The sequence below is a fragment of the Eptesicus fuscus genome, chromosome 7 (assembly GCF_027574615.1).
Source record: "Eptesicus fuscus isolate TK198812 chromosome 7, DD_ASM_mEF_20220401, whole genome shotgun sequence".
Classification (NCBI taxonomy): Eukaryota; Metazoa; Chordata; class Mammalia; order Chiroptera; family Vespertilionidae; genus Eptesicus; species Eptesicus fuscus.
This window is the reverse complement of record NC_072479.1, coordinates 11,547,501-11,600,309: the sequence shown is the minus strand read 5'-3', so window position 1 is coordinate 11,600,309 and position 52,809 is coordinate 11,547,501. Positions and strand designations below refer to the sequence as shown.

The window sequence follows — 52,809 nt, the reverse complement described above, 5'->3', positions numbered from 1 at the left end:
GGCTTATTTTCTAACTTGGACAGTAAATGACACTAATTGGATTTCTGCTATCAGTCTTTGAGTATATTGAGATAAGCTTTGTTTAGGGAGGTAAAATGCAAATTATTTACTTTTCTTTTTGAGGCCTAATATATTGAATTTTAGTTACAGTTTTTTAGATATTTGAAGGGAATCTCCTTTTGCTTTTTCCTCCCAGAGTAATTTCTAGGCCACATTTGGGAGTTTCTTTTAAAAACCTTTTTCTTTATTTTAAACAGTGCAATAAACTTGGTTGCTTTTCAGAAATACCAATAGGAGAGAGGTATGCCGGCCAATACTGCAATGTATACATATCAAGTAAAAGTAACTCTCTTTTTACTTATGGTGTCTCATTAATGGTGAGATTTAATGCTTGAATAATAACTTTTAGTTTATATTGTAAACATTAGTGGAAGAGATTTTATTTTTATTTTTTATTTTTTATTTATTTATTTATTTATTTTAATATATTTCATTGACCTTTTACAGAGAGGAAGAGAGAGGGATAGAGAGTTAGAAACATCGATGAGAGAGAAACATCGATCAGCTGCCTCCTGCACAACCTCTACTGGGGATGTGCCCGCAACCAAGGTACATGCCCTTGACCGGAACTGAACCTGGACCCTTCAGTCCGCAGGCGACGCTCTATCCACTGAGCCAAACCGGTTTCGGCAGTGGAAGAGATTTTAAAATTTCTCCTTTTTATTAAGCTTAAAATTTACTTTTAAACAGCGTGCTTTTTGGCTAGTGCTCATTTGCATATGTATGCAAATTTTTACTTTGGACTTTGTTAGAACCAATTGCTTATAAAATATTGGCTTCTTATATAACTGAGTTTATATGAGACCTTGATTATATTGTAAAAAGCTAATTTATTAAGTAATTAAAGTATGCATCTTTATTGAAAAAGCAAAGTAAGTAAACTTATATATTTGAGCTATGAAGTACAGATGCTGCCCCATCCCCCTAGCCCAGTGGGTCGGCAAACTCATTAATCAACAGAGCCAAATATCAACAGCACAACGATTGCAATTTCTTTTGAAAGCCAAATTTTTTAAACTTCTAACACCACTTCTTCAAAATAGACTCGCCCAGGCTGTGGTATTTTGTGGAAGAGCCACAGTCAAGGTGCCAAAGAGCCGCATGTGGCTTGCGAGCCACAGTTTGCCGACCACTGCCCTAGCCTATTTGAAGAGCAGGCTGTCTGAGGCTTCTTGTTTTAAAATTCCATTGCTGAATAATCTGGTTTTGTTTAAAAGGTATTCAGCAAATTTTTCCTGCCCTCCCTAAGAGGTTGAGACTTTTATAACATTTAAAATATATGTATATAAACAGAACACAGTTATTTTTATTTGATAAAGCTTTCCATGTGATTTCAAGTATATTAGATTGGCCTAATTTAGTTTAAAAATATTTCTTTTAAGAAGAGAGTAAATCCTTGAATCATTTCTGGGCCCTTGAAATGTCCCAAAGCTATCTCTTGGTTAAAGTCTTGAAATTTAAATTGGAAAGACTACCAAATATACATAACCCAAAGATTATATTATATACTTTTTGTAATTATTCTAAAAGATATTAATTAAATTTAAACTGGTTTTTATATTAAAAATTTGGTTCAGACTATAGAATTAATCCTTCTTTTTTAATCAGACTGTATAACATATTATATTCTAGGTTGAAATTTTACCACACGTAGTACACATAAGGACTACAAAATATTTTGAACTACTAATTTCTCCAGAGAAAATCAAGAATTATTTTTCTTAAAAATGAATTTCTAAACTTTATGCATTTTATTATTATAACTATATAATCTTTCCCAATTTAACTTGAACTTTTAACTTTTAGAAGCCTTAAATTTTAGGTGGCAAGTTAAATGCTTAGTATTTCTCAGATTAGTAATATCTTCACATTTTTAAGGATATATTTCAAATAAAATACAAGACATATTTAATTAATAGATTCAAATCTATCCTCTAGATCAGTGATGGTGAACCTATGACACGTGTGTCAGCACTGACACGCATAGCCATTTCTGATGACACACGGCCGCTGAGGCAGCCACATGCCGAGGATGAAATATTTGCTGCTCCTGAGCATGAAACATTTGCGAAATAATGTTTTTTCCTCAAAATGACACACTACCCAAGTTATGATCAGTTTTTTGGCGAAGTTTGACACACCAAGCTCAAAAGGTTGCCCATCACTGCTCTAGATTTTTTATATGAGGCAAACTCAGATTGATATTTAAGTATTTTGTTATTTTAAAATATATATATTTAATAATTTTTATTATTTAATTCAGCAAACTCCAAAGTTTTAAGTTACCAAAGACTTTGGAAAAGTATGTTTAGACATATGAGGCTGGCGAAAAGGTAGGGGGAGGAGGGAAGCAGGCCTCCAGGTCACTCTGCTTGAATTTAAAACTGCCACATTCTTCCTTAGAGATAACATCTAAGGTTACTGCCTTGAGAAATGCAACCAGCCCTCTCCTCCAACAGAGAGTGCAGCCAGTCTCCCCACGAGTGACTGGACCCCCACCATCAATATACCTATAATTATCACTGAAAAGCTTCACCACAAATCCTTCATTTTAGTTACATCTATTTATTTATGTTTTAACAGTTTTGAGATTTTAAAGCCAATTGTTATTACCCAAGGCATTTTTTGGGGGGCAAATTCTGTAACAGAGATAACTTATTGACTTTCAGTGGCTTTAATGTTAACCTTGGAATGTGGTCTATTATTATTCAAGAAATGCCCATTATTATGGAATCACTAATCTTATTGCCCAAATACAGCCTGTATATTTTCCTTGTGAAAAACAGTCTTGGGTTTATTCTATAGCATCAGTGAAGAGATGGGGCTCAGTCCAAGAGGCCACCCAAAATCAGGCAGGATGCGCCTTCTTCTTCTTTTTTTTTTTTTAATATATTTTATTGATTTTTTACAGAGAGGAAGAGAGAGGGAGAGTTAGAGACATCGATGAGAGAGAAACATTGATCAGCTGCCTCTTGCACACCCCCTACTGGGGATGTGCCTGCAACCAAGGTACATGCCCTTAACCGGAATAGAACCTGGGACCCTTGAGTCCACAGGCTGACGCTCTATCCACTGAGCCAAACCGGTTTCGTCTGGATGCGCCTTCTTTTAAGCTAGCCTTTTTCTCTTCACAGGTACAGAAATCCCAGACATATCCCTTAAATTGTGAGAAATGTCTCACCTATCCAAATTTCAAATGACGGACTAGGAAATAAAAACATGGCGAAAATAAGACTTTTAATAACACTCTCAAGAGTGGGCGTCCATTTTACAGGATCACCAAAAGACCTAGTAATTAATGAGCTGGGGCCTTTTTAAAAGTTACTCCCCTTTGTCTAGGGAATTTTCTTAGAACCTGTGTTATCAGCCACATGACCGCTCATATTCTTTCTCCCTACCCCCACATCCTGTTTGCTTTGGGGAAATTTAGTAATGTTCTAGCTACCTACTGTTTCTTTTCTATTAAATTAAATGCATACTTAATAGACTAACAATAAACACATTAAACCAAACAAAAAGACAGATAAAACAACTATCAACTGACAAGCGCCCATAACGTATAGACAAGACTTAATAAATCAGAGTTCTTTTCATGGATCTTATCCTATTCTGCTCTCCATAGCATTGACTGGCCTCTAAAGTTATTTCAGCTAAAAGCTGCCTACCCCAAGGCATCATATAGTAATTTTAAGACAAAGCATTAAAGAATCCTTTTGTAAAAGGACTGATAGCCCCATTTTCTCTAGCTGTTGAGCCTTTCCACACTAGAGGTGGAGGATCTGGGGCCTTAGGTATTACAGACTTTTGATCCCCAATATGAATTAGGCATAATGCAGTTCAGATAAGAGCCCACATAGTTAACCTTTTGTACTCGGATGTCGAGTGTGACTCGACACAGTTAGCATTGGTAGCAGCTTGAGAAAAAAGCAAGCGAGTGCAAAGGGTTAGGGATGACAAGGGCACACATTTTCCTTGAGCCTGATTTAAGAGAGTACCTTTTGACATTTTAATTTCTTTATCCTTGAACATTCAAGCCACAAATTTGCAATGATGTTTTTGCCTTTTACTCGAATTCTTCCCCTTATAGCCTGGCTGAAATAAAAGATGTTCCTGCCCACTTACAGCTCGAGACTTCCGAAGCTGGCACAGGCTTTGTGAGCAGTGAATTTTCCTCTACTTTTTCGGTGCACTTCCCACCTTTCCCGTGAACTTTCTTTGTTTTTTGCTCAGGCGAATCTTCTTCTCCAGGCCCCATGGTGGGTGCCAGTTGTGAATGCCACATCCATTTGCAGCTAGGGTTCAAGGTCTGGAGAAGGGGCTGACACACAAATGAATACACTAGACAAGAAATATAAATTTAGAAGGCATGGGAGAGCCAGGCAGAGACCTTTCTCTAGTGGAGAGGATCTCTGAAACCTTGGACCCATCAGCTTTTATTTACTTAAGTACACATTTGCCCTTTAGGCATGCAAACAGGAGTATCAATGGTAAAGTTTGGTAAACAATAAAAGAATGATCAGGTTAGGGAATTGCCTTCAGCCATTTGGCCAATAGCAGGGCAATATTATGCTGATTTTCAACCCTGCTGAATATCATAGTTCATTAGCCTTTCAGCGGACTTCTCACATAATTATGCTAACTACTGTTGTTTTTTTTCCTCCAGCATTACTTCATCAGAGTACAGTCAAGTACCTGAATGAGAGGCGAGAGACAGAGAAAGGACACTGTGCCAGTTAGCAGAAAATTCTGAATCTACTCATAGGGCATTTGTTCCCCTCTTTCATTTGACAGCCAGAAAGACTGTTTTGAGAAAACTTTTGTGGGTTTCTGTTTAAAGTGTCTCCAAGATAAAATTTAACAAGCATAACCAAGTGCTAGTTTCCTATCTGATTTTCCCACAAAATTTGACCTGTTTGACTAATAAGCAGTTTCACTAGAAATCTAAGGACATGACAGAATAACAGTGAAGCAAAATCAGGATAATTACAGGATAAATTAAAAATGGAAGTCCTTTAGTTCTAAACAATTTAGAAGAGTTGTACTGAGACTTGTTCAGAATTCATAAAGCAAAATGGAAATAACCCCATGTGTCCATGTTCCTGAATAACTTTGCAGAAGCAAGATCACTATGGAAACATGCATTAGTCAAAGTCTGTGTAAAATAGAGGTTATTTCAGGAACTTGCAGTGACATTCCTGGCTCTCCTTCTGAGAGTCAAAGCACATCCAGCAGAAGTAGGGAACTAGGACAGTGTTCTTAAGCTTTCTAGTCTCAGAACCCCTTTACCTCTTAAAAATTACTGGGGACCAATCAGAACTTTTGTTTATGTGGTTTTATCTATCAATATTTACCATATTAGAAATTAAAATAAAGAATTTTTAGGTATGTTCATGAATTTATATAAAAATAATAAAAGCCCCACTATATGCTAACATAAGTAACAGCTTTTTATAACAAAGAATTACATTCTCCCCCCCCCCCCCCCGCCACCAAATGGTGAGAAGTGTGGCATTGCTTTACATTTTTACAATATCCTTAATGTCTAGCTTAGTCAAAGGCAGCTGGACACTCATATCTGCTTCTGCATCAAATCTAGTGCATATGGTATTTGGTTGAAGTATATGAAGAAAATCCAGACTCATACAGATGTGTTATCAAAGGAAGGAGTATTTTAATACCTTTTTCAGGTAATTGTGGTTATTCTTAGTTGATACTACCTCAACACTCAATAAGTGGCAGATTTTTTAAAAGGGTAGTTGGAATGTGAAATGTGAAATGCAATCAGTGAAGTTTTTATACTGTTATAGTAAAATTTATTGGTCTATCTTACATTTCAAATGATCTCTTCCTATTCCTTATTTTGTAACATTATATGCTAGTCATTTGAAAATGTAATTCACCCACTTATGAAGATAATCCAAATGTTGACACATTTAATTATACAATATAAAACAAACCACATTGGTTCATATCACCAATGATCTCATCAGAAAAGTATCTAAGTTGTAGGAAATTGTCATGCTCACAGTGGTGAAAACAAGTTTTCCAAAATTCTCAACTCTGAATAAATGTAGTTTGTCTTTTTTCAAGTAAAAATAGTGTTCAGTGGGAATACAACCAACATCCTGGTTATACAGCACAAGTGTTTTATGCATACTCCCATTGTGTCACTCACAATTTATTAAAAAGATATATATTCAAGCCCAAGTTTGGCTCAGTGGATAGAGTGTTGGCCCTCAGACTGAAGGGTCCTGGGTTCAATTCTGGTCAAGAGCACATAACCTCAGGTGCAGGCTTGATTCTCAGCCCTTGTAACGGAGCAAGTGCTGAAGCAACCAATCAATGTGTCTCTCACATTGATGTTTCTCTGTCTCTCCTTCTCTCTTTCACTCTAAAAATCAATGGAAAAATATCCTCGGGTGAGGATTAACAAAAAAAAGGGGGGGTGGGGGAAAGGATGGAGATTCAATAAAATTAATGATTTTTTACTGCCCTTATCTAGCATATTAAGTGAACTGGCTTTTTTTGTCTTAACTGTGGGCGCATGGTGGAGAAAAGTACAGTAATAACCAGTACAAGTTGTTGCCACTGCCTTGATTCATAAGGCACTAGGTTGTTTATCCCATTATTGCTTTTGTACTACCAGAGTAATGTCAATGCAGGAAAAAGGGCAAATAATATCTTAGCATTATCTATGAAAATATTTTAAAATATATTTTTATTGATTTCAGAGAGAAGGGAGAGGGAGATAGAAACATCAATGATGAGAATCATTGATTGGCAGCCTCCTGCACACTCCCTACTGGGGGTTGAGCCCACAACCCAGGCATGTACCCCTGACTGGAATTGAATCTGGGACCCTTCAGTATGCAGGCTGATTCACTATTCACTGAGACAAACTGGCTAGGGCTTTTGACTGCATATATCCCTTGCAAAAGTCTCAGACACCCAAGGGTCCATAGAGTTTAAGAACACCAGATTCTGAGAGAAGTTGTAAAGGAGGGCAATGGCGATTACATACTTTGTACCCTCCACTACAGTATAGTACAGTTAGCTTTGATTTAGGAACCCCTCTTTGAAAGTACTCACCCCCCTGATAAGCTATGTCCCCTATGCTATATCCTAGCCTGTTTCTATATCTGTGCAGGCCATTGCCCCTATTGGTGAAATTAGTTTTCCTACTACCAGTTACCTACGGTGACAAAAATATGGTATGTGGAGGTCCTTTTCTCCCCAGTGAGTGTCCATCAGGTACTAATGCTCTTTAATTTTTAGTCAGCCTGGAATTGGCCTCAGAAACTACTTAATCCAGGTGCAGGTAGCCATAATCAATCAATCAATCGGTCGATCGATCAATCAGAGCTAACAAGAGACTGAAATTTCTTAGCCCTCATCTAAACCATGAAGCAAGTGTGTAAGATAAGAGGGTTAATCTCTTTCTTTCTTCTTAACAAATACAAAAAAGCAAATATTCTAGGAAGAGATGTGGATAACTCCAAGTGATGGCATTACCTAGCAAAACTAATGTAATCATTAAGAGTAAGGATTGTTGATCCCAATTGACCAACTGGTCTCCTTCAATTTATTACAAGTCCAACAGTCTATTAGATGCTTCCTACCTACTACAAAATCTACTTTGTATCTGTTTTCACATCTTCAAATTATGCTTTGCTGTCTAAGCATAATCAGGTCTTCATAAATCACTGCAATGACTTCCCTGACTCTCACTTTGACACTTTTCCTCTCTGATACTTCTGATATTTAACTAGGTTCTTCCTCATGTTGCACTTGCTGCAAAGTCTAGGGCAGTTGAAGATATTTTAGAAGCTAGAGCAAAAAGAAGGTTTTGGGAACAGAAATATCTGGATGCAGACAATAAAGTGTTAGGGAGTTGAGATTCAAGTTGAATGTCCAATCACATGATCACAAGCTTGTTTATTATGCTTCACTGCTTTCAGGTAGAGAATCAAATGCCGGAAGAGTGCAATCTTTGCTTTGTTTATTAAAAAACAGACTTTTATCTTGATCATTTCTTTCTGCTTCTCAGGATCTCAAATGAAAATTTTGATTAAAAATTTTGATTAAAAATGAAAATTTTGATTAAAAATTTTGATTAATTTATATACTTATTCTTCACCAGGCCCTGACTGGGTAGCTCAGTTGGTTAGAGTATCATCCAGATATGCCAAGGTTGCAGGTTTGACGCCCGGTCAGGACACATACAAGAATCAATCAGTGAATGTATAAATAAGTGGAATAACAAATCCATGTATATCTCGCCTTCCTCTCTCTCTAAAATCAATCAATCAATAAAAAAGATTTACATAATTATTCTTCACTACATGTTTTTCAATTATTCACAAATTTCTGCCCTGGTTACTTTAGCTTTCATTACAGTGACATTACCCTGGAGATAAGAATTCTCGTTATATGTTTTCTGCACTAGAAACTCCTAATCAGCCCTTATTTAAAATTGTTCTCCTGACAACCTACCAAGACAAAGGGCAAATCAAACAGAATTGATACTCATATGGAGTTCCCAACTAGAATCTCACACATGGAAGACAGATCCATGTTTCCTCCTAACTGCTGAGTTAAACTGCCAGTGTCTTCTGAAAGCCAGAATATATCAAAACATACTTTGTTAAAATCCCTTCACAGGAGAAAACACAAAAATGTAAATAAAGATGTGAATTTAACTTAATGACCAAAGTTCTGGGTTTTAGTTAGTATTTTGCTCAATCCTGGTGCAAATTATAAATTTGCTTCATTTTAATGTCACATTCCTGTTCATTTGTTGACCTTATTCTCTAAAGCTATTGAATTACTATAATTTCTCTAAGGGTTTTTAAATCCTTACCTGAGGATATGTTTTCCATTGATTATTATTATTATTATTATTATTTTTAGAGAGGAAGGGAGAGAAACATCGATAAACTGATTGCCTCCTGTAGCCAACTGGGGTTCAAACACACAACCCGGATAAGTGCCCTGACCGGGAATCGAACTTGCCATCCTCCAGTACACAGGATGATGTTACAACCCATTGAGCCATACAACTTATTTCTCTGAGTTTTTGAAGTTGTAATCCATTGCTATGCCTTTACATAAGCTACAATACTTTTTGCCTAAAATACCCTTACTCCTTGTTGTGTGGTCAAAGTGTTACTCTTTCATTGAGTTCAGCCTCCTCTGTGAAGCCTTTGTGTCCAGGGGTTCTGTTCCCTTCCTCTAACCTAGGTGCAATTCCATCAGCTACACAACTCCCACACTGTTTATACTCAGTGCCCTTTATTACACCACTTAGAATATTGTTAACATACTCACTTTTCTCTTCCACCTAATTCTTTGTGAAGTCCTTCAGAGCATGTCTTATTCATTTTTATAGTCTCAGTACAGTATCTGATTTAATCTGTATGCTAGTAAATATTGAATGAATTTTGAATTTTACTACTTTCTACATTTAATTTACTTCATAATCCTTTTTAAGTTTCAATGTTTTTCTTATTCTTTTTACCTAAAGATGTCAAAGTGGAGACAAATTAACCATTAGAGACTCAGGAAACCACTTTTGTTTTCAGATATGTACGATGAAGCTAGATACACAAATCTATTTTAAAAGCTTGCAGTAAAAAAAAAATGTCTCTCTTCAATGGAAAATGTTAAATTGAAAAAATGGTTGTTGACTCTGGAAAACCATTTGGCAATTTTTTTTAAATTTAATAAATATTGTTCAGATTACAATTGTTCCTCTTCCCCCCCCCCCCCCCCGATACCTCCCCTCCACCCAGTTCCCACCCCACCCTCTGCCCTTACCACCCACCACTGTCCTCATCCATAGGTGTACCATTTTTGTCCAGTCTCTTCCTGCATCCCCCACACCCCTTTCCCCCCCGAGAATTGTCAGTCCACTCCCTTTCTATGCCCTGATTCTATTATACTCACCAGTTTATTCTGTTCATCAGATTTTTTATTCACTTGATTTTTAGATTCACTTGTTGATAGGTATGTATTTGTTGTTCATAATTTTTATCTTTACCTTTTTCTTCTTCTTTCTCTTCTTAAAGAATACCTTTCAGCATTTCATATAATACTGGTTTGGCAGTGATGAACTCCTTTAGTTTTTTCTTATCTGTGAAGCTCTTTATCTGCCCTTCAATTCTGAATGATAGCTTTGCTGGGTAGAGTAATCTTGGTTGTAGGTTCTTGCTATTCATCATTTTGAATATTTCTCGCCACTCCTTTCTGGCCTGCGTAGTTTCTGTTGAGAAATCAGCTCACAATCATATGGGTGCTCCCTTGTAGGTAACTAACTGTTTTTCTCTTGCTGCTTTTAATATTCTCTCTTTGTCTTTTGCTCTTGGCATTTTAATTATGATGTGTCTTGGTATGGTCCTCTTTGGATTCCTTTTGTTTGGGGTTCTCTGTGTTTCCTGGACTTGTAAGTCTATTTCTTTCATCAGGTGGGGGAAATTTTCAGTTATTATTTCTTCAAATAGGTTCTCAGTGTCTTGCTCTTTCTCTTCTTCTGGCACCCCCATAATTCTGATGTTGGTACGCTTGAAGTTGTCTCAGAGGCTCCTTACACTATCTTCATATTTTTTGATTCTTTTTTCTTTTCCGGTTGAGTGTGTTTTGCTTCTTTGTATTTCAAATCTTTGACTTGATTCTTGCAATCCTCTAGTCTGCTGTTGGATCTCTGTATATTTTTTATTTCAGTCAGTGTATGCTTAATTTCTAGTTGGTCCTTTTTCATATCCTCAAGGGTCTCGCTAAATTTATTGGCCTTTTCTAGAAAATTCTTGAAAAACCTTATAACCATGGTTTTGAACTCTATATCCAGTTGTTTGCTTTCCTCTATTTCTTTCATTTGTGACCTGTTTCTTTGTCTCTGCATTTTGGCTGCCTCCCTGAGTTGATAGAGTGGCTTTGTGTGCTAGGTGTCCTATAGGGCCCAGTGGTTCAGCCTCCCAGTTACCTGAGGTGGACACCCTTGGTGCACCCCTTTGTGGGCTGTGTGCACAGTTTTGTTGTAGTTATGCCTTGATTGTTGTTGGTGTCACTGGGAGGAATTGACCTCCAGGCCAATTGGCTGTGAGGATCAGCTGTGTCTACACTGGGAGAACTTCTGTTTTGGAGACACCCTTATGAGACAAGACTTGCAAAAGCCTCTGTGCTCAGCTTGGATGGGGCAGAGTCTCAGGGCAGAGCAGACAGCATTGGCTTCCCGTCAGCCCTGGCCTAATAGGTCCCTGTGTCTCAGTGTCCCGTGGTAATCGCTGCAAGCACCTCTGAGAGAAAGCCATTCTTGAGTTCCGCCCACTACCAGACAGTCCAGTTTCTCCCTAAATGAGTCTGGGTCCCCAGAGTCTTGCCCAGAACTGGAGTTCATTGCAGTTGGGAGCTTTTGTCTCCCTCCCACTTGAGAAAGCCAGCTGCGTACTCAGTTGCCCGCCCTCTCCATGCGTGCGCCTCGGTACCTCTGCCTTCTGCAGTTGCTCTGAGTCTCAGTGTGCTTTTCTCTTTCCTGACAGTCCAGTTTCATCCCCTATGAGTCTGGGTCCCCAGAGTCTCTCCCGGAACTGGAGTTCAGCACAGTCGGGAGCTTTTGTCTCCCTCCCGCTTGAGAAAGCCAGCCACACACTCAGTTGCCAGTCCTCTCCGCGCACGCGTCTCAGTACCTCTGCCTCCTGCAGCTCCTCTGAGTCTCAATGTGCTTTTCTCTTTCCTTCTAGTTGTAGAATTTCCACTCAGCCAGCCTTCCTGTGGTTCTGGATGATGTCCGTTTTGTCTTTTAGTTGTAGTTTTGAAATTGTTGTGTGAGGCAGCAGTTTAGGTGTTTACCTATGCCACCATCTTGGTTTCTCCCCCATTTTGCAATTTTTAATGAAGTTAGATACTGAGTGCAAACAAAAACAGCCAGGTATTACTCCAGCAAAAAAAGACTTAGTCAGGAAAAAGAAAGGATTTTAATCCTGTACATATAGCCATGGTGAGTGGTGTGCAAAAAGAATGTGAAACAAAGAGGAGGAAGCTCTTTCACAGAGGGGAACAGAAAGGGGGTAGAGGCTGTTACAACCATAGAGTTCTGTTATAACCATAGAGTTTTTCTTCTAGAGCTTTCACAATTGACATAGGGTGTGAGAGTTCCTCCTACAGACCCTCCCAATTCTTGTAGCCAAAATATGAAAACATATTCTTAAAAATATTTATGGCCACTTTATTCACAGTAGCAAAAATTGTAAACAACCCAAATTTTCAAGAGAATGTATACATAAATTATGGTATATTCATATAGTGTAATACTACTTAGCAATAAAAAAGAAATTGAACTATTGATACAAGCAACAAAATGATTGAATCTGAAAAACATGAAGCTGAACAAAAAGAGTCAGGCAAAAAGAGTGTGAATTGTATGGGTACTGTTTATATGAAATTTAAGAATAGGTAAAACTAATCTATGGTTATAGAAATCAGGATATTGAATGGTTCTAGTAGGAAGGGATTATCTGGGAGGAAACATCAGGAATTTTCCATGGGGATGGCAATGTTCTATATCTTGATTGGAGATAGTGGTTATAAAACTATATAGATGTATATAAAAAAAACAACTATATAGATATAGATACAGATGACTTTTGACATATATAGATATCCTATATAATAAAGAGCTAATATGCTAATGGTCATCACACCATCACGACTGATCAGCAGGAGGCTGGGTGCTCGGCACGTGGGTGAGTGGGGACTTGATGCTGCATCTTTCTGGACAAAGCCACAGTGGCTGCCTGAGGCTCAGGCAAGCCCTGGATGGTGGCTGCCACTGCCCAGGGCTGGCCCGAGGCTCAGGCAAGCCACGGATGGCGGCTGCTGCTGCCCAGGGCCAGCATGAGGCTCAGGCAAGCCGTGGATGGTGGCTGCACTGCCCAGGGCCGGCCTAAGGCGCAGGTAAGCCACGGATAGAGGCTGCTGCTGCCCAGGCAATGAGGACTGGGCCGAGGCTCAGGCAAACCGCGGTGGCTGCGAGGGCTGAGGCTCAGGTAGCCGTGCGGCTGGCAGTGGCAGCAGTAGAGGTGTGATGGGGGCGTCGCCTTCCCCTGATCGCCGGGTCACCTCCTGCAGAGGGAGGTCAGAGGCATCAGCAATGAGGGGGTGATGGGGGCGGTGCCTTCCCCTGATTGGCCACAGGGAGCAGGCCTAAGCCGTCAGTAGGACATCCTCTGAGGGCTCCCAGACTGTGAGAGCAGGCAGGCCAGGCTGAGGGACACCCACCCCCCCAACCCTCCTCGCCCCCCAGTGCAGGAATTTTCGTGCACTGGGCCACTAGTAGATATATATGACTTTTGACATATGTATATGTCACTTAATTGTACAACTTAGGATTGTGTATTTTAATGTATAAATTTTAAAAAATCTACCTCAATCTCTCTCTCTGTATGTGTACACACACACACTCACACACCATACTGGGATTCAATTATTTACATTAAGTAAAAAACAATGTGTGAAGTTTAAAATGGTAGGTCACAGCAAAAACACATTTAATTTTGGAATTCATTTTAGTGTACTATTATTTTTATTTTCTTAATCAGGCGTCCTCAAACTACGGCCCGCGGGCCACATGTGGGTGTTTCTGCCGTTTTGTTTTTTTACTTCAAAATAAGATATGTGCAGTGTGCATAGGAATTTGTTCATAGTTTGTTTTTAAACTATAGTCCGGCCCTCCAATGGTCTGAGGGACAGTGAACTGGCCCCCTGTTTAAAAAGTTTGAGGACCCCTGCTCTTAATTATGCTTTTCTTAGGATAATAGTAATATCATTTTGGTACTTAGCCTGGATCAACTGATATCATATAAATAGCATATATGCTAAAAACAACAACAACAATAACAACAGAAAAACTGTGTACAATTGAATTTTACCTATGACAAAGACTTTCAAAAAGTTGACTAAAATACATCGCCAGTGCCTGCCAGGATGAGCTGAGCTGCGAGTTCCTGCTGGCTGGGGCTGGAGGGGCTGGGGCAGGGGCCGAGCCCAAACCGCATCTCCCTGCACAGGGGCTGGTGCCTGGCGATCCCATCTGCATCCAGTGCAACATCACAGAGTCATACCCTGCTTGTGCCCTCATCTGGTCACTAGAGTCAGATAACCCAAACTTGGCTGTTGTCTTGGAAAGGCTGGTGGAGATAAAGAAAAGGAATACTCTGCTACTGCAGCATCTGAACAGGATCATCTCTGACCTGTGTAAACTCTATTACCTCCCTCAGCATCTAGATGTCGAGATGCTGGATCAGCCCTTGCCAGCAGAGTGGTGCACACAAGAAGACGTGTCTTCAGAAGATGAAGAGGAGATGATGCCTGAGGACACAGAAGACCTAGATCACCATGAAATAAAAGAGGAACAGCTAGCTGAGAGCAAGAAATCTGAAAAGAAAATTTGGCTATACTAGAGAAAATTTAAAAGAACCAGAGGCAAGATTACTTAAATGGGGTAGTGTCTGGCTTAGTACAAGCCACTGACCGGTTGATGAAGGAAAGCAGGGATATATACTGATCACAGAGTTTCAAAGATAGAAATTATGCAGTCAAACTCATGAATGTCAAACTCCTCAAAGTTGACCAGGATGGCACTCTGCACAATGATCTCTAGATCCTCAAAGAAACAGAAGGCACAAACCTCACCCTACTTAAGTTTTCCTTTAAAGGTAATTTTCCATTTGACCCACCGTTTGTCAGGGTTGTATCTCCAGTCCTCTCTGGAGGGTATGTCTTGGGTAGAGGTGCCATCTGCACAGAACTTCTTACCAAACAGGGCTGGAGCAGTGTCTACTCGATAAGAGTCCATAATCATGCAGATCAGTACATCACTGGTGAAGGGAAAAGCATGAGGGCAGTTTGGAGCCAACAAATCTCAATAGAGACTGACAAGAGTACAGCAGTCCTACAAGTCCGTGGTGCAGATCCACACACACGGAGGGGGAGAGGGAGGGGGAGAGGGAGGGGGAGGGGGAGAGGGAGGAGGAGGAGGAGGAGGAGGAGGAGGAGGAGGAGGAGGAGGAGGAGAAGGAGAAGGAGAAGAAGAAGAAGAAGAAGAAGAAGAAGAAGAAGAAGAAGAAGAAGAAGAAAAAAGGCTGTTACACCCACCAAAGGAAGATGGCTAACCCCAGAGTGTTGTCTCCTTCCTCGTTCCTCAGGCACCACCAGACCAATTACCTTTGAATGCTATATTTGGATCTTACACTGCCTCTGTGGTTCCCTCCCTCATTTTTCCTGGATGTAATAGCTCTGCCTATTACAGGACAATGATGGCTATTCTAAATGCTAAGGAAAAAACCAACACTGAACTGTTTCAAGTATTCAAGACTGACTTACAGACCAACCAATCATCTACCTGCAACCCTTGCTAGCAGGCATTATAAAAGAAACTTTTGAGCTTCCTTATATTGCTAGAAACTTAGCTGTGCTCCAGACTAGAGCCTTCTTACCTATGCTATGGATTTTCCATTTATTTTCTTTTATTTCATGTACACTGCTTTTTTTGGTTACAGTGTATGATGGATGTGTATGAAAAAAATGCATCTTTGAGAAAAGAATTACAGCTCTATGATTAAAACATCTTATTAAATTTCTAGTTGTTTAGATATATAAAACAATGTATATATTTAGGAAGTAAGAAGATGAGAAAGAAAGCCATTTGAAAGGCTAAAGGAACAGTGCTGGAAGCCAATTCCAGCATGTCAGCAGGGCTGAATCATCTGGAAATGGCTGAGGGCATTTCCCTAAACTTGAAAAGGATGCATAAAATGACTGCTTGCTGCCAGACAGCTAAGGGCATCTTAATGTACATGTTATTGCCTCCTACTGGCCAAACACCTGAACAGCCGTAGGCAATTCACCAATCTGACAATGGATTCTGTGTACTAAACCCTGGCCTTTGAAGTGTATATTTACCTTGCCTTAGGACAATTTGTGTTAATAAAAAGCAAGGGGTCCTAAGACAAGAAGAACTTAGTTCTTTTAGCTAAGTCTTCTCTGACTCCCTATAATGCCTTCCAAAATTATGTTCCTAAGTCTTCTCTGACTCCCCATAATGCCTTCCAAAACTATGTTTCGTCTCTGGACTCTTAATTTACACACAGCCCTTCTCCAGATTCCTGATCCCGTCTAGATGCTCGATCAAGTAAACCTGAAAAGATAAGCAATAACTGATTTATGCAGGACCTTGTAAACCAAGATAAATTTAGATTTTCTTGTAAGAGCAATACAAGCCTTTGGAGGGTTTTAAGCAAGGGCATGACATTATCAGGTTTACATTTTTAAAAGATCACTCTGACTACTATGTAGAAAGTGGATATAGCTCTGGCCAGGTGGTTCAGTTGGTTGAGCGTCCTCCCATGCAGGCTGGATTTCCAGTCTATCCCCGGTTGGGGCACATACAGGAGGCAACAAATCAATGTTTCTCTCTATATATATCCTATATAATAAAAGCCTAATATGCAAATTGTCCCCTTGGGCAGTCGTTCAACCACTTGCTATGATGTGCGCTGACTACTAGGGGACATGGCGGAACATGGCAGGTGTCAGCGACGTGTCACTGGTAGGGAGAGAAGGGAAAACCAGTAAAATAGCCTGTGGAGTGTTCTGAAGGGTAGTGTGTCAAGGAGGAAGGTGTGGCCAATGAAGAGATTAAGAAAGACAAGAACAGGGAAACTCTTTCAATTTTGGCAATATGAAGCAGTTGATAACCTTGACAAGAGCAGTTTAGTGGCATGATTGGAGCTGAAGTCAGATTAAACTAAAAACAGAATGGGGGATGAGGAAGAGTTAACAGTGTTCATGTATTAGGTAAAACCACACTGCTGAAATCTTACAATTTTTGATGTAGAAAAACAGTAATTTCATATGATTCTTTTTTTATAAAGCTTGATGGCAGAAAATATGATGCAGTAGGTGGAACGGAAAATGAGGTCAATTAGGGCCAGAAAGGAGAGATTGGTGAGTTTAGATGGAAGGACCAGACAGAGCATGCTTATACACTAATAAAAATGAGGCCATCATCAGCTGAAGGAAAGGTGAAGAGATAAAAGATTTGATAATCAAAGAAAAATGTGAAATAGACTTTACAGAGAATAGTCTTTACAGAGTCTTTCCCCCTAATCTGTTAGCACACTAACTCTGGAACTGCAGTGGGGAATGCTAACACTAACGAATATGCATTTGAGAATGGCTGATCATGAACTAATGGCAGGGACTAAAAACTCACATGCCTATGGGGAAAGGCAGATAAACAACTGAAGTAGGCTAAGTGGACACACAGAGACTAAAAGTAAAGGGGTGGGAAAAGATATTTCATGCAAATGGAAAAGAAAAGCTGGACTAGCAATATCCGTAGGAAAAAAACACCAGACTTTAAAACAAGGTCTGTGCAAGAGACAAAGAAGGGCATTTCACAATGATAAGTGGACACAGCCAATGCACTTCTATGAGAGGAATTCAAAGTAATACAGGCATATTTTCTAAAAACAAGAACAATTTAAAATAATCTAATCTTAAACCTAAAGAATCTGGAAAAAGACCAAACAAAGCCTAAAGTGAGTAGAAGGAAGGAAATAATAAACACCAGAATGGAAATAAACTAAATACAGACTAAAAACACACAGAAAAGACCAGTGAAGCTGAGCTAGTTCTTTGAAAAGGTAAACAAAACAGTTAAAACTTCAACCAGACTCATCAAGAAATAGAGAGAGGACCCCCCCCCCCCCAAAAAAAAAAATCAGAAATGAAAGAGAAGTGACAACTGGCACCACAGAAACACAAAGGATTGTAAGAAAATACTATGAATAATTATATTCCCCCCCCCCCAAAAAAAAATGAACGGGAAGAAATGGACAACTTCCTAGAAACTTACAATCTTCTAAGACTGAATCAGGAAGAAACAGAAAATCTAAACAGACTAATAACTGCTAAGGATATTGAATCAGTAATCAAAATACTCCCAACAAACAAAATTCCTAGGCCAGATGGCTTCACAGGTAAATTTTACCTAAATAACATATAGTATTGTTTTGTTTTAAAATTGTGTACATATAAATTGTCATACTACATGTAATCTACATCATCCTCTTTTGCCTGGTCCTATTTCTGGGTTCCTTCTTAACTCATTGGCCTTTAATATTCCATCATATGACTATCCCATAATGTGTTTGCTTCTACTCACAGTGCTGGTGTGCACACCCCTGTCTACATATCAGAGTTTCTGTGAGATACACACGTTGGACGGAATGCTGGGATTTACTACTGGAATATTTTCAGTTCCACTGGCTTTGGCCAAACTGCTTTCCAAAGCGGTTGTATCACTTATGCACATGCCGGCAGTACGTTCTGACGCACCTGGCGAAAACAGCTTTTGAGAGACACACAAACTGGGTAACATTCTTGCCGTAACTATTTGATTTTGGTGCCCGTGACGTCATCTCTACCCACAGCAGCTAGAAGCGCTCCACGACAGCTGACGCCGCTTCCGGCGTGGCTGCTGACGTAGGGCGCGCTCGGGAGGCGGCGTGCGTTGGACGCCCTTGAAGGCCCCTTCCGGGCTGTCCGTCAAGATCCGAGTATCAGCTTACGTGGGTCGATTGCTCCTTTTTCATCAGAAAGGAACATATCCGGACAGGCTCTTCTTATTCCCGGAGACGATCCCCCTAATCCCAGAAGAGACGCTCTCGGCTGGCGTTGCTTTCCGGCAGCGCCGCGGGCGGCCCTCAGGTCCTTGTAAGGCGCGCGCCGCGGCCCCGCCTTCTTCCTTTCGGCCGGAACCGCCATCTTCCAGGTCGGCCCTGCGCGTGGCTCCCGGCGGCCGTGGTTCCACAGACGTGAGTCCTAACCCAGAGGCCGCGGAGGCTGTGTGGGGGGGCCCTAGGGAGACTGTGCAGGCTGTCTGGGTCCCCCTGGTCTGGGTGGCGGAGCTGTGTCTCTCCCGCCCGGTAGCGGCGTGCGGCCAGCGGTGCCGGGCTGGGGCCGGGGGCGGAGGACCAGTCCGCGGGGCCGCGGCCTAGCAGGGGCCAGGCTCGGGGAACAGGAGGCCGCATCACCTGCGTGAGGCGACTCGGGTCAGTCTGGAAAGCGACTCAAAATCTGTGTCCCCACGGCTCCGCTCCACCATCCTGGGCCTACTCGGACAGGCTTTGTGGGCTTGGCCGCGTGGTGTGATGCCTTTAATATGCACTCGGATGTCGAGTGTGACTCGACACGGTTAGCATTAGAATAAAGGAATCGAGAAAAAAGCAAGCGAGTGCAAAGGGTTAAATTTTTTTTTTTTTTTTTGGTGTTTCCCCCTAATCTGTTACTTGTAATGCTGTCGGTTTGGGACTGCGGGATAGTAGGAACGGGTTTACAACTCCGGCGAGGCCTGGTTGTGGGTGAAAAGCCTCGTGGTTGGAGAACGGAATGGGTTCCAACTGTGTCGTCCTGGATAGTGAACTCCAGGCCATTAGTCTTCGGTGCATGAAATGATTTTCCGTTTTTAATTTTGGCCCCGGGTCGCAGTTGTACGAAAGGAAAACATTTTGTTTCAGGCTTCGTTTTGTTAATGCTGGGGCATCTTGTGTTGAATGAATGGACTCCCGAGTCACTCTGGTTTAGAAATTCAGGGGAAAGGTTATCGAGTACACGCTTGATCTTAATTTCTTTTTGTCTAATTTGTAGGTAGTAGCTGCCAGCTGCCTGTGTTGAGCAAACTGCAGGCTGCATCCCATCGTGGGTTCCAGTTTTGGAACTTGGGTGTATTGGGTCGTGGTGTACAATGAATTTTTTATACGGGAAGATGAGTCTGGTGCAAGCAGCATGGGCTTGAATCAGATATTACTCCCATTACTGATTCTGCCACTTGGAGCATCTTTCCTTGTTTATGAATTTAACACAAGTTTATGTGAACTTAATATTGAATAGAGTCTAGGTTGCTTTTTAAAGTTAAAGGGTGCATTTGTTGTAACACTGGTTAGTTTGGCTGTGCTGGTTAGGTTAAATATTTTGGATCTCCTTGCCCCACAAAAGGGTACTCTGGTGGAGTCATTTATCTTTAGGATTAAGGAGTGTTAAGAGACCAGTTTATGTTAGAACTCTTGTCAACAAGTGAAACCAGACTTGGGTATTATTTTGCCTGTAGTCATTGTCAGCAGTGGTAATTCTGTCCTTAGATGACCTGAAACAATTGAAACCTTTTGGGACACAAAGTAAAAGGTTTTATTCTAAATGGCTATAGATGAATTCTTAGGCTGATGAATTAACTACCATTTACTAGTAAGCACTTTGCATGTGTGAGGAATTGCTGAGTGCTTTGCAGCCATTACCTCAATTCATTGTCAAGTATTAACCCCATATTAAAGGCGAGAACCAGGGAGTAAATGTAGGTCTCCCAGAAAGCAGGTGGCCAAAGTAGAACCTTGGTCAAAATTAGGCCAGTGGTTATAAAATCTATTTTTCTCCCTCCTACCCTACATGCATTACCTAGTAAGCAATTGTGTGAACAGTCAGAAATATGAAGAGTTGGAGATTTTTGGCAGTTAATAGATTTTTGTACAAGAGATAAAGTTGCACAAAAATTAGGTTTGCAGTAAAAGGGGTTTAATCCACAAAGTAAAAATGCAAGGCTGAGTTGTTACGCTTTCCAACAATAAACTATCTTCTAGTTAGTAATTCCAATGCCCTTGGCATTCTAGGCTGGGTTCTACAGGTAATAGTGTGGTAGAGGTCATGTGTGTTTATATTCTTTTTTGTTTGTTTGTTTATATTCTTTTAACAGGCAAAGTACTGATTTGGTTTCTAAAATCCAATTCTGCTACTTAATGGAGTTTTGTTACAGAACTTAGGCAGGTTTGGCAAAGATCTTACTCGCTAAAATGATGGTTTTTGCCCTTCATAAGAAATACTTGTTCATGAGTCAGCTTTTTAGATCATTTTCCAATTCTGGCATTGCTACTGAGATGTAACCATTTAAAATTACGGGTTTTTGGTTAAAGGGGCTAGTAACAATTTTGCCGTTGTATTTGACTGCTTTACATTTTCTGGTTTCAGTAATTCGCCAAAATGACGAACACAAAGGGAAAGAGGAGAGGCACCCGCTATATGTTCTCTCGGCCTTTTAGAAAACATGGTAAGTAGATTTGTCCCCTTCGAAACCAGCCATGGTATACATTTGTGCTGTTAGCACACTTGAGATGCAGATAATATAATGTATTCTAGTAGCAATTAACCACCTACCTAACTTAATTTTGTAATAAAAAGCATGAATTTTATATAGTAGTACTTACATTGTCAACTAGCAAGATTTAAAAATGTACATATGCCCTAGCGCAGTGGTTGCCAACCTTTCAGACCTCACGGATGACCACCGGTTGGCGACTGCTACCCTAGCGGGTTTCGCTCAGTGGATAGAGCCTTGGCCTGTGGACTGAAAGGTCCCCATTCAATTCCAGTCAAGGGCACAAGCCTGGGTTGCAAGCTTGATCCCCAGTAGGGGGCATGCAGGAGGCAGCTGATCAGTGATTCTCTGTCATCATTGATGTTTCTATCTATCCCTCTCCCTTCCTCTCTGAAATCAATAAAAATATATTTTAAAATAAAATAAAAATGTCCATAACTGCCCGGCTGGAGTGGCTCTGGATTGAGCATCCTCCCATGCATCAAGTGGTCACTGGTTCAATACCTGGTCAGAGCACATGCCCAGGTTGCAGGCTCAATCCCCAGTAGTGGAGGTGGAGGAGGCAGCCAGTGGAAGTTTATTTCCCATCAATGTTTCTGTCTCTTCCTCTCTAAAATCAACAAAAATATATCTTTTTAAAATGTACACTATCAAAGGTGGGAGTGTGTTGAAAACTAGTGAGGTTATATTTCTTTGAATTGACTTTTTAATCTTGATATTACTGTTTTTAGGAGTTGTTCCTTTGGCCACATACATGCGAATCTACAAGAAAGGTGATATTGTGGACATCAAGGTAAAATTGGGGAAATGACATTAAAAATTAGATTTCGTCTAACATAAGAACAAATACTAGTGTATAGTGCAGCTGTTGGCTCTTTTTATCCTAAGTGGGGAAAAATCCATTGTCTTTGAACAGCTAATTTAATTTTACTTTTAAAACCAGTTTTTGAAGTGCTATTCTTGAGTCTAAGAATTTTCTCTTGACTTGTTAACAGCAGGTAGGAAAATATAGGAGACATGAGAATTTATTGAGGTGAAACGGGATACCTCAGTGCAGAGTTTAATTATTGATTGGGATTACTAATAAAACTAGTGCAAGCTGTGTTCTTTTGTGAGCTGTATTTGAGTGTATTCTGGCACTCTGGAGCTTAATGATGATTGTCTTTTTGATTGCTCAAAGCAACGTGAAAAATGCATTTCACCGGCTCTGAAAGCTCTTGAGTTGCCATTTAAAAGAGAAAAATCTTTTAGTTACTTTAATAAAAGTCAGGGTTTAAAAGGAGGAGGCACTTGCTGAGGTAACGTGTACCTCCTTTCTTAACAGGGAATGGGCACTGTTCAAAAAGGAATGCCCCACAAATGTTACCATGGCAAAACTGGAAGAGTCTACAATGTCACCCAGCATGCAGTGGGCATTATTGTGAACAAACAAGTTAAGTAAGTAATAGTTCTTTGATTCGTATTCCCTCCTACCCCCTTTTCACTTTGCCAATTGGACTTATGTCTTCATTGGTCATTCAAGTGGGGCAAAGGAAATATCTTTTTAAAACTCAAGAAAACGGGGTGTTTGTTTTGTATCCTGTCAGAGGAAACAAAATAGACTTACAGGATTTGGTATTAGGCAGTTCTAGTTTCCAAAGTATAAAAAGAAGTTTAGCCGAAACCGGTTTGGCTCAGTGGATAGAGCGTTGGTCTGTGGACTGAAAAGTCCCAGGTTCGATTCCGGTCAAGGGCATGTACATTGGTTGCGGGCACATCCCCGGTAGGGGGTGTGCAGGAGGCAGCTGGTCGATGTTTCTCTCTCATCGATGTTTCTAGCTCTCTATTCCTCTCCCTTCCTCTCTGTAAAAAAATCAATAAAATATATTTTTAAAAAAAGTTGTTTATTAAGTTACAAATGTTATTAGCGATCTGGTTTAGGTTAAATTATTTAGTGTTTGGGGGTCTGTTAACTTACCCTATCTGTGGGTAAAGGGTTCATGGTTTATTTAATAAATGAAACTGCCAAAAGTTTTTTTGAATGTGGTTTTATTTTTTATGAAGCATTTATAAGAATTTCTGTTTTCTCCAGGGGCAAGATTCTTGCCAAGAGAATTAATGTACGTATTGAGCATATTAAGCACTCTAAGAGCCGAGATAGCTTCCTGAAACGTGTGAAGGAAAATGATCAGAAAAAGAAGGAAGCCAAAGAGAAAGGTACCTGGGTTCAATTGAAGCGGCAGGTGAGTGCTCAACAAAGGGTTTTTTGGTTGATCATGACAACTGTGAAATTTGCTCAGTGATAATTTTATATGAAAGTAAGTTAAAGCATTGAGTATATATACTGAGTGGCCAGATTATTATGCGTTCAGAGATCTTAATAATCTGTCCACTCAGTATATATATAGAGAGAGATAGAGAGAGGGAGGCTTGGTGCTACATGAATTCATGCATGGGTGGGGTCCAGCCGGCCTGCCTGCTGGTTGAACTCCTGGTCGAGGGGGCAATTTGCATATTAGCCTTTTATTATATAGGATATAAACTGAGTGGACAGATTATTATGCATTCAGAGATCATAATCTGGCCACTTAGTGTATGTTACCTCATTGGTTCTGAGAGCACTTTGAAATTGAGTTACAGTTCTTAACATAATTATTCCATTGCCTTGTTTTGTTTTGTTTTTTAAATAGCCTGCTCCCCCCAGAGAAGCACACTTTGTGAGAACCAATGGAAAGGAGCCTGAGCTGCTGGAACCCATTCCCTACGAATTCATGGCATGATAAGTGGGAAACAATAAAAAAGACTTCTGTGCTGATAATGTTTCTTTTAATTGAGTGGAAGTGTGGCGTCCCTTCCCCCCAAAGAATAATTAAAGAAAACTTTGTGTCACCCTAACTGGTTTGGCTCAGTGGATAGACCGTCAGCCTGTGAACCTAAGGGTCCCGGTTTCTATTCCAGTCAAGGGCACATGCCCAGGTTGTGGGCTCGATCCACAGTAGGGGGGCGTGCAGGAGGCAGCCAATCAATAAAAAGAAAATAAAACTTTGTGTCCTAATTCATTGGGTGATGTCTTCACTATTTGAATTTAGTTGGGTGGGGGGGGGCGGTTTGCTGAAAGATATGAGGTGGTTTACTTTGCAACAAAAAATACTCCATTGGTTAGGAAGTGGCATCTTGCATTATAGCTAAGCTCAAGGAAAATAGATTACTTAGATAAGTACCCTATTTTAAGGATCAGAAACTTGCCTTTGAAGCCTGCTACTTGGAAAATAGATTCTTTCAAATTACCCTCTTCATTGTGAGTTACATACTAGTTCTGAGTTGCTTCCACTTTTCATGAAACTGCTCAGAAAAAAATAGTGCTTGTGATAACTTGGAACTAGAATCCCTTTATTTCAACCGAGGTTCAACATTTATGTAGCAGTTAATGTTGCATTCTAAGCACTTTACATGTTTTGCCCATTTTCCATAAAAGAAAGCTGAAGCACAACTTTCCCAAGGCAACAGGTGCAAAGATTCAAACCTAGGCACTCTGGCTCCATATCCAGGTCTTAATCTCTAGTGTCATATTGCTTCATATTAATGGGAACATTTTAAATCTACTTTGTGTAGTTGGAGCACATTTAAGTTCTGTTTCTTCCTAGATATTTACTTGGATATGGTAAACATCCAAAAAAGAATTGATCACATCCTATCCTAGCTGCCTTCAGTATTCTGTGATCCCTGTAGCAGTAGTATCAGTTTGACATGAAAACCTTGACATTTCTGAGTATTCTCTTCCCTACTAACAGACTCAATGACAAGAACCTATTCATTTTTATAACTTAAGTTAGTGCTATGGGTAGTAAGCCCAATATTAGCGGCCTTCAGATTTCTCCAGTGAAGTGTGATGGTAATGGGTCTACTATAAGTCAAATGGATATTTGCCCTTAACAGGTTTACATCTAGAGATAGAAAGTTGTGTTTAAACATGCTTATATTGGTCAACAATTCACTATCACAGAAAGCAACCAGGAACAATTATGAATTCATTTGGCATTCCTGTTTAATGATTTTTAATCATTTTTTTTAAATATATTATTGATTTCAGAGAGTGAGAAACATCAATGATGAGCAAATCATGGATTGGCTGCCTCCTGCACGCCCCCTACTGGTGATCAAGCCCGCAATTCAGGAATGTGCCCTTGAGCAGGATTGAACCCAGGACCTTTCATTCTGCAGACTGACACTCCACTGAGCCAAACCAGCTAGGGCTGTTTTCCAATCTTTGATGGCACCACTGCCCAGTTAAAATCATTTTTAACTATAATGTGTCTAACTTTGCATATTTTAAAATTGCATTTCCTGAATATCTTGTCTAGCCATTTCAAGGCAAAATAAGGTATCAAGGAGTGTAGGACAGCAGAGGGAAGAGTTGGTACTAATAGGCAGGCCTCTTGTTTCTGCCTTATGTTTTCACTGATTATTTCTCATCTCTTGGGTCTGACCCTTTCCACTTGCTGCTTCCTTAACTTTAGCATACAGACTTTTGAAAAGCAGCACATAAAACGAGCAGCTTTTCCTGTGCCTTTCTGTTCATTTCCCAGTCCCACTGCAAACATGGCTCTGCCTTCACCACTCCAATGAAACTACTACTCAGAACTTGACCAAACACTTGCTAATTAAATTAGAGGCTTTTCAATTTGACTTTACCCCTAAATATTTGCCAATTTTTTTTCCTCTTCCAGAGTTCCAGAGGCTTCTACCATACTTTTTCCCAGTTTTTAAACATGTCTGACTTCCCTCTCACTCTGGATTCTTAATGTTTCACGTCTGTCTATGATTTTGTTATGAGAAGAGTTCTAAGCCAGTGGTTCACAAAGAATGGGTCCCCAACTGGCTGCATAAACATGCAGACCTGTACCAGAACAACTTGAGTCAAATTCTGGGGTTGGGCCCAGCATTTATGCTCGGTGATTAAGATGCATGTTCTAGTTTGAGACCCACTGACTTCTGTCAGTCATCCCTAATATACTTGACATTTAGATTTCAGAGCTCACTCTCTGAAGCTCGATTGATATTTACAACTCTGGGCAGCTCCATCTGAATGTCTTGCAAATAAAGAGATTAGTTTGGAAAGTTTTATTAGATGAATTAAGTTAAAGTCCCTGAGTTTTGAGTAGTGTATATGTGTGCTAGGATTATGTACCCTGCCTTGAAATTCAGGATCTTTTTTTTTTTTTTTTTTTTTTAGGATCTTTTAAATGAGTAACCATGACATTGTAAATTTGTAAGTCCTGTACTATACAATTCCCTTTTCTTAACACTTGTTGAGAATGAAAAAAAGTATTCTTAACTATAGAACTTTTTACCCTCTTACTAAGAGTCAAGACTGTAAAGGAGGTTGCATGGCTACTTAAACTTTTAATTCTGATCTTGCCAGGTATCTTTCAAGGCCTTCTATTTTTGTTAAGATGAACCCCATCCCAAGGGTTGAATAAAATATAGCACACTCTTTTTGAAGTCTTCTAAAAATTGTGGCTAAATATATCAACTTGATTTCCTATCTCTTCTATATTCCCACTAATGTACATTAGCATTTTCTCTGGACTGGGATGGAAAAAATGCTAAAATATAAAACATTGCTAAATATCAATAAAAATTGCTAAGATATAAACAAGGTAGGCTTTTCATTCTTTTAGCATGAGAATTTTAAATTGAATTTATTTGAAATATGCATGTTATAACATTTTCAACCCAGCCCCACTTAAAGGGAAATAAATTGGTGTTCATGCAAAACACCTAATCTGTTAGACAAGTTGCTTGGTTATGAATAACAACAACGAGGCAGCATCTGCAGCTGTTCCTGTTGAGGTGGACAGTGTATCAAGGAATGGGTAAGCAGCCAGCCAAGTCTCTGCATTGTAATGCTTTTCAAACAGCCAAAGTGTGGAAGGAGGAGCAATTGACAGGCCATGTCACAAAGCCCCAAATGCAAAAGGCTGGGGAATGTGTAGGGAAATGCTTTCATACCCACTTTCCTAGCAAGAATAGAATTTATGGAAATCATTTGGATTGGAAAAGAAATGGAAAATGGGTACTCTATTGTCTCTACTAAATGAGGTAATGGCTTAGCTTAAGTGAAGATGTGATTGCATATTTTGCTCCTGAGAGAGAAGGTTCAGATTAAGTTCAACCTGTTTTGTCATTCCATTTACATGACCAGAGTGCTTTCATGCTGGATTTCAAATCTTGGACAGCACCAAATTTGAAATTGGGTTGGATTGTCTACTGCTGAATGACTCTGACTTTGGATAAATTATTAAGCTCGCCTGAACATCAGTTTAGAAAATATTTCACCAATTTCATAGGGTTAATTAAGATTAGGGACAATTAAGATTTAGACTTTTTTGTTAATTGAACTAATTTACGAATGATGATAAACTTTATGAGGATGACTGTGATGGCAGACAGGAGTATCTTATGTACTGTGTTGTCTTTTCAGTAAATGTTTTATAGTAGAAACTTAGCTGTTCTTTGTGTTTTGTACCAGCACTTAGCCTTACAGAGTAGATTTTCAATTATTTTGACAGTTGAAATAAAGTAGGGAGTTGGTATAAGACAGAAGCATAATTCCTATTCCGGGGAAAGTACCAAAAGGTAGTCTCTGAGTCTCCTGTAAGCATAGTAATATTCAAGGATTTAGGCCATACAGGAAAGGTAATTGACACTGAATTTTAGGGATGGTGGTTGGAGAGTGTTTCTTTTTTTTTTTTTTATTTATATTTTTATTGATTTCAGAGAGGAAGGGAGAGGGAGAGAGAGATAGAAACATCAGTGATGAGAGAGAATCATTGATTGGCTGCCTCCTGCACACCCCACACTGGGGATCGAGCCCGCAACCTGGGCACATGCCCTGACCGGGAATCGAACCAGTGACCTCTTGGTTCCTGGGTCGATGCTCAACCATTGAGCTACACCCGGCTGGGCAAGAGAGTGTTTCTTTTGTTTTAATCCTTGCCTGAGGATATGTTGAGAGAAAGAGAGAAACATCTTTGCCTCCCTTAAGCACCCTGAAAGGAGATCGAACCTGAAACCTAGGTTTGTGCCCTGTTCAGGAATCAAACCCACAACCTTTCTTTTGAGTGTACGGGATTATGCTCCAGCTAACTGAGCCACCCAACCAGGGCTGGGGGGAAGGGACAGTCTTCAACTAGTAGAGGACAGACCCTTGGCGAAGTTTTGCCTGAGGTCTAGAAATCAAGCTTATTTAGCTGGTAAAGGGTTAGTAACTTTCTAAGGCTAGTGATGTTTGCATATTCCAGATTCTGTCCTTCACACTCATTCTAAACACCCATGGACTTGTGTATCCCTATCTGCCTACACATTTCTATTATCTCTCTAAAACCACTTCAGCATGCCTGTTGAGTTAGTCACACAATTTTACATAATGACACAAATCCAAATGAAAAGCAACAATTTACACAAGGCTATTTATAATTCCACAGTTCAGTAATATCTGCATTAAAAAGTCATGGACTATTTTGTGTACTTGCAAATGCAAAGAGCTTTCCAAGAAAAGTGGAATAACATTTTGAGCTCATCTAGCAAAGTTGCCATGTAATTGCAAAATGGAATGTAATTATCACTTGAGCAGAGAACAGTCTTAGGAATCTTCCTTATTGAGTGACCTTAAACTTAAATGATCTTATTCCTGACTGGGAATGTATAACGGAATGAAGTGAAGAGATAAGCCCAAGACTCAGCCAAGAAATGGCTTTTCCCTAGAAAGGTCTGCATTTAGACTCCAGGAATGTCAAGTGTTTGTGGCAGATCACATTGACAGCTGCTCAGCATAGATCCCCTTGTCTGTTCCTTGAATTTTAACAGGTAGCAACTGTCTAGCCCCTGGGGAGGAACTATGATTGTTCAAGTTAGTCACAGCAATTCCAGTCTTTTTTGCTAGATACTTGTATGAACTTCCAGCTTCTTAGTTCTGGTCATTGGGATATGAGAAAGTCTGCTGGGTTCTTCTGAGGATCATCCTATCTAATAAAGAGGGAGTATGCAAATTGACAATCACACCCTCACAAAGATGGTGGCGCCCAGTCCCCTCAGCCCTGCTGGAGTCCCCCAGTCCTTTCAGCCTGACCACGGGGTGAGGGGGGGTGGCGGCAGGTGCACGATGCGGCCAGACCTGCCCTCAGCCCCCCAGCTGCCCAGGGCCTGCCCAAGGCTCAGGTTACCAGGGCCGGCCAAGGCTTGCGCTGCCGGCAGTGGCAGCAGCAGAGGTGTGATGGGGGCATTGCCTTCCCCTGATCGCCGGGTCACCTCCAGCCCCTGAGGGCCCCGGACTGTGAAAGGGGGCAGGCCAGGCTGAGGGACCACCCCCACTCCAGTGCATGAATTTTCATGCACCGGGCCTCTAGTTTCACAATAAGAAAAGACAAAGAGAGGCCCACCCTCCCTGCTTGAATGAGTACTTAATGATTGGGGAAGCAGGAGCCATTTTGTATCCAAGAAGGAAAGGCCAAGAGAATCTGAGAGACAACAAACCAGACCCCTATCACTGAACTGTTCAAAGACCCCTGGAAGCTAACAGTTTCAAAGTTGTTCTGTAAATAGTAACTCTCTTTATGGGTGCCTTTTCCCCAGTCGGGGAAGGAGGTGCCCTGCTTCAAGTCTTCCCAGTTAAACTGAAGTTTAACAGAAGCGATTGCCTTGTGAACAGCCAAAAGTCAGTACAACTGAAATATGGCAGTTCATCTCAGTACATTTCCTGGAACACTTGCTCCTGAGAACAGGTTACTCTCAAAACTAAGGTACTGGGATAATGTTTACACACATGATTTGTCTTTCCCAGTTCATACAGTGAAGACACCATTTGTTCATTCAGAAAGTCAATCAGTGAACATTTATTCAAGAGCTTGTAAGTCCCAGGTACCACTATGTGCTTGGTACTAAAGACACAAGCTAGAGCCCCTGCCCTCCTGGAGACAGACGAAGCAAATACTCCACCAGGAAGTAGTGACACTTGAGTGTGCCCAGAAAGTAACTGGGAAATAAGTGTATGAATGGTAGTAGTGGTCAGAGGAAGCTTCCCCAAGGGAGGAACAAGTAAACTACTCACAATCAGTTCCTTCAAGATTATTCAGGATTCTTCAATTGAGAAATGAAGAAAGTAGGGGTGGAGAGGAGGAGACACCAAGAAATGGAGGCAGTAGAAATTATGGAAGTTGGCAATTGATGTGGAAGTGAGAGTCAAGGATGGGCTACTGGATGATGGAGGCACATTCATTAGTGTGGTCAATTGCAAAAAATGGATCCATTCTCTACCCCTCTGCATCCCAGTCCTTTCAAATGTGCCTTTGCAGCTCTCTCCACCAAGGAGTGGAGTGTTTTTCCCTACCTCTTGAATTTGAGCTGGCATTATGACTTGCCTTGGCCAACAAAAAGCAGAGGTGATGGGTTCACCTCTGAGCCTAGGTCTCAGGAGGCCTTTTCCACTTCCAGTCACTCTCTTGAAACCCTTCTCAGCCACCATGAGAATAAGCCCTGGCTAGCCTGCTTGATGAGCAGAGACATGTGACTCAGTTACTGTCCCTCCCTCATCACAGCTCACGTGACAGCCAGCTGCAGGATGATGCCAGTTCCTCAAGCCCTGTCAGCTCTCTGCAGAGGCATGAAAGAGCCAGCCAAGATCAGCTGGGCCTGGCGTAGTGTAGGATAACCACCCCATTGATCTTTAGACATGTGAGCAAATATGAGGGGTCATTGTTTGAAGCCAATTGTATTTGTGTGTTTTTTAATGCAGCAAAAGCTAACTAATACAACCAGGATAGAGGGAGGAGTGAGTAAAGGAAGGGTGTCTAATAGGCAATTGGACATAAGAGGCTGGAATGCAGGAGGCCAGAAGCATAAGGTAAAACTCCCAAGGCTCTGCCTTGCCAGGGTGGGCCCAGAAACCCATGATCAGGCCACATTCCTCTTTTGTGTTCTCTTTCACTCTCCACCTCACCCTAAACTCCACTTTACACCTGGAAGTCAGTACTGGAATGAATAGTGAAGCACATGCATGATTCAGTGCACGGGTCCTGAGCCAGAGCTTCCAGCCTCCTAGCCCACGGAATGCTTATGGGAGTGTTGATGAGTCAATGCAGCTAGTGCCAGCTGAGGAGCAAACAAGTACTGCCTCCGGGGCCTTCACAGCTCTGGAGCCTGGCCCAGTGGCTACAGTTCCCTGTACTGCTGCTGTGAGCTCTCTCCCCACCCCCTCCCCTAATACTGTCACCCCTCATCACCTTTTGAAAATGAAAGGCAACGTTTGGCAGGAAGTTACCTCCCACTGTTGCAGAAACATCCTACTGATGACAGTTTTCCCTCTTCCTTTCCTCCCCCAGCTCCTAACTCTGATCTCAGGCTCACTCACTCATCTCAGGTTCACTCACTTGTCTATGGACTCAGGATCGCCTCTGCGGGCTGGAGGAGGCCACCGGGCTCAGGCGTAGCCCGGCGAGAGGCCTCCCTGCACTCTCGGGATAGTGCCTGCATTTCCAGCGTCTGGGGGCCGGGAAACGCGCAGGTCCCCGAGCAGAGCGCGTCAGGCTGCGAGGAGTGCGCACGCCGGCAGCGTGGTCTCCAGCTCTCGCTGCTCCCGCCCTGCCCGCCGCCACGGGGAGGGCGGGGAAGAGGAGGAGCCTGAGGCGGCCGCTGCGCCCTGGTGCGCGCGGAGTCCTTTAAAAGCCGCCGGCGGTGACAACTCGGCGGTCCGCCTGGCCCCGGTACCCCGAGTCCTCGCGCTGCCCGCTCGCCAGCCGCCCCGCTGCGGCCGAGGCCTCGCTGGGTAGGCTTGTGCTCTGGCGGCCGGACGCGCTCCATGCGGCCGCCCAGCATGTCCGGGCACTTTCTGCTCGCGCCCATCCCCGAGTCCTCCTCCGACTACCTCCTGCCCAGGGACATCAAACTGGCCGTGCTGGGCGCCGGCCGCGTGGGCAAGAGCGGTGAGTGCCTAGGGGACCTCAGGGCGGAGCCCACCCCGGGCCGGGTCCGAACAACGGGGTATGGGGAAGAGTGGGAGCTCACAGCCGGGGGAGGAGGACTGGGCACAGGGAGGAAGCGGACACCCCCTCCCTTCTGGCTTCCCCGCTGCTGCCCCAGCGACCTTTCGTGGGCTGTCGCCGGGTGTGGCACCGTTGGAGAAGGAGGGCCGGTGCAGCAGGTCGAGTACCTGCAGTCGTCCCCGCCGCCAGAGGCACGGAGACCACGATGGCTACCCCGCGGTTTGCAGGGTCCGCTGCCCGTTCCTCCCTCCTCTCCTGGGGAGTGTCGTGTTTGACGGTCCTGTCCGAGCCCTTCACCTGATTTTCCTGTTTCACTTCCAGCAATGATTGTGCGCTTCCTAACCAAGAGATTCATTGGCGATTATGAACCGAATACAGGTTAGAACAATCATGTGCCCCCTGCTTTTGTGGCTGCGTGCTTCGATTTTCTTTGTCCTGCCGAGAACGTAAGAATGTAAAAGCAGACTCTTCTTCCTTCTCCAGGCAAGTTGTACTCACGGCTTGTGTGTGTGGAGGGAGACCAGCTGTCCCTGCAGATCCAGGACACCCCCGGGGGAATCCAGGTAAGGACCGGCGGACTTCCCTTCCGACACCGACACCGAGGGCGCTCGGCAGCGTGAGCAAGACTCTCCACGGGCTTGATGTGCGTTTAGCGGGCTGTCCCCAGGAGGGGCCGGTCAGAGGGCTGTTCGAAACCTCCCAAGAGGCCAGCACTGGATGTTGGAGGCAGCTTCCTCCTGTGCGCCCCCTCTGACATCTTCATAGTGTTCACATAGTTTCACCTCTGAGACGGGGAGAGGCGCTGGGCTTCTCGTTACGAGCTGTGAGGGCAAGGCTGCCGGCATGGGTCTCACCCCCTCTTTCAGGGCTGGCCATGGGTCTCACCCCCTCTTTCAGGGCTGGCCATGGGTCTCACCCCCTCTTTCAGGGCTGGCCGTGGAACCGTTAACAACTGACCGGCTGGGGCCCTGGAGGGTCTTCTCCCCTAGCAAGGCCTGCGGAAGTGCTTCTGCCTCTAGCTGTGCCCGCAAGTCCCTAATTGCCGTCAGACACGCTTGGCGCCCGCTCAGGAATGTAACTTGATTAAGTTAATTGCTCTCCCTTCTAGGGAGGAAAGGTCTCCTGGAAGAACTGAAAGAAAGAATTTTTTTTTTTTTCTGGAACATTCTCAAGAAGGACATGCTAAAAATATTTTTATGGGTTTTGGGAATAGATGTTTATCTTGGCTTATTTTCAAAGTTTTGCTTTTTCTGAGTTAGTTCCTTAAAAATTGTGACATTCTGATTTGAAAGTTCTCATTGAAGTCATTCTTCAGTCAGCCTAGGTTCACCACAGACTACCTGCCCGGCAAGGAGGTTAAAAACAATGCCTTGGTAACAGCTAATGAAATAACCCAGGCAGGGAACTGGCCCCGGGAATTTGCTCTTTCTACATCAAAAACCTCCTTCTGCAGAAGCAGGGCAGAATCTGAAAACTGTATTTAGTGATTTCTTTTTCAACCATTGCTCAGAGTTTACTTGGATGTTATTTTGAGTCCTCTCCCACTGAGGGCTTCCTTGATCAGACTCCCTTTGATCCCCTCAGGTCCAAGACAACCTCCTGCAGGTGGTTGACTCCCTGTCCAAATGCGTGCAGTGGGCAGAGGGCTTTCTGCTGGTCTATTCCATCACAGACTACGACAGCTACCAGTCGATCCGCCCCCTTTACCAGCACATCCGGAAGGTCCACCCTGACTCGAGGGCCCCTGTCATCATCGTGGGCAACAAGGGGGACCTTCTGCATGCCCGGCAGGTGCAGACCGATGACGGTGTTCAACTGGCCAATGAGCTGGGCAGCCTGTTCCTTGAAATTTCCACCAGTGAAAACTACGAAGATGTCTGTGATGTGTTTCAGCATCTCTGCAAAGAAGTGAGCAAGCTGCACAGCCTCGGCGGGGAGAGGAGAAGGGCCTCCATCATTCCTCGGCCACGCTCTCCCAACATGCAGGACCTGAAGAGGCGCTTCAAGCAGGCTCTGTCTCCCAAAGTCAAAGCGCCCTCCGCCCTGGGGTAGACCCACCTCAGACAGACCGCCTCCTTTTTATTACGCATTTGTGCAGCTGAAAAGACTGGGGAGGGGGTCTCCTTTTTAATCACACATTCAGAGTTTATTTTTATACAAACTATGGGTTTGCAATTGTATGTGTATTTCTGAAAATTCAGTGATGGCCTAGAAGTTGAAGAGTTGTTTTTTTAAATAAAACTTTTTTTTTTTTTTACTGTAACTGCTAGCCACCCTTCCATTAAAGGCAAAATGGCAACATTTCGCCTTGTTTCTTAAATGTCTTTTTATAGAAATCATACTTGCACCAGAGCCCAGAACTGCTCCATGCTTGCCCCCAGTCTGAACTCTGATTGGTGTCTCTCTGTTGGGAGGGGTTTAAGTGGAGGGAATGTGTTGTGGGAGAAAGAAAAATATGTGGAGGAGGAAAGAGATTTGAATAACTGCAGGATGTCTTTAATTAGGGCACTTTGCCACAGGCATGAAATTAACATCATTTGATTTCCACTGTGCAATGATGTTAAAAATTACATCAGTGCAAATGGTATTTTGTTTTTTAAATAAGGGTGGGAGAATAAACTTCCACTTGTACCAATAAATAGTAATGTTATGCTGCAAATAACAAGTGACAAAAACAAAAAAAACATTTTCCAGTATTTCTTATGTCAATAAGTGCACTCTACCATTCAGGAGTTGCCTAAAAATTCTCCTTTCCTATCTCGCTGACCCTCATATTCAATAGGGTATCTGATCTGTCAATTTTTTATTTTTCTCTAAATTGTCACTGTCTGCCTTAATTCAGGCCTTTACCAGTGTAGGTAAGGGTCCAGGCAAGACTCTGGTTTCTTGGCTTATGGAATGCCACCTGTCTAAGTCTTTCTTTATACCAGAACAACCTTACTATATCCAACCCTAATCATTTTATTTACATGATTGAAAAACCTCAGCTGGTTTTCCCTTATTTAGTGGATAAAATACAAATGAGACATGGCATCAAGATTATTCACCACCTCTCCAGCCTCATCATCACCTTCTGCCAACACACACACACACACACACACACACACCCTCCATTCCAATAGACCGGTCTGCCTTTCTCAGTATACACGAGGCTCTTGCACACCTCTTTGCCTTGGCATGAACTATTTCCTCTGCCTTGAATATTTTTCCGTCTTCTTCACCTCCAATATGGCTAACTCATCTTCCAAGACCCAAGTCACATGCTACTTTCAGCCTCTGGGTGCCTTCTCTGAGTCTCCTATTTTCATTGCATTTGTGTTATAACCCAACCATGTCATGTAGCTATTTATCACCTTCTTTGGAAGGAGCACTGTTCAAGGGCAGTAACTGGATTTTATGACTTCGTATTCCAAGCTTCTAGTCCAGTACTTGCACGTGAAGTGATAGGTTTTCAGTAAAAATTTGATGAATAAATGACTGAATGTATTATTTATTGGGGCCAAGGGACAATAATGGGAGATTACAATGACATAACAAGGACAGAAGACATTCTGAGTAGTTAAAAGTTCTTTATTAGCATTGACAGAAAGTGACACATGCAGCTTCTGGCCATTGCAGACCATTGCCCTTCCAAGGCCACCTCTGTCCAGACCTCTGACAATAACACCAATCTTCCCTATACTTGAGGGGCATTTACCTACGCAAAATGACATGAATGATTTAGAAAATTAGATCATTTATATCTAAAGGAATGTCCAAATATTTAAGAAGAAATATTGTTTTAGCCCGGTTAATGTGGCTCAGTGATTGAGGGTCAACCTATGAGCCAGGAGGTCACGGTTTCATTCCCTATCAGGGAACGTGCCTGGGTTTGCAGGTTCTATCTCCAGTGGGGGGTGTGCAGGAAGCAACTGATTAATGATTTGCTCTCATCATTGATGTTTCTCTCTCTATCCTTCCCCTTCTCTGAAAACAATAAAAATATATTTTAAAAAATATTGTTTTAGAGCCCATTAACTTAAAAAAAGGACTCAATTCTCCTTGCTCATTTCCTCAGAACAAAGGAGTTCTTTCTATCATCTCCATTCCTGCTTCCTACCATACCTAAGCATGGACATGAGAACAACTGATCCTCCTAATCATGGTTATGCTCATTGTGTGCCCAGATTGCCACCCAGTGCCAGGGGGCCCCCTCTCTGTGTTCAAGAAGCTAAGATCAAACATCCCATAGGAAAAAGTTAAATCATAACTTTGCAGCTAAAGGAAAATACAAGAGATGTCCCAATGCAGCCTATGATCCAATTCCAAGTGAGAACAGGAAGTACCCTCGTGCTCTCCAAGGAGCACACTGTGGACCAGAGGGGTCAAAGATGAGTCATGGGTTAGTTCCAAAGGGAGTGACAGCCTCCAGGGGCCCCAGGAAGCTAGGGGTCAGGCAGAAAGCACCCTACCCGGTATTTTTCCTGTCCTCAGCGTCACAAATAACTGACCTCCAGGGCCCCATGGCTTCCTTTATTTTCTGGTCCCAGAACTAGCCTAGCACAGGACCTGTCTCCTTGATGCCTGTTGTCTCTTTCCTGGGGGGTCTCTTGCGGAACCAGGTGCTTGGGAACATCTGGAAAAAGGACCTGGGATCATAGCCCTGGAGATGGAAGAGAGGAGCAGGGAGTTATCAGGAGGTGGTTAGGGTGGGATTTGGGTGTCAGATTTGTGGGTAGGGAAGAGGATCTGAAGATTTGGGTTTAATTGGGCATAGAGGAGGCCCTTATTGGGGAAGCTGAGCCTGGAGCCTACCTTCCTTCCCCTCAGGAATGGGGAGGACAGGGTTGTGGGAGCACTGGGTGTCATTATGTTACTGATGGGGGAAGAACTCCTGAAACATTGGGCAGAACACTGAAAACTTGGGTGGGTGTGGAGAGGCCAGAGTGTACACATTTCCCCCTGGAAGTTATGCCTTAACTCTGAGTGTCCTCATCAGTGTGCCAATCACCTGTCACCCTCAGGAGGGAGGTGGGGCTACAGCATCCCAGCTCCTTCTTCACTCCCCCTCCCCAACCAGAGCCTCTGTTTTTTTTTTTTTAAATATATTTTATTGATTTTTTTACAGAGAGGAAGATAGAGGGATAGAGAGTTAGAAACATCGATGAGAGAGAAACATCGATCAGCTGCCTCTTGCACACCCCCTACTGGGGATGTGCCCGCAACCCAGGTACATGCCCTTGACCGGAATCGAACCTGGGACCCTTGAGTCTGCAGGCCGACGCTCTATCCACTGAGCCAAACCGGTTTCGGCCAGAGCCTCTGTTTTTGAACTCCCCAGGTTTCCATTGGTCATGCCGCCTCCTTTGGTCAAGGCTTGGTCTAATTGTACTCCAAAACTGCAGAATGACCTAATTAACATGCCTATCAGCATGGTCCTGGAGAAATGGACAGGATCCAAAGGCTAAATTATACATCCTGCAAACATTCTTGTTTCACATGCGGCTCATGAAAAGTGGACTTGAATAATGGAAAAATACATGAATTCTAACAGAAGAAAATAAATTTGTTTTGCTTGTATTGAGGTGAAGGGCTCAACAGAAGATCTAAAGTTTATTAATATCAATATGGAGAAGTGGACTAAAATAAGTAATTGTGGAAGGTGGCAGTGAACAAAACAGCAAATAGGAAAGACAAGATAATGGTTAAATCATGAATTGGGGGCTCCAATAGCTTCCCCCCCATGCTATGTATGTATTATAGTTTTAACTTCTCATTATGTAAAGTTACCGATTCAAATTTATGATGCAAAGATAGTTGTATGATTAATAATTTATTCTTACCATCTCATCTGTCTCCAAAAGGTAATATATATATATATATGTGTGTGTGTGTGTATGTGTGTGTACATATATATTAAACTGATTTCAGAGAGTGAGGAAGGGAGAGGGAGAGAGAGACAGAAACATCAATGATGAGAGAGAATCATCAATGGGCTGCCTCCTGCATGCCGCACACTGGGGATTGAGCCTGCAACCTGTGTATGTGTCCTGACCAGGAATTGAACTGTGACCTCCTGGTTCATGGGTAACGCTCAACCACTGAACCACACCAATCGGGCCCAAAGGGGAAATATTTTGAAAGACTTAGTTAGTCTCCAACTGCTTTGGCACTCAATAAGAAAGATGTGATATAGAAACAAACAAGCAAACTCCCAAATGATTATTTTCCAAACACCATTAAGTTAGCTAGGGTGCTAAGAAGTTTAACTGATGTAAGCAATGATTAGTTTGCAATAGCAGAACAGTTTTCAGCATACAGAGTAGAAATTTGTGTCTCCTAGAAAAAATGTAATCCACCCTCATGTACTTCCTCAACCCAATAGAAAATGAGCTCCATTAAGGTGGGATGGGTCTCATTCTTCTTTGCTCCACAGCACCTGTTAGAGTGTCCAGTACAAAACAGGATCCTCAGAACTATTTGCTATACTGAGCCATTAGAGAACTTAAGGAGTCCATAACGACACTTCTGTATAGCTTACATGTGCAGGGTGTATATCTATATTCTGGGTTTCCATTGTCAAACGGTCATAGACGGCCCTTTCCCTATTCTCAAAAGCAGGGCTACTTGAACAAGCAGCTGTCCACCATAGTGATTTGCATGATTTCAAATCACATTTATTGAGAGCCTGTCTTGTGCTTAATGTTGTGATTGAGACAGCATTCCTCGTCTAGGAGTTCAGGCCGCTGGGAGTTCTGGAGGCCTGGGTGAAAAGTGAACTAAGGCCGAAACCGGTTTGGCTCAGTGGATAGAGCATCGGCCTGCGGACTCAAGGATCCCAGGTTCGATTCCGGTCAAGGGCATGTACCTTGGTTGCGGGCACATCCCCAGTAGGGGGTGTTCAAGAGGCAGCTGATCGATGTTTCTCTCTCATCGATGTTTCTAACTCTCTATCCCTCTCTCTTCCTCTCTGTAAGAAAAAAAATAAAAAAAATCAATAAAACATATTTAAAAAAAAGAAAAGTGAACTAAGACTTCGATCCAAATCTGAGGGTGTTGACAAAATTAGAGGTGGGTGCAGATCAGAGCAGAGAAGGGACTGGAGACAAATACCCTATGGAGTGTGAAACTATCCTTATTAAGAAAATGATGTTTCTTACTTTATAAATTGTAAAACATTATTTCCTTTGAGTATGCTTATGTTCAGTTGAGGATTAATGAGTTAAATTTGTAACTTCCTGCCATTTCTTACTGGAATCCTCTACTTAAATTAGAACATTATTAACTACAAGGCTTACTTGTGTAAAAAGATTTTGTCTGGAAATACATGGATTTATAACTCTGGAGAAATAGGGATGTTTCAAGAGCTCCTGCGGATGAACAGTTACCCACCAGCTTTAAGGAGGCAACATCTGATGGGTTCTGGGTGAAATCAAGGTTAGACCCCATTTTGCTCTTGAAGGACATGTGACCTTAGGCACAGCACACTTTAAGTTTCCTTACCTTAAAATGGAGATAAATACCACTGGGCGGCATTATTGGCAGAGCCTGACACAGATGAAAACTTAGAAAACTAAGGCTCAGAGATGGCCTAACGTCACATAAGCCAGGAAACCAGGAGGCCTGGCTCCAGGAAGGGACACAAATCCCTTCAGCGCTGGGCTGTTCCCCTGGGCAGGTCTGTGCAGGCCAGCATCTTTTCAGAAACTTGTGAAAATGAAGACTCCACTGCTATGTATTTGAGCCGTGGAGGAGGAATCCGTGTTTTAAGGAGCTCCCTCGATGCTTCGTGTTTAGAGCTTTTGAGTGAGATCATACTCTGAGCTCACCCTTTGCTTCCTGTTAACCCAGGGGGAGTCAGATGTGCAAGGAGAGCAGGAATACCACACAAAGTCGGGGAGGGGGGGGAGAGGGAGCAGAAGTTGGGGAAGGAGCCCCTGCGTTTCTCCCAGTGCTGTTGCTGGTGAGGCTGGGTGTGGGGTGGGTTGACCTCGCTGAGTTTCATCCAGTCTCCTCAGAACCCCTGATAGAGCCACGTCCTTCTCCAGTTCGGGGTTTTCCCAGTCTTTTCCACTACTTTGAAAGTCATGGTGAGGTGGAGGCAGTGGATAGGGGGTGGGGGTGGCGGGCATCATCAAAGTCAGCATGCCCAGGACACTCTCCCACTGGCCAAATCTCTCCTCAGTCTCTGCTCTGACCAGCGTCCAGAGAAGCAGCCTGCACCCAGGCCCCCTCCCCCTCCACCCCCCTTCAAGCCCGTTCTTTTCTCCTGGAGGCAGGAGGTTAACACTTTGCAGGGTTTGGGGGTCCGGGAGTTGTTGAAAGTCAGTGTGGCGAGGGGGCTAAGGCAGCGAATGATTTACCACAATGGGAAGCAGAAATTCACAATCATATTTGGGAGCTCAGAGTGCCTTCCCATCCAACTCAATCTGGTCCAGGATGGCTGTGTGTGTGTGTGTGTGTGTGTGTGTGTGTGTGTGTGTGAGTGTGTGTGAGAGAGTGTGTGTGTGTGTGTGAGTGTGTGTGTGAGTGTGTGTGTGAGTGTGTGTGAGTGTGTGTGTGAGTGTGTGTGTGTGTGTGTGTGTGTGTGAGTGTGTGTGTGTGTGAGTGTGTGTGTGTGAGTGTGTGTGTGTGAGTGTGTGTGTGTGTGTGTGAGTGTGTGTGTGTGTGTGTGTGAGTGTGTGTGTGTGTGTGTGTGTGTATGTGTGTGTGTGAGAGTGTGTGTGTGAGTGTGTGTGTATGTGTGTGTGAGTGAGTGTGTGTGTGAGTGTGTGTGTGAGTGTGTGTGTGTGAGAGTGGTGTGTGAGTGAGAGAGTGTGAGTGTGTGTGTGTGTGTGTGTGTGTGTGAGTGTGTGTGTGTGTGTGTGTGGTGTGAGTGTGTGTGTGTGTGAGTGTGTGTGTGTGTGTGTGTGTGTGTGTGTGTGTGTGTGCGTGTGCGCGTGTGCACGTGTACTTTGTAGTACATATTCTCCCAGATGGGGAAAATATGAGGATGCTGCCGCCATGTCTGAGGGGCTGTCTCCAGGAACCATGTGCTAGTCACATCTTTTGTAGCATAAAAATAAAACTAATGACAACAACCATGAGATACTATCATTACCAAATCTGCATGTCTTTTTCAGCTTTCCAGAGAAATGGAAATAACAGGATGTACTTATATACAAAGAGATTTATTATAAGAAATTAGCTCACGTGATTATGGAGGCTGAGAAGTCCCAGTATCTGCAGTCCACCAGTTGGAAATGCAGGAGGCCGATGGCACAATTCCAGTTCAAAAGCTGGCATGCTGGAGGCTCAGGAGAGCCGAGGTGCGAGCTGGATTCCAAGGGCAGGAAGAGACAGTCCAGTCCCTCTCCAGGCCAGCTGGGGGAGCGCCCTCGCGGAGGGGTGGCCAGCCTTTCTGCCCTACGCAGCCCCTCACCGGCCTGTGGGAGGGCAATCTGCTTTATTTACTCAGTTAACTGCCTTGAATGTCAATCTCAGCAGAAGAATGACACACCCAGAAGGATCCTCTGCCTTGGGGGACCTGGTGGGACAAAAAAACAATGTGATGGTTGGGGCCATCCTTATTTGCGAACACGAGGAGCTGAGAATGGATGAAATAAAAGAAATAGCAATTCATAGGGTGGGTCCTCTCACTGCTGATGTGCAAGGGTGTAGTGGCACAAACTGGACCTTCTGTCTGTGCCAGTTCCGTGGGTCCTGGTCCCCTTCCTCTAGACTGCCCAGGAGACAAAGACCCCTGGGGCGGAAGGTATCTGAAAATCAAACTCAGTTGGTGCTGTTTGAGCTTGTTCAAGGTTGTGAATGATCAAAGGTGGATTAGATAGTGGATTATGCAAGTTCTTTTTGAATTTGGCTATCATTTCACCTCAAGTTCCTCATTGATAAGACAAGAGATTCAGATGACATTAGTGGTCCACAATACCTAGTGTGCAGCAGAATCACCTGGGTTGGGGAGTGTGTGTGTGGGGGGGACTAGTTTAAAAAGCAGAGTCCTGGGCCCTCTTCCAGAGACTCTGGAACAGCAATGCCAGGTGGGGCCCAAGAATAATAGTACCTAAAATCCATTACATGGCATGTGCTGTATGGATACTGTTCCAAAGGGTTTCTTGTGGATTAACTCATTTTCTCCTGCAATGACCCTGTGAGGCATGTAGTGTTATTAGCCCCATGTTAGAGATGAGTAAAATGGGGCACACAGCAGCTGAGAGGCTTGTCCCAGGTCACACAGTTGGGAGAGGCAGAGCTGAGACCCAGGCCGGGCCTTGGCTGTAGACCCAGGCCGTGCTCTCAACTACTGTTTCACCCAGAGGCTGTTGTAAACCACAAGCCTCTGTTCCGCTGGCTGCTTAAATAAACAGTTGTCCCTAAGGAACTGGCATGGTAGTCAAGAAGCTAAGACCCACATCACAGAGTGCAAGGCAAACACCGACAGAAGCCGGGAGAAAGGGACAGCAAAGGGCTCTGGGAGCGGAGTGGGTGGTTGGTGAAGGGATTCGGTCTTCCTGACAGGAGGGGTTAAGGTAAGCATCAGAGAGAGGCAGGCAGCTCAACTGAGGAGCTTGTCAAGGGCAGAGGGAGGCAGAGCTTCCAGCCTGGGGAGGGGCTGGAGCACAGAGTTCCAGGTGCAGAGGTGACAGCCTTCTCCAAGGAGCAGGTCCGTGGGTTGGGCTGGTGTGTGGGGTTCAAGCAAGAGGGTTCCAGCGGGAGGGGAGGGCAGTCTGCCACCAGCGGACTGGGAAGAGCCTGATGGCCTGACGGGAAGGGGGAGGCTCCGCTGTACAGGCCACGGGAGCCCTCAGAGGGGCCGAGGGAGCACAGGCAGCAGCGGCGGTAGGAGCCGGAGACCAGGAGGCTGTGGCTATCTCAGGGGTCCCCTGGACAGAGCACTGTCAGGGGATGAACAGGAGGTGGTGGGCGCAGGAGGAATAGCTCAAAAGCAGAGCCCGCAGAAACGAGGTGGCTTGGAGATTTAATAAAGGGAAACTGAGGTGTTGAAGGTGACCCAGCCTTTTTAGTGCAGGAGAACTAGAGGAAAAGAAACCCCAACAGAGGGCTGGGGGGAGGAGGAAGTTGAATTAAGGAGATACAAAGGTGCCCTCAACTCGGAAGATAACTCAGGATTGAGGAGTGTAGCCCACGTGAACAGCATCACTAGATCCTTCTGATGAGGTAGTACCGTACCCACCTCTTTGGCACAAGCAGACCACACCATTTTTTCATGCTCCAGAAGGGAAACGATATTTTACAAGTTTCTTTTTATTGTTCCTTGCGTGCACTGGCAGCTTGGAATCCCACGAGTAAGCGAGGAGTACACAGAGTGACAGTCTTGGACAGGGAGGCCTTGCTTATTTAGACGGCCCAGCTGTGTCGAACAGTTCAGCCTGGCTGCCAAGTCCCCATCAGTCTTCTCAAGCTTCTTGCAGAAGGCACAGTTTAGCTCCTCAGATCCCGCTCTTTATTGTCCCTACACCCACTCTTCTTTAGGAAGCCAACATGTTCACTTGGGATTTTATTTTAGGGGCACCATGGGGTGGGGGAGTCTTGCCATAGGCACTAACTCTGGTCTCAGAGCCCCAGCATCAGCTTCTCTTGACTCCCACCATTCTGCTTTGAAAGCAAGTACCTGCATGAGCAATAGTACTCATCCTGTGTATAGTATATAAACAAATTCACTCAATTAGTGACAGATTTAGATGCTCAAAGATAGACAATCAAGTCACTTTCCCATACTGACATGCAAATAGGAACGCCCACTAGAACGGTCAGAATCCAGAGTTGTAGGACAGTCCAGCAGAAGAATACCTGTGCTGTTTATAGTCAAAGCACATTGACATCATTTCCTTCCTCTCTCCATCCTTTCCTGGAAAGAATGATCTGCCTTCCTCTGGTTCTTCCGCCCCTTCTCCTTGATCTCTGCAGGTTGACGTCAAACCTGGAGGAGGTGAAGGGCAGATGGCCAGGTGAAGTGCTCCCTCTCAGGCACAACCAAATCTTACCTACCCATCTAGACTGGCAGCTCATGTTCCCCTGGCACAATCCTCTCTAGTTTCCTACCAGACCTTATCTATTCATTATTCCTGAATATGGTTGGTTTCTCCTGTTTCCTGGCCTTTATTCATGTCTTCCTTCCACCTGGAAATCCTTCTGCTCATCAAGAGCTTAGCCTGTCAGCAAGGCTAAACACAAATGCCACTTTCTTCACGAAGCCTCCTCTCTCCTCTTCACCCTTCCATCCTGAGCACCCAGCACATAGTAGGTACTTGATTAATACTTGTTGTATGATACGAGTGGATGAGTGAAAGCATTCATTGCTTCTGTTGCTTTTTGTGACATTAACTGGAGTCAGAATATTTGAGCACAAATGGTCTTGGGGTACATCCAGTCCACAGGATGTCAGAGGTCAGACTAAATTAATTTGAATTTTACGTGTTTTTATTCTGTCTGTGCTAGGTAGCTGGAGACTGAGATGTGCTACACAAGGCCATTTGTCTTTGACTCTTCTGATTTATGCAGACAAGGTTGTAGTCTTGCTGATGCTGAGTTATTTTTGGAACCAGAAGTCTGGTGTTTGTTGTAAATATTCTTTAAATGGATGCATTAAGTGTAGAGGTTGTTTGTGTAAGTTCTTCCTGAAGAGTGTTGAAAGCCCAAGTGTAGCATGACTATGGCAGAGGGCAAAACCAAGCTTCTCAGATCCAATAAGACCTATCTAGCATGGTCCATATCACTGGCAACCATGCCCACCTCCTGCCTCCACATGCCAGTTCCCTACCCCAGCCACCATGCTGCTATGGAGGGTTATGCCCGCGATGTGCTGTTTCCTTAGCTGTGGATAATTATATTGGATACCTAGAGCAGTGCAGATGTGTTCTCCAGAAATGATGCCCTCTGTTATGGGGCTGAATTGTGTCCCCCTCAAACTCAAATATTGAAGTCTTAACCCTCACCACCTCAGAATGTGAGTATTTAGACATAGGGCCTTTAAGGAGGTTGCTAAGTTAAATAAGGTCATATAGTTGGGCCTTAATCCAATCTGATTAATGGCCTTGTAAGAAGAGGAAATTTGGAAATAAACATATACAGAGGGAAGACCATGTGAAGACATAGGGGGAAACAGCCATCTACAAGCCAAGAGGAGAGGCCTCAGAAGAAACTAACCCTACTAATACCTTGATCTCAGACTTCCAGCCTCCAGGGCTATGAGAAAATTTCTGTTGCTTAAGTCCCCCATGTGGTACTTGGTTATGGTGGCCTAAGTAGACTAGTGCCACTTCTAAGGGTTTATTGTGAAGAGTTGCATACGTGCATCTCCTCAGTAAGACTGACAGACAGGCATTCTCTCTTCCCATACCTTGAGGTCATAATCTGGAAGATCTCATGAGTATGAAAGCACCCTATTAGCTGTGGAGGGTCATACAAACCTAAGTTGTACACTGGTGGAGATCAGAATCCATGCCTACACATCTTTGGAATACTCTTAGCATCTCCTAGAGGATGAGGCTTATAGTAGGTGCCTGGTAAATTCTCGTTGGTTAACTGAAAAGCATTACCAGTAAGTAGATTGTCACTAATTTTCTTGTACTACCTCGGTTGTGTGGCACAATTCACCTCCTTCCTGGGTGTGACCAACTGACACAGTCCTTAGCTAGGTATCAGTCCTGACTCCAGTCTCGCTGGTTAGGGAGCTCCATTTACGAGGATTCGTGTCATAGCTCCAGCAGAGCAGTGAGGGGGATGAGCACTGCTCCTCAGGCACTGCATTTCTGTGGGCAAATCACCAACCTGACTGACCTCTGTTTCCTCACCTGCAAACGAGGAAGCTGGATTAGATGGGCTCTACAATTTATTCCAGCTCTTGTATCAGTTAGCATGCATTTGGCTAAAAACTTGATTCCAGCTACCTTTGACAATAGAAACACATATAGTCTCACATAATAGCAAGCCCTGAAGGTCCTTCCATTTCTTCATTCTGTCCTTGGATTTAACTTCATTCTAAGCCTGTTCCTCATCTTGGTTACAAGATGAGAAGACTGAGGCCTGGAGAAGTTAAATAACTTGCCCGAAATTGCACAGCTGATAAGAGGCAAACAGAATTCACACCTAGGCTGTCTGACTTCAGACTCTTAATTGCCAAGCTATACTGTGTCTGGTACAGATCCTTTGCTTGTGGTTAGGGACATATGCAGGCCATGAAGGTTGCTACTTGCTACCCCTCTCTACTTCTTGAAGAGGAAGAGAGCATTACAGGACCTCAGGGAAGGAGTGAGTGCTCATTAATAGAATCAGACACTAGAATTCTTCAGCTGCCTTCACTAGGATCAGTTGTTCTTGTGTCTCTCCATCTGGTGTGGCTTCGCTTAGTGTTCCGAACACAGTGAGCACTTGGTCAGCAACAGTGAGAGCGGGTGGCCTGAGCTTCCGGCTTCCTCTTACTCCCTGAGCAATCTGGTCTGCTACTGAGAACAAGATCTCCCAATGCTGCTGAAAGACTCAGCTGATAAGAACGGTGATTCAGGCTGATTTCCTCAAGGCTTAGAACAGGCTGAGCATCTTAATGGTTCTGCCTGCTTTGCATTTTTGTGTGTGAGAGACTGTTGATGTGTTGGTGAGGCTTTCTCAAGCTCGCAGAAACAGTGTTGATGGATCTCCAGTTATTCTCAGAATAGAATTGCACTCACCAGAAGGGACAGGGCCCTGTGTGGCTAGAGTCAGGGCTCTTAGGAAGCACCTGGGAACCTGGAGTATGCCAGGCCCTTTAAACAAATGGCCATTGGGCAGAGAACAGGAGAGAAAGAGCTTGGATGTCAAGTTAAACAGGTATGTTTCAAACCCTTGGTCCTCACCACCTATATGACCCTCATCTATGGTAATAACAATAGCATTTATGGCTCAAGGCCCTTTCCTGAGCATTTTACATATATTATCTCATTCAATTTTCAAACAACGATGAGTTGGTGCCTCCTTTTACAGATGAGGACATGGAGGCTTAGAGACAGGGAAGCTGAGTCATTTGCCCAAAAACATATATTTATTTGGGTTTTGATTGAAGATCGTTTCTTTCTTTGTTCTCCTTATCCCCTGCTCCCCCACCCTCTCTATCTTTCTCTTCCTCCCTCCTTCTCTTTCTTCCTCTCAACAAATAGATAGGTGTTAGGTGCTGTATAAGCTGTAGGTGATATAGTGGTAAATACAACACATAGATTCCCATCTTACTCTAACCTACGATATCTTGTCTTCCAAGTCATTTAAGTCTGGTCCAGCACAGCCCCAGACAGGGAAAGCTTCCTCCATGTGGCCCAAAAAGTATTCCCTTGGGTTTTAGATACTTTCAAAGTTGGGCACGTTGAGACTGAGAAGCCTGAAGGGCATATGAGCTGAGATATTGGGGCATTTGGGTACATATTTTGGAATTTGGGGAGAGGCTTGAGCGTGAATGCATTTGTCCAAAATAAGGTGTGCAGTGGGAGGGCAACCAAGGATGGAGTCAGGGTCGATGACAGAGCTATAGGTGAAGAGAGGGCCATGACAGGGTCAAAAAGGAACAGCAGAGGTGGGAGAAGAGCCAGTCCTGGAAGTCAAGAAGGCCAAGTTGTAGGGTGTGGTCAACAGTGTCACTTGTCAGCAATAGTTCAGCCATTCTTCAGCAACATTTGTTTGTGTTTGTTTGTTTGTTGTTGTTTGCTAGGATACATAATTCCTCCTCCTATTTATTTTGCAATCATTTTCCTTTTTGGTACAAACTGAAAGGTAAGTCTCTCTTCTAAGTCTGACTCTCTAGCCACCTAGATCCACTCTCCTGAAGCCAACAATCTGTTCCTTGTATCTCCTTCTAGAGATGTTTTCTCCAGTGAATTTGTTTTTGAAAAGCAAAATTATCAATTCACCTGCCTAATACAATTATGTTCAGCTTCCATTAACACAAAAGTACCCCACATTCTAGTTTTTGTAATTTTTGCATTATTCTGCATATACTGTTTTACTTATGTATTTTTTAAAATTATTTTATTGATTTATTACAGTGAAGAAGAGAGAGGGATAGAGAGTAGAAACATCGATGAGAGAGAAACAGACCAGCTGCCTCTTGCACACCCCCCACTGGGGACGTGCCCGCAACCAAGGTAATGCCCTTGACCAGAATCGAACCTGAGTCCGCAGGCCGACGCTCTATCCACTGAGCCAAACTGGTTTCGGCTTACTTATGTATTTTTTAATTGAGTTTAGAAAAGGAGAGAGAGAGAAAGAATAATCAATGTGAGAGAGAGACATCAATTGGTTGCCTCCCATTGTGCTCTGACTGGAGATCAAACCTGCAACCTAGGTATGTGCTCGGACCAGAAACTGAACCTGCAGCATTTCAGTACACAGGAGTACACTCCAACCACCTGAGCCACACCACCCCGGGCCTTCACATACCATTTTATTTTATTTTTTTCATTTCAATACATCTTTATTGTTCAGATTATTACAATTGTTCCTCTTTTTTCCCCCATTGCTCCCCTTCACCCGGTTCTCATCCCACCCTCTGCCCTTACCCCCGACCCCCCCTCACTGTCTTTCATCCATAGGTGTACAATTTTTGTCCAGTCTCTTCCCGCACCTCCTATACCCCAGAGAATTGTCAGTCTACTTCCTTTCTATGCCCCTGATTCTATTATATTCACCAGTTTATTCTGTTCATCAGATTTTTTATTCACTTGATTTTTAGATTCACTTGTTGATAGGTATGTATTTGTTGTTCATAATTTTTATCTTTACCTTTTTCTTCTTCTTCCTCTTCTGTAAGAATACCTTTCAGCATTTCATATAATACTGGTTTGGCAGTGATGAACTCCTTTAGTTTTTTTCTTATCTGTGAAGCTCTTTATCTACCCTTCAATTCTGAATGATAGCTTTGCTGGGTAGAGTAATCTTGGTTGTAGGTTCTTGCTATTCATCACTTTGAATATTTCTTGCCACTCCTGTCTGGACTGCATAGTTTCTGTTGAGAAATCAGCTGACAATCGTATGGGTGCTCCCTTGTAGGTAACTAACTGCTTTTCTCTTGCTGCTTTTAATATTCTCTCTTTGTCTTTTGCTCTTGGCATTTTAATTATGATGTGTCTTGGTGTGGTCCTCTTTGGATTCCTTTTGTTTGGGGTTCTGTGTGCTTCCTGGACTTGTAAGTCTATTTCTTTCACCAGGTGGGGGAAGTTTTCTGTCATTATTTCTTCAAATAGGTTTTCAGTATCTTGCTCTCTCTCTCTTCTTCTGGCACCCCCATAATTCAGATGTTGGTATGCTTGAAGTTGTCCCAGAGGCTCCTTACACTATCTTCATATTTTTGGATTCTTTTTTCTTTATGCTTTTCTGGTTGGGTGTTTTTTGCTTCTTTGTATTTCAAATTGTTGACTTGATTCTTGTGATCCTCTAGTCTGCTGTTGGATCTCTGTATATTATTTTTTATTTCAGTCAGTGTATGCTTAATTTCTAGTTGGTCTTTTTTCATATCCTTGAGGCTCTCGCTAAATTTATCAGCCTTTTCTAGAAAATTATTGAAAAACCTTATAACCGTGGTTTTGAACTCTATGTCCAGTTGCTTGTTCTCCTCCATTTCTTTGGTTTGTGATCTGTTTCCTTGCCTCCTCATTTTCGCTGCTTCCCTGAGTTGGTAGGGTAGCTTTGTGTACTAGTTGTCCTATTGGTTCAACGGGTCAGCCTCCCAGTTACCTGAGGTGGACACTCTTGGTGTACCCTTGTGTACTGTGTGTCCCCCAGCAGGAGCTACACCAAGGACTAGTTTTCTCCTCCTTTGCTTGGGCGGTTTTGGAGCAATCTGACTGGAGCTGCAGTTTATTTGGTTAAGCTGCCACAGAACAGGCCATTTATATGCAAAAGCTGCTGTGTGGAGCCTGGGCGGGTTTGTAGGATGTGCGGGGCGGGGTCTCAGGGTGGGCTGGGGTCTCAGGGCGTCACTAGGCTGGGGCGTGGCAAACGGCGATGGCTGCCATCAGCCGTCTCTGCCTTTCCATGTTTCCAAGTCCCCATGTCCCACGCTCCAGCACAGTAAACAATGATTGCTGGGCACACCTCTGCAAAAAAGTCACTCTCACTTTCCGACCCGATGGCTGAGAGTCCAGCTTCTCCCCGTAGGCGTCTGGGTCCCCCGCGTGTCCCCAAACACTGGATTTCAGAGTGATCGGGAGCTTGTCTCCCTGCGGGTTGAAGAAAAGCCGCGCGCCCAGTCGCCCGCCTCCAGCCCAATTCACGTGCCTCTGTACCTCACTCAGCTTTTCAGAGTTTGTGCTCCTTTCTCTCCTTAGTTGTAAATCTACCACTCAGCCAGCTTTCCTGTGGTTCTGGGTGGTAGACGTTTTGTCTTTTAGTTGTATTTTTGAAATTGTTGTGCGAGGCAGCAGATTAGTTGTTTAACTTTGCCGCCATCTTGGTTCCTCTGAAAGTCTTTTTTGTTGTTGTTGTTAATCCTCACCTGAGATATTTTTTTCTGTTGATTTTTAGAGAGAGTGGAAGGGAGAGAGGGAGGAGGAAAGAGAGAGAGAAACATCAATGTGAAAGGGACACATTGATTGGTTGTTTCCTGCACGTGCCCTGACCAGGGGATGGAAACTGCAACCTAGGTACATGACCTTGACCAGGAATTGAACCCTCGCATAGGCTGACACTCTAACCACTTAGCAACACCAGTTAGGGTGAGAAGGTCTTTTTAAGTATGACACACAGCACATGTATTAGGGTTTTCCAGAGAAACACAATCAATAGGATATAGTATATATCATATATACATATCCTATATAATAAAAGGCTAATATGAAAATTGACCAAATGGCAGAACCACCAATCACTATGACACGCACTGACCACCAGGGGGCAGACACTCAATGCCCTGCATGGTCAGCTGCCCCCTGGTGGTCAGTGCGCTCCCACAGGGCAGTGCTAAGCTGTCAGTTGGACATCCCCCGAGGGCTCCCAGACTGCAAGAGGGTGCAGGCCGGGCTGAGGGACTCCCCCCCGCCAAGTGCACAAATTTCGTGCACTGGGCCTCTAGTAATTAAATAATGTGTGCATGTATGTGTGTGTGTGTGAGAGAGAGAGAAAGTGAGAGAGAGAAGAGAGAGAGAGAGAGGTAGAGAGAGAGAGAGAGAGAGAGAGAGAGAAAGCATGTAAGTGTAACAGAGAGGTATTTATTTTAAGGAATTGGCTCATGTGATTGTGGAGACAAACAAGTTCAAATTCAACATTTTAGGGCAAGCCAGCAACCTAGAGATTCAGGTAAGAGTTGATGTTGTAGACTTGAGTCAGAAGGCTAGGAACTCAGGCAGGATGTGGTAGCCTTGAGAAAAATTCCTTCTTTGGAGAACCTCAGTTTTGCTCTGAAAGCCTTCAACTGATTGCATGAGGCCCACCCACATGATGGAGGATCCTCTGCTTTACTCAAAGTCTACTGATTTAAATGTCAATCACCCCTAAAAAATACTTTCACAGCAACATCCAGACTGGTGTTTGACCAAACAACTGGGCACCATAGCCCAGCCAAATTAACACATAGCATTAGCCATCACAACACGGAAGATGTATCAGTAAAAGACAAGACGGACACATCTGACTGAAGTTACAGAGCTGACAGCAGCTCTGCCCTCACAGGGCTTGCATTCTCATGGCATTGCTGTCGGTGTATCTGCCCGTATAACCTTTTCTACCGGTTCAAGTGGCAGATTGAAATGAACTGCGAACTTGGAAATGCCATTTTTTTTTCTAAAGGTGGTTCTAAAGAGGGATTCTTAGGCTGAGACTAGAACCTAAGTGATTCCTCAGGAGTGAAATGATTGACATGTTTGGCACATGGAGTTGCTGTTGTTACATCTTGGTATGGTGTGTTTTTGGAATTTTTTTGAATGAGAAACCTCTGCTAGTCCAGATGTTACTTTGTATTTAACATTAACTTTTCAGGAAAACAAAATAAACAAGTAGGATTACATCAAACTAGAGAGATTTTGTTCAGCAAAGGAAATGATCAACAAAATGAAAATACAACCCACTGAATGGGAGAACATATTCACCAATGATACATCTGATAAGGGGTTAATAGCCAAAATGTATAAAGAACTTATAAAACCCAACACCAAAAAACAAACAATCCAATTAAAAAATGGGCAAAGACCTGAATAGACACTTCTCCAAAGTGGACATGCATATGGCCTATACACATATGAAAAGATGCTCAACATCACTAATAATTAGAGAAATGCAAATTAAAACCACAATGAGATATCACGTCACACCTGTCAGAATGGCTGTCATCAATAAGTCAACAAACAACAAGTGCTGGCGAGGATGTGGAGAAAAGGAACCCTCGTGCACTGCTGGTGGGAATGCAGACTGGTGCAGCCACTGTGGAGAACAGTTTCCTCAAAAAACTAAAAATAGAGTTTGGAGTTTCCTCAAAAAACTAAAAATAGAACTGCCTTATGACTCAGTGATCCCACTTCTGGAAATTTATCTGAAGAAACCCGAAACACTAATTTGAAAGAACATATGCACCCCTATGTTCAT

The 52,809-nt window shown here is 43.2% G+C and overlaps 2 protein-coding genes, 2 non-coding genes and 1 pseudogene across 4 annotated transcripts; all 5 read left to right on the top strand.

The window, feature by feature from the left end:
- Positions 1-14,012: 14,012 nt before the first annotated feature.
- On the top strand, positions 14,013-15,029 carry LOC103296763 (ubiquitin-conjugating enzyme E2 Q1-like; annotated as a pseudogene).
- Positions 15,030-18,843: 3,814 nt separating this feature from the next.
- Positions 18,844-24,133, top strand: RPL21 (ribosomal protein L21). The gene is made up of 6 exons (XM_054718742.1): positions 18,844-18,932; positions 21,133-21,211; positions 21,991-22,052; positions 22,584-22,696; positions 23,331-23,481; positions 23,929-24,133. The coding sequence occupies exons 2-6, from the start codon at positions 21,145-21,147 to the stop codon at positions 24,016-24,018; spliced, it is 483 nt and encodes a 160-aa protein (XP_054574717.1). The 5' UTR covers positions 18,844-18,932; positions 21,133-21,144; the 3' UTR covers positions 24,019-24,133.
- On the top strand, positions 22,405-22,475 carry LOC114227005 (small nucleolar RNA SNORD102). Its single transcript, XR_003613092.1, has one exon. It is a non-coding gene; the product is annotated as a small nucleolar RNA SNORD102 (small nucleolar RNA).
- LOC114227007 (small nucleolar RNA SNORA27) lies at positions 22,730-22,856 on the top strand. Its single transcript, XR_003613094.1, has one exon. It is a non-coding gene; the product is annotated as a small nucleolar RNA SNORA27 (small nucleolar RNA).
- Positions 24,134-31,593: 7,460 nt separating the features above from the next.
- On the top strand, positions 31,594-34,578 carry RASL11A (RAS like family 11 member A). Its single transcript, XM_008153373.3, has 4 exons — positions 31,594-32,217; positions 32,599-32,655; positions 32,761-32,840; positions 33,862-34,578. The coding sequence occupies exons 1-4, from the start codon at positions 32,094-32,096 to the stop codon at positions 34,327-34,329; spliced, it is 729 nt and encodes a 242-aa protein (XP_008151595.1). The 5' UTR covers positions 31,594-32,093; the 3' UTR covers positions 34,330-34,578.
- The last annotated feature ends 18,231 nt before the right edge of the window (positions 34,579-52,809 follow it).

Coding starts and splice junctions, on each gene's coding strand:
- RPL21 (XM_054718742.1), top strand. CDS start 21,145: ATGACGAACACAAAGGGAAAGAGGAGAGGCACCCGCTATATGTTCTCT. Junction 21,212..21,990: donor TCGGCCTTTTAGAAAACATG/GTAAGTAGATTT, acceptor TACTGTTTTTAG/GAGTTGTTCCTTTGGCCACA. Junction 22,697..23,330: donor ATTGTGAACAAACAAGTTAA/GTAAGTAATAGT, acceptor TGTTTTCTCCAG/GGGCAAGATTCTTGCCAAGA.
- RASL11A (XM_008153373.3), top strand. CDS start 32,094: ATGCGGCCGCCCAGCATGTCCGGGCACTTTCTGCTCGCGCCCATCCCC. Junction 32,218..32,598: donor CGGCCGCGTGGGCAAGAGCG/GTGAGTGCCTAG, acceptor TTTCACTTCCAG/CAATGATTGTGCGCTTCCTA. Junction 32,656..32,760: donor CGATTATGAACCGAATACAG/GTTAGAACAATC, acceptor TTCCTTCTCCAG/GCAAGTTGTACTCACGGCTT.